Source organism: Emys orbicularis, chromosome 13 (assembly GCF_028017835.1).
Source record: "Emys orbicularis isolate rEmyOrb1 chromosome 13, rEmyOrb1.hap1, whole genome shotgun sequence".
Classification (NCBI taxonomy): domain Eukaryota; kingdom Metazoa; phylum Chordata; order Testudines; family Emydidae; genus Emys; species Emys orbicularis.
Window position 1 is genome coordinate 34,320,998 of NC_088695.1, and position 71,940 is coordinate 34,392,937.

The window sequence follows — 71,940 nt, forward strand, 5'->3', positions numbered from 1 at the left end:
CGCTCCGCTGCGAGCACGGTGCCATTAGTGCTGAGTTGTTTCCATCTGAGCCAAATTGGGGCAGGTGCTGACCGAGAGCTGAAAACCTCAACCACTCACTAAACCCTCCTCTGTGAGAGACAATGGAGTCCAGCAGACACGGCAGTCTGCTGTGAGTTAAGAAACCTGCTGCTGGGTGACCTTGGGCACCCTCTTTGCGGTGTCACTCTTTAGGGCGGAGACTGTCTCTCAGTGTGCGTTTGTACAGCACCTGGCACAAGGATTGCAGCTGGGGCCTCTAGACGCGACTATAATACAAATAGCAATACTACTGAAATCAATAGGCTTTACAGGTGCTTAGCGCTGCATAGACAGGTCCCACTGTACAAAACAGACCCCCGCTGCACGTGTCCGGAGAACTACATAGCGACCCTCACATTTACTTGAGTGGGGCTACTCATGGAATACGTAAGTAAGTGTGGCAGCATCTCAGGCTTAGCTATTAAATGCTCATTGCCAAATTCAGCCCCTTGTAGAGACTGCCCTAAATCATAACCCTCCCTGTGCAGAAGGGACATTTACATATTGCCAGAAAATGTCACAGAGCCGCACTAAAACTGGCAGCACGATCTTGCACCTGCAGGTTTGCACGTCTGCACTGCGCAGGGCTTGCTCCTGTGAGATCCCTGAGAGCCCTCAGCTCTCGTTAATTTCAGGGGGATTTGAGGGTGCACACTCAGCCCTTCTGGACCACACACGGAGAACACAGACGAAGGCTCCTTTGGAAATGCGGTTCTGCCAGTATGTAATTAGCGGCAGTAGAATGTCATTCCCAATGCACACGCAGAGTCAGGCTGTGTAGATTACTCCAAACCGAGACCCAGAATTTATATACACAGCAATGCTAGTCGCAGCTTTCCCAGTCACCATAAACAAGTGCAAACGCGGGTTAATGTCCATACCAAACCATCTGCATGATCAGATACACTGAATCATGGCCTTGGGCATACACATTACGGAAAGGAAACAGCCTTACATTCTTGATCTGCAGACATTTCCCTAAGGTCTGAAAAGGGTTCAGGAATGATGAGAACACAGCCCTGCCCCACCAAGCCCAAAGTTGTGCTAACGAGGCCCATAAAAGAGAGTCAAGGATCCCAGAACGGAATTATAAGAATCAGAGAAGGAAAAAGCGTGTTAGATAACAGAGGCCATGTATCTGCCAGGGCATGTATGGGGCCTGATCCTGATCTCACACCAGTTATACAGGGGTGTGACTCTCGGCGGAGTCACTGGTATAAATGAAATCAGGCCTACCTCTATATCAGATGCCCGAGAGGTAGAGTCCTCCTATATCTGGTACAATAGAGGACATTAATTGGAAACTACCCATAACCTTAGATCAGGTGCTGAGCAGTAGCGATAACCACTGTCCCTTGTGGCTGCAGACCCATACATTTCAAGCATACTAGATAATGCCGGTGCAGCTGGGCTTCTTAGAAAGAGCCAGCTCCCGCGCCCCCTCCCCTCCCCGCCACAGGGCAAAGAGAGATGGGGAAGGACGTACGGTTCGACCCTGTTGAAGAAGTGGCGCCGCAGCAGGATGGCCAGGGTGCTGATGACCAGGAGGGTGGTGCACATGGCTCTTCCTCCATCACCACAGAAAGCAGAAGGCCGGCCACATCCCTGGCACTACCGAGGAGGCAGTGGCAGAGCAGCTCTGCTGCCCTCAGCCTGGTCCCGTCTGCTCCCACGGCTAGCGTGCGAGCCCCAGCCAGCAGGTTGTTTTCCAGTCACTTGGTCACCTGCAGGTTCTCATGACCGGTTTTAGAGGGGATTAGAGCAGGATCAGATGTAATTAATGGGCAACAAATGAGGACACACTCCTCTGATCTTTGCGTAGGAAAGGGCCGGGCAGCCGGTCCATGAACCCTTCTGCTCTTAATTGATTTAGGCTTTTCACCCCGTTCTCATGTAATGGGCCAGCCCCAGATATGACAGGCCAGAGGCAAATGTCCCCTCTGTGTAGTGATTCTGTCCTGCCCGCACCCTTCCCCCATCACACGGGCCTCCCCTCCCCGACTTCCTGTCTCTGGCCATAAGGTTTCCATATGCTGCCTTCTGTCTTCTACCTACTTATCTCCTATCCTTCCTATCTGTCTGAGGGCCCTACAGTGCTCATCACACCCATCTGTAGGTACTCCACCCCTGCTTTCTCCCTCTCTCTGGGTACACGGCTCCAGACTCCTCCTTTTCCATCCTTTCCCACCCCCCCACCTTCTGTGCGTACAAGGCTCTGAATCCTGGTTTCACCCCTCTCTCCAACTCTGCCCTCTCCCACCGCTCCCTCCCTCGCTGCTAATCTGACAAGCTGCAGACTGCATGTAATTCCCCACGGACTTGCTCCTGCTGCCGATCTGTTAGCCCTTGTCCATCTCTATTCCCCTCCTCTTTTCTCTGTCCCTTCACGCAGGCTCGAAAGTGATGCAAGCGCCTTCCCCTCTGCAGCTCCTGTCCTCCGGAGGAGACTTCTCCTCATCAGACCTTAGTCTCTTTTCAAATTTCATCTGAAAACCTACAGCAACATCTTCTCTCTTCCCCACCCCTCTTCGTTTTTTCCTTTTGCTGTTGGTCTTCTGAGAGCATGCTTAGTTTATGCACCATTGCATTTCATTTTCCCATGCAAACCATGTATATCCTAGGCAGGGTGACTTTTATTTCAGGGTCAGGAGAGCAACCAAGAGGGAAGCCTCCATGAGAAAGACAAAGGCAGGGTCAAGGAGACACATATTTAGGCTTTATTCTCACTGCTAAAAGAAAGTGCCTTTAACCACAGGCTGACTCACACGCGAGCTATCCCGCTGTAAAATCCTGGTGCAGACAAGCACTGTCGTTTTCACCATGAGGAAAAGTAGTGAGGTCAGCCATGGGCAGAGGGGTAGCGCTGGCCTCACTTGGCTACCTCACAGGAAACACTCCAGGTACCTTGTCTGCACTAGAATTTTACAGTGAAATAACTACTGCATGTTACTTATCTGGCTGAAACCCACCCACCTTTTTGGCAGTAGCCACAGACCAACCGACAGACAGACAGACCACAGAGACTTGGCCTGCCCCATTCTGCTTCCTGAACTGATGGCAGCTCACAGCAGCCAAGGGGACTCCTCTATGTTTAAAGGTCCAGCTTACACAAAGCAGAATGACCGCTTCTCCTTTCATATCCATAGCTCCATGTACCGCATATACAGTGCCTTTACCCCCCTGCTTTCATGTCCATAGCTACATGCACCGCACATACAGTGCCTTTACCCCACTGCTTTCATGTCCATATCTACATGCACCGCACATACAGTGCCTTTACCCCCCTGCTTTCATGTCCATATCTACATGCACCGCACATACAGTGCCTTTACCCCACTGCTTTCATGTCCATAGCTACATGCACCGCACATACAGTGCCTTTACCCCACTGCTTTCATGTCCATATCTACATGCACCGCACATACAGTGCCTTTACCCCCCTGCTTTCATGTCCATATCTACATGCACCGCACATACAGTGCCTTTACCCCACTGCTTTCATGTCCATATCTACATGCACCGCACATACAGTGCCTTTACCCCCCTGCTTTCATGTCCATATCTACATGCACCGCACATACAGTGCCTTTACCCCACTGCTTTCATGTCCATAGCTACATGCACCGCATATACAGTGCCTTTACCCCCCTGCTTTCATGTCCATAGCTACATGCACCGCACATACAGTGCCTTTACCCCACTGCTTTCATGTCCATATCTACATGCACCACATACAGTGCCTTTATCCCCCTGCCTTCTGTCATTTATACCATACTCTACCCTGTGTTAACCCTGTAAAGCACTACACAGGGAACAGATCCTGCATTCCTTACTCACCCTGACATCCCATTGGCTTGAGTAGAACTATTGAGTGCAGCACAACCGCTGTGTGGTTTGTATTGTTCTGTTCGAAAATGTCACACATCACCTGGCTGTGTCGAGCTTTTTAAGCCAGAAGACAATGAAGCTACATTTACATATCAACAGGGCCTCATGAAATACATCCTAGAGCAGTCCAGGAGCTGACGGAGAGGGTATCTGAGCCATTAGCGATTATCTTTGAAAAGTCATGGAAGACGGGAGAGATTCCAGAGGAATGGAAAAGGGCAAATATAGTGCCCGTTTATACAAAGGGAAATAAGGACAACCTGGGGAATTACAGACCAGTCAGCTTAACTTCAATTCCTGGAAAGCTAATGGAGCAAATAATCAAGCAATCAATTTGCAAACACCTAGAAGATAATAAGGTGATAAGTAACAGTCAGCATGGATTTGTTAAGAACAAATCGTGTCAAACCAACCTAATCGCTTTCTTTGACAGGATAACAAGCCTTTTGGATAGAGGAAGTGGTTGATGTGGTATATCTTGACTTTAGTAAGGCTTTTGATACTGTCTCACATGACCTTCTCATAAACACACTAGGGAAATACAGCCTAGCTGGAACTACTATAAGGTGGGTACATAACTGGTTCAAAAAATGTTCCCAGAGAGTAGTTATCAGTGGTTACAGTCAAGCTGGAAGGGCATACTGAGTGGGGTCCTGTAGGGATTGGTTCTGGGTCCTGTTCTGTTCAATATCTTTATCAGTGATTTAGATAATGGCATAGAGAGTACACTTACAAAAAATTTGCGAATGATACCAAGCTGGGAGGGGTTGCAAGTGCTTTGGAGGACAGGGTTAAAATTCAAAATGATCTGAACAAACTGGAGAAATGGTCTGAAGAAAATAGGATGAAATTCAGTAAGGACAAATGCAAAGTACTCCACTTCAGAAGGAACAATCTCAGTTGCACACATACAAAATGGGAAATGACTGCCTAGGAAGGAGTACTGCAGAAAGGGATCTAGGGGAAATAGTAGATCACAAGGTAAATATGAGTGAACACGGTTGCAAAAAAAGCAAACATAATTCTGGGATGTATTGGCAGGAGTGTTGTAAGCAAGACATGAGAAGTAATTTTTCTGCTCTATTCTGTACTGATTAGGCCTCAACTGGAGTATTGTGTCCAGTTCTGGGTGCCACACTTCAGGAAAAATGTGGACAAATTGGAGAAAGTCCGGAGAAGAGCAACAAAAATGATTAAACACGACCTAAGAGGGAAGATTGAAAAAACTGGGTTTGTTTAGTCTGGGGAAGAGAAGACTAAGAGGGGACATGATAACAGTTTTCAAGTACATAAAAGATTGTTACAAGGAATAGGGGAAAAAATTATTCTCCTTAACCTCTGAGGATAGGACAAGAAGCAATGGGCTTAAATTACAGCCAGGGCAGTTTAGGTTGGACATTAGGAAAAACTTCCTAATTGTCAAGGCGGAATAAATTGCCTAGGGAGGTTGTGGAATCTCCATCATGGGAGATTTTTAAGAGCAGATTAGACAAACCCCTGTCAGGGATGGTCTAGATAATGCTTGGTCCTGCCATGAGTGCAGGGGACTGGACTAGATGACCTCTCGAGGTCCCTTCCAATCCTATGACTATATGAGTCTATGATTCTATAAAGTTAACGAAGCCATCAAGCTATACAAGCAGGGGGACCACTTAGTGATCACACCAGCAGACAGTCTGCACCTCAGGAAACCTTCCTGGCTTTCGAAACAGAGACCAAAGACTTTGAGTAATATAAGGGGGGGCAGAGACATTTTAGTTATCCTTCACTGGGGGGACAATAGGGCACAACACCATTGCCCCTATGAAAACTGGATCCTCTGGGCCTGGGAGGCAAGAGTTGCTGGAAATTTAACACAAGTGAAAAACCTGCTTAGACTCAGACTTTAACTGGCTGAAATTAAGTTTTACTCACCAGAGAGCGGGTTTTGTTGAGTTTATAACTGTATCTGTCTCTTTTATTCTTGCTTAGTATCACTTAAAGCTCTGTTGTTTGTTAATAAACGTATCCTCATTTTATTACACAACCATCTGAGTGCTGTGTATTAAACTGGAGAGTGAGTGCTCAGCTAGCCAAAGAGACTGGTGTGTGTCTGTCTCTTTGGAGGCAGTGAACCCAGTAACTTCTGCAAGTGTCCAGTGAGAGGGACTGGGCACGGCAGAGAGACGTCTCTGGGGAACTCAGGGATTGGGGTGCACTGCTTGTTACTTGCAGGCAAAGGTTGGCCGGGCAGAGTGCTGAAGAGTTTGCTGGCAAGGCTGATGAACAGGTGTGTCAGGGAGCTGACACGTAGCTTAGCGGCAGCAAAGCGCTCACTTGCTGAGGATGAGAGGGGTCACACAGGGGCTCACAGTTCTGAGTGTCACGAGCAAGAAGTCGCACCTCCCAAAGAATCCAGTGCAGGACCTGAACTGTGGCTGGAATAGCTTCTCCACTTACCGGGTCTTGATCTTCGGCTGGTATACATTGTCGTAGTTCATGGATTTGCGCCAGTTTCCACCAGCTGAAGCTCTGTGCTAATTGAACAGAAATTATTTCTGGCCATTCTTTGGAATGAAGAAATGCCACTTTTCCACAGCTGGAGTCAGCCCAGAGAGCTCAATGAACTCACTTTAGGACACGTCTTGCCCTGGGATGTAGCCTATCCGTTCCAAACAAGCTTGACTGACATGGCGAGAGACCCAGTTCAAAAGCAAGGTGATGTGAGCAGCCTAGTTAATGCTTCCTGCCCTAGACCTTGAGAGCAGCGATGGAAGGGAAAGGCAGACTTAATGGGTTCTGAAGGCTTTTCCTTTTAAGATATGAATCAATGAATCTTTCTGGGGAGCCTGGGTAATGTGATCTGAATAAGAAATGGGGCTTGTCTTTGAACCTGAGCTAGGTTCCGTGACAGTGTTTGCTTCATGCGCTGGCGCCAAATGTAAGCTGACACGACTCTCTGAGCAGGCTGGCTTTCCGGCGCTCCCCCTGCCACGAGCAGACCAGCTTCACAAAGTAAAGTTTCAACAAAGAGAATTCTGTTGAAAGCGTTGGCTTGTTTCCCAATAGCCCTGTCGCTGCTGCTGAGCTGCCGGCCCCTGACACGGGCTGCATTTATGACTGCTCTGGACTCGGGGTGGGCTCAGGCAGTAACAATTGGATCAGGCTCTTGAACATTGGTGCTTGGATCAGCTCAGGACCTTCCCTTCATTGTTCCACTAGGACTCCAGGAGGGGGCAGATTACCTGGCCTCACAGAGTAAGGGGTGCCCTGCCAACACGGTGCCTAGACCTGAGCGAAGGCAGCAGGGCGGTAGTAACTGCGGAAGGACATTTGAGGGAAAGGCTTTGCATGGCAGCCTAGAGCCTGAGGTGAGGGAGGGGAAATTGGAGGCTGATCAGGGCCCAAGGAGGGTTAGCAGCAAAGCCTGGGGTCGCAATCCTGTCCCACATGGCCTTATATAACCTATCTATCTAATGAGGGGTGTTTTTAAAGCACCCCCTCTATTACCCCCTACTCTCACCCGCTGGGCTTAACCACAAAGTTTCAGTTCTCCAGATCTCCATGTGGGAAGCCAGTGGTTCCACTTCAGTTCTCCGAACGGGTGAGTTTTGTACCAGTCATAATAACTCACACACCCTGCCCCCCTCTCTCCTCCTCTGCCCTGTCCATGCAAATTCAACCCGCCACAAATCCAGAAGTATCCAGGGCTCTTCCCGCCAAAGGGAGTGCAAGCAACCACTTACCCTGGCTCTCCATCACCCAGGGACCAGCCTACCATGCCTGCTTCAACCCAGACTGCGGCATGGCCTGAGGCCCCCAGCCGTTTCCTTTTCTCCACAAGACTTTCCATAGAGGCTCTAATCCTCTTTTTTTACAAGCTGGCTAAGCTGTTTGTCTCCGTAATATCGGATGGCAGCTCATTCCAGGGGGGATTTTTTTTATTTAAGAGCCACCAGCTCCCCAGATGCTCACACTTAAAGAGGTCAGCAGGATACTGCACTTCCCCGGTCAGTCTCTTCCATCCTTCCCAGCTGTACCTATGCTGCTGGGGTGGTATTGACGCTCAGGTCTGGCGCTGGGTGTGACAGTACATTACCGACTTCCCAGGGCCCTCGGGCTACTCTCCTCACCTCCCCGGCACTACTCCCCCGTCTCTGCACCCTGTTTCTCTGTGATGCAGATGTACGGCCTTTGTCACCTCCCAGCTGTATCCTTGCAAGAACCTGCCTCTGAAGACCAGAAGCTGCAGCTAACTCAGGACGTGACTGCCGCCTCTAGGGGGTATTCTCTGAAGAGGCACTGGCTTCCCGTTCAGGATTTCGCTATGGATTTCTAGAACCCTACGTGGTCGAGATCCCTGCTGTCTGTGAGATCAGCGCTCTCCCCAGAGCTGTGGGAAAGGCTGGTCACTCTTACCAATGGCACTTGACTTAAACATTTGGGCCCGGGAGCTGGGTGTTCTCACCAGAGGGGCGCTGGCTCTGGAATTTCCTGCCCCAGTTGATCTAACAGAGCCACAAGCCTTGTCTACATGGGAAAGTCACATTGGTTTTTAAAGCAGTTTAGTTAAACTGGTGCAAAGCCCTGGGTGGACACTTCTATTTCAGTTTAACAGAGGCTTTTGTTTAAACCTGTTCCCAGTCGACTACAGTCAGACTTCAAAAGGCCTGGTTTAAACCACAGTAAGAGTGTTCACCCAGAGAGTTGTACTCCTCTAATTACATCCGTTTAAATCCATCCCTTAGGTTAAACCAGGGCTGCAATGTCACGTAGACAAGGCCTTCTGGCTTCTCTGTTGTGCCAGGCTCTTTCATGTGCAGGCAGTTGGGAGGGGGTGGGGGGACGAAAGGTGAACCCCCCCCCACGGTTGCTGAATGGATTCAGATACCTGAAGGCTTCGAGCTTCTCTCTGATGTTGGGGTGTGTGATTTCCCCATCCTCCTGCACTAGTCACACCCAGAAGGGAGTTTCTTCTTCTAACTGATAGGCAGACAGCGTGCTTGGCACTGCACCAGATAGGTCCTGTCTGCCTGCTCACATGCTACCCAAGACAGGCACAGAAGAAGGAGGCTGCTTTGGGAAGCCCCCAGGAGGGGGGTGAGTAGGATGTTTGTTTCCAGTTAAAATGATTAACTTTTTGCAGGCCTTGCAGAAGGAGCGAGTCTTCAGGTGGGACCTCAATGAGCTGAGGAGGGTGGTTTGGTGGGCTGGGGAAGTATTTCTGGGCTTCCTTCTGCATGTATACCCACCTAGCACCTACTTCTTAGCCAGACTGAGTAGCCTGTCCAAGCCACAGCATAACCTGTGTATGTTCCACACCCTCCTGTATGCTTCACGCTGCTCCATGGCACAGGGCTGCCTCCTGCAGGACAACCTCTGATGAGGGTTCTGCTCCCTGCTCTGCATGTGTAGCACATACAGGGCTCTGCAGAGCTGGGCCAGAAGCTCGGAAGCTGTGTGGGCATGAGCAGGGGAGGAAGCCAGCACAGAAAGCTATCAGAATGCTGCTGCAGAGCAAGGGTTATCTCGGCAAAGAAAGGGAGAGCGAAGCAGCTAATGTCACAGCATTTGGGAAGCTCTGCAGGGCTTGCATTGGCTTTTGCATGTTGCTTTAACCTTTTCCTTGAAGCTCAAGCTTGTGCTGCGGTGTTAGAGACAACACACATACACACAGGCGCATTCTGCCTTTGGTTATACCCTCGCATCCCCACAGAGCTCAGTGTTAGCGAGGGCACAACTTAAGCTGCAGTTTACACACAAATCTCTTGGGGCTCAGTAATGACGGCGGTAAGAAACTGACAACGAGTCCATAGCATTTAAATGGGCTTTAGGCAAAATCTCTCCCTTGCAGGGTGCCTGGCTGTGGCGAGAGCTCCTTAAAGCCTCTCTCATTTCCTAAAGTCTTGTTAATTTCTTTTCACCCCAGGCCTTCCCAATCAACAGCAGGGGTATATTCAAGAGAGAGCGAAATTGCACTGCAAAGCACCGTGGGTAATGCGTGCAATCCGTTCTAGGAGCCAGAGGGCTTAGTCTCAGCAGCATTAGAGGAGACAAGCTGAAAGATCCCAGAGCAAAAAGAGCAGCGACACTGAGCAGCGTTTTTTCCATCCAGAGAACACAAGCACCATCTAGGGTGGGAAGTAGGACCGAGATGGGCCCTGGGATTGGGAAGCCTACCCCCCTCCACACACAAAAGGCGCCCCCTCCTCCCGAAACACTCTTCGGGCACGCTGATTCCGATAGGGGGTTGCATTCACACAGCATGCCTAACACACCAAGCACACAGTGGAGAGTCCTCAAACACCCCCCACCCCGTTTCCTGAGGATTGCCTTGATTCTGAATTACAGTAATGCAGGCCTAAGACAGGGTTGTACATACAGACACAAGCTCCAAAACTCTTTCCAGAGAGGGCTGGTAGGATTTATCCCTGCGCAACCAATTGTCCCCCACCCCTTGAATTCTCTCTCACCTCAAAGAGACTCTCTATCTTTAATGGCGCTAATGAGACTCCCCTGTTCTGGCTGTCAGGGTGAGTCAGGAGAATAGCCCTACACCTCCATACAGGGACCTGGGACATGACAGCCAGCTGCAAGAAGTTACAAGGGAAGAGCAAGGGATGGCACTGCAGTCAGGACTGCAGCATCCACAAGAGAAGTGTTTCATCCTGAGAACTAGAATTAAAGGTTAAACTAGAAGGTTAAACTGAGAACTAGAGTTAAATCAAACTGGGCAGCAATGCACAGGAATATCTAATGGGCAGACTCAAAGCTGTTGGGAGTTGGAGGAAGTCTTGGTTTGAGCTTACTTCCCCCTCTGAGACCAGGAGCCGAGTAAATTTCACACTGCTCCCAGCATATCCATGGAACAGAAGAGGCAACATAGGAGAGCAAAGGCAGTGGAAGAGGCAATGGAGCTGGTACAGAAAAGGGAAGAGAGAGAGGCTAGAACATTAAAGCTGGGGAATTGGAGAGGGAATATGGGCTGGGGAGGAGCAATGGATGATGCATGGCAGCATCGCTTCAGCACCTCCTGCGGCGGGGAACATGGAGAATGTCCTAGAACGCACTTGATCTTGTACGGCTGTGCTGAAATGAAGCAAAGCAGCTTGAAACTGACAAGACTCTGCTCTCTTTGCTCTCTGACTGCTGGCAGGTCAGCATCCTGTCATCTCCAGGCCACTACAGAGGCAGGCGTGGCGGAATGGTTGGCAGAGCGTGCTCTGGTTCAGAGGGGGGCCGGATGTGATGATGGGAGACAGAGCAGAGAGGCAGAAAAGAGGGACTGCCAAGGAGAGGGGACTAGAGTGACTGAAATGGAGAATGGCGGGGCGGACAGAGAGACAGAGAAAGACGGGGCCTCCCTAAAAAATGCAGAGGAGAGAGTGAATGAGACAAGGGAATAGGAAGATAAATGATGCAGGAGGGAAAGTGACCAAACCTAAATGGAACAAGGAAAAGCAAAGAAGGGAAGTGAAATGGCTGCAAAGAAAACCAGGGGAACCCCTCCCCCACAAGTAGTTTCAAACCCTCACACAAATACAAGCACGCATATTTGGAACAACTCTCCCATCCGACTGGCCCCTCTCTGGCCTCCCCTGTCATCATATCACCTCCACTTTCTTTGCTCTGCCAGTGGTGCCAGCCTGGAGGCCTCACCTGTTTGTTTCATTCCAGGTCATTCTCATGTCTTTCTCCAGGCTGCCCTTTTCCCAACCCAAAGAGCCCCTTCCCTAGCCCAGCCCACCGAGTCACCACTCCCTCTCTCAGTCCCCTCCAAAGGACTCACTTCTCATGCAATGCCCACAAGAAAAGAGTCCACAAATGACTGGCCATTCCCTCCTCTGGGCTTCCTGTCGTGCACTGTCTACTCTGCCTGGTTTAGACCATAAGCCCTTCAGGCCTATCAGGGAGGGCAGTGCTCTTCTCCCCATTTTGCAGATGGGAAACTGAGGCATAGAGTGGCCAAATGACTCTCCCAAGGTCACACAAAGAGTCAGTGGCAGAGACAGGAACTGAAGACAGGTCTCCAGCTAGCATGCTAACCGGTGGACCACCCTTCCCCTCATTTGGTACCTACTTTGCACATATATCTATCTATCTATCTATCTATCTCTATATCTATCTATATGTATAGGTATATATATGACACCACATGAGCTGATCTAACTCCTAATTAAGTGAATGGAAAGACTCCCATTGGCTACACTGGGAGCTGGATTGGGCTCATAAGGGGATGAATCAGGCCCTGAAAGTACTGACCTGTGCTGTACGTATATTTCACACAGAATACTAACTGTACCTACTTTGCAAAACAATATTGCAATGACATGTGACAATTAAATTAAAATGCTGATTGGATAGTAGCATGACCAAGCTCCACGATTTTAAAGAGACAGTGTCATCTTGAACTGTACAACATGTGCTCCAGCAGCCTGCTGTGCTCAGCATGGACCTGGCTTCAGAAAACAAATCAGACCGCACTGTGTGGCTACCCTCCTGTAGCACCGGTGGGCCAGTCTTTCACACTGATTCAGTCTGTCTGTCTGCCTGTCTGCTGCATCTGCCTCGCCAGCTATAGCACTGACCTGTCCGTCAGTCTGTCTGATCGATCTCTCTCCCTGCAAGAGTACACACAGACAGGCAAACTCATAGACTCATAGATGAAGGAGAAGAGAGAGAGACACTGATATATTTACACACTTTTTCAGTCTGTCTATTTCTCTGTCTCCAATACGCATCTGGGTATTGTCTGTTATTACAGGTCCCTGTAGGATTTTCTCTCTATCTATGCAAATGTCTGTGCTGCAGGTACAGTATTCCTGATTTTCAATTAGTTTGAAATGTCATTTGGGTAAAAAAAACAAAACCAAACCCACAACACAAGTGTTTCTCTTTTCCTCTAATTCAGTCTCCTTCCCTGCCTGCCAAAGTGCTACCTGAGAGGTGGGATGGGAATATCTGACCAATGCAATCTCCATTACAAAATTATTAACACTAATTAATAATAATACACCAGTATGCTTTCTCCAGGAGTGCCCTAAGCCCACATTCCTCTACCACTGTGTTTGGAGAAAGGAAGACAAAGCAAATTCTTATCATTAAAAACATCCCCTTGGGACAGAAAATAATTTAGTTCATGTTGAAATTAAGCAATGATTTAATAGGTATTTCTCTCCTTTGCCTTCCACCCGCCGCCTCAAACACACAGACTAGAAATCAGAAGCAAGCAGGGATTTTCCCTTCAAAACACAATCTCCTGCAACATTAGATAACGCAAGAGAGAGAAGAAATAGAAAAGGCTAAGCCAGCTGTTGGGATAAGTTTAACTGCTCACTTTGGATGCTGCATTTCCTCAGAGTTGTTTACAAGGGTTGAAAAAAGACCTGTAGTCATAAAATCCCCTAAGCAGACGCTCCTGATGTTCCACAGAACCTCTTTTTCATCTCTCCCTGTTCAAGGAGAGAGAGAGAGAGAGAGGAGGAGAGAGAGGGAGAGAAAGTGAGCTCACGTTCACACATTGGTAAAGAGGCTGGTCTTGCAATGCCTTTGAATATTTTACTTTTAGTCAGTTTCCCATCAGAGTCAGAGTCATACATGCACACACTGAGCTGAAGCAAACTACAGCAATGGACAGCACTAGAAGATTTGAAATCTAATCACATGCATTGTACCTCTTGGATATATTTTTAATCACACACACACACACACACACACACACACACACACACACACACACACACACACACACACACACACACACACACACATATATAGACACACTTCTACACATATATATATAGATAGATACAGATATAGACAGAGACAATAGCATCCACACCACCTCCAAACAAACACCTTTTTCTTTTCTCAGAGGATACACATACACACACATCTCTCTTTATCTCCTCCTGGCTTCCTGGAGGATTGTGCCGGCTGTTTTTCATGGAGAAAGTCCAGGGAGAAATGGAGATTGAGAGATGGGAAAGGAGCGAAGAGCTGTCAGATGCCGAGAAAAAGGTGATTCAAGAGACCTGGAGCAGAGTGTACACGAACTGCGAGGATGTTGGGGTCTCCATACTGATCAGGTATTTTCAAAAAAAGAGACAAACAAAAAAAAAGAAAGAAAGAAAGAAAGAAAATGAAATATAATGAGTGACAGATAGACAGGAACCATTCTCAGTCCCTATTGGCTCTGATCATGGACAATTTCACAGCACTTCTCTGATTTCAACATGTTGGGGGGGGAGACCCTTATAATGTAGTTTGTGGGAATCGGTATTTCAATGGGAAAGGTCACCTTATACCCTGTGTGCAGTGTTGGCGGGGGTGGGGAGGGTGTAGAAGGAGGGGATTGCTGTACCGTTTTCTGCTCAGTGGTTTCTACTCACATCCCTGCTGATGGAATTATATGTACTAGGTTTGTGGGTGAAATAATGCAACTTACAAGCCAGGATGAAACCAAAACAGATCGGTCTCTGACGGCACCATCTGTTTGTCGGACGACAGCGTCGGTATAAAGGATAATGCTGAAGTTGCCTGCTAAGGCTGGTACGAAGGTCATAAGCAGGAGAGAGGGGGGCACATGGCAATTGGTAATGAGCATGGGAGGAATGAGGCATTATTGCATTGGGATTAGGATATGGAAACTACCTTACAGCACCGTATTGTGTGTTGCACAGACCTGCAGGTAAAGGGAATGACGTGTGTCTGTCCAGGGGTAGGAAAGGGGCAGGTTGCTACTGGGGTTTCTCATTCTAAAATAGAAGGATTTGTTTTTCTTTCAAAGAACCTTTAACTGTTATTGAATGTTTATCTTGTTTTGTGCTTCTGAACCCTCTGGGTACGCCCAGACGGGCAGCACAGACTCCAGGACCGAGTCTCATCTCGCTCACACCAATGTAAATCAGAAATAGTGCTGCTGAAGTCAGTGGAGTTACCCAAGTGCACCTTTGGTGTAGGTGGGAGGGGAATCAGGCCTTAGGTTTAAAGGAGCGTGCAGAAGAACCATAGAAGGAGCTGGGGAGGGGAAGATGGGGCTGTAGAATCATAGGGTTAGATGGGACCTCAAGGTGATCTAAACTAACGCCCTGCAGATAGAAGCAATGACCAGTTGCCACTTGATTTGAGCAAAAATGTTTAAGGATGGACCTGAACCTCAGCCTCCAGCTCCAACCCCCCATGACTGCTGGGAGAAAGCTGAATCCAGATGCATATTTGGCCAATGCTCTCCTTCCCTTATAATGGTCCAGGACAAAACCCCAGACGGAGAAAGCTGGGTGTTTGAAATCTGGCTGCAAACGTTGTTCCTTGAGATTAGCAGGTCGTGGCCTTGGGACTGACCTGTGTTATGAGAAACACTTGGACTGATGCATTTCTCACTAGTAATAATTGCAAAGTTTCCTTTGAGCTTAGGGGAGCTGCAGAGGTAGCAGAAACCGCCTCCAATGTGCAGACGACCCTTCTTGGCTTTCCCCTTGTTTGACTTATAGGAATTACTACAGGATTTGCTCACAGCATTCCTCTGCAGGGAACCGGTTTGGATAAAATACAAAGACGGCCCCATCCCACAGCCCTCCCTGAACCTCTCCCTACTCTTAGAGCTGGACATGGTTTGATACGGAAATATTTAGGTTTAGTCACTGCTCAGAAAGCCCATTCCTGGGAGATCTCCTGCCCGAGTTCATAAACTCAAGAGGTTTAGCGAGTTTAGGTAAACATCAGGGGTGAGATCTTGGCTCCATTGAAGTCAGTTGGAGTTTTGCCATTGACTTCAATGGGGCCAGAATTTTACTCCAGGACTTCCAACTGTCAGTCTAAACCAAACCCTCCCTGTTCCCTCTCCCTGGGGAAGATCACCTCCAGATCTAAACCATGCAGCTGCCTCTCCCTTCCCCTTTCTAAAATGGGCCAAGCCCCAGCCCCCCAAAACGTTGGGTCAGAGTTTGGCTTAGGCCCCACTCGAATCCAAACAGGACCTGAGATCTGGACACTATTAGGTCCATCTTTTATTAGTCTTCTGAGCCACGAGTAGGGGCAAGTGGAATTGCTGAGGATCTGGTCTGTGAAGAGGGGCCTCAAACCTGAAGCTGGGAATTTCCCTGGGGCTTTCTTGGGGCTGATCATTCTTCCTCCCGATGTGAAATGAAGCACTGAAAGAGTGCTCTGCAGGCCTACGCTAGTGCCCGACATGACTGGCTGCAGCGACCTGCTTGCTTACAAGTGCACAGCCCTTCCAGCTGTGCCAGTCACAGGGGGAACCAGACTGGATATTTAGTGCGACTTTTCTGATCGTTAGAGATGGAGCTGGGGTAATCAGAGCCCGGCTGCTTGAGCACATCTCTGCTGAAAGCAGGCTCTTGCCATGTTCCTGACTTAGGGCTGTCTCCTTGGACATCTGCCCCTCCCTCTAGGAAACCTGCTGGGTGGTGTTGTGTGCATGGAGGATGGGGGGGGGGGTGTCAGTTCTTTGGTACAGGGGGAGGGGAGCAGCTATGGACGAGTGGTTGAAGTGGTACCCCACAGCCTATCCTGGGCAGATTAGCATGGTAAACACCCTGGATTCCTGTCTGACATGAACTGCACGAAGACAGAATAGATCCAGTCCATCAGTAATTGCAGGGAGGGTGTAAGTGACGCATGGGATGGGGATGAGCCAGAACACAGCAGAGAATGGCTAGTATCGATGCCGGGAAGCATGTGTGCACAATGCGTGTCATGTACATGTTGAGGGGGCAGGAAGGGGCTGTAGCCTACATAACAGGATGGTGGAAGAGGGTGCAAGGTGAAGCCAATAGCAGACAAATGCACTGGGGAGCCAAGCTCATCTCTCTTGGAGTAGAGGTGCTAAAACAAAGTTATTTCCCAAGTAGATGCAGCAATTCCAGCGGGAAAAGCAGTGGCCAGCTGGCATGTGTGGTCTGGGGTGTTACACAACAGACCGAAAACCAGACAGAACCGGGAACAGGAGAGGGTGTGAAGCACAGCTGGCAAAGGGGCCCTGGCTGCAAAGTTCCGACCTGGAGCTGAACTTCCCCAAAGCTCGGGGTGGTTTCTGTTCCAGGCTGGTTTCTAAAGACCACTGCATTCTGGGATTTCCCTGTCATTGTGCCAAGAGGAAAGCGCCACCTCGCAAAACCGGCGCCAGTGCCGGGCAGGAGTGAGGACTCCTGTGGAGATGGGAGAATTTGTTAGCTAACACTTAGCACCTGGGATTTACCCAAGTACAGGCTGCTGGGCTAAACGGACCATTGATATGTTCTTAAACTCCAGCTGAGATCATTGCATTTCTTGCCAGGAGTCCTGCGGGTGGAGGCGAAGGCAAGAGGCATTTAGAAAAGGATGAGGCAGTAGACAAGTGACCCATCCTTTCCCCTGGGGCAAAAGCAGCAGCTCGTGTTGTCACAGTGACATGACACACTGCAGGTGACTCGCTGCTCCACTGCCACTGAGACCACGGAGGGAGGGGTGCTGAAGCACAGCCGTAAGCCACTTGCCCCGTGAATGCCAAGAAGTGAGCAGGAAGAGAGGCAGCCCCGGTCACAGGGGAACAGCAGAGCACAGGCTTGCCTCTGAATAGTGAGGCCGGATCAAGAAGCTCTGAAACCGCATGTAAACCCTCCTTTGCTGGGAAGGGATTCACTCTGCATCGCTCCCCACCATCCTCCCTGAGTTCACTCCAGAGCTCTCTGGGGAAACGCGGGCAGTGCAGAAACAGGCCAGCCCTGGTTTGAATTGTCAGTACCTGTGAGAACAGCTCTTGCCCAGCTGGCTCCTGCATGCCTTTACATTTCACAGCTGGCATCAGCAATAGCTCCCTCCAGGAGAACTAGGTCATGAGCAGAGGCTGTGGGGAGGCACAGGAAGGGAAAAGGAGATGGAATCACACACTGCTTTTACTTTCTTATAAATGATGCAGCAGCTCAGCAACAACAAAGGTCACTTTCTCGTTCGGTTTGCTGACCGCCTGCAGACACGCTTATCGCTATGTGTGCGTGGGAAAACAATCACGTCTGCCCGACACACGCAGCCACAATCCACCGATATACCATAGGCATCATATGCTTTGCAGTGAGATAGCCCCTTTCACCTACAGGTCTCAAAGGGAGTTGCAAAGGAGGGGTAGTGTCATCATGAAACTGAGGCGCAAAGTGACTTGCACAAGGTCATCCAGCGAGTCAGTGGCAGAAGTAAGGAAAAGAGGCTGACTCAGGTCTTTTAACCACAAGCCACATGCTTGAACCACTAGGCCAGAGCAAACCTGCAAAAATAAGCAACTCTACTTGTTGACTGTCAATGTCAGGTTTGAGAAGTAACTCAGGAATCGTCTTCATGGCCTATTTAAAGTTTATCCGTATGTATTTATGCATTTCTTAGCATGCCTGTGTATATGTTGTACCCTTTCCATTCAATTCTCTGCCTTTAGATTGTGAGCTGGTCAGGGCAGGGCTGGTGCCTTATTTTTCCATTTAGCAAGAGCTTAGCACATTGCACCCTTGGAAATAAATAATACTGATAAATATAGGGCCTGATCCTGTGCCCATTGAAGTCAATGGGAGCTTTGCTGCTGATTTCAACAAGAGCAGGAGCAGGCCTACAGGACAGGAAATCCAAGATCACACAGCAAGGATAAGCACGTATCATACACAAAGAGGCAAGATACACAAACACATGGCAACGGGGATATGTACAGCTGCATTGTGCAGTGAAACTGCATGCTGTATCAGCAAACAGACTCGAACAGCCCACAGGGAAATGCACAGTGCATGCCACCGGGCAAGCATTCTGATCAGTCACAATGCACCACCAGACAGCTGCCCCTTTGCCGTGCGGTAGCAGATTGTGGGTGGGTTAGTTTCCCATTGAAAGAGGACAAGGTTACTCGGAGCCAGGGTATTTTCTGGAGCACTGCATATGCGCAAAAGTCCTGCTTACCTGGAAGAGAGGGGCCAAAATCCCAGCTAAGGCACCACTGAATCCAGTCCTGTTGCAAGGAACAGTTCCCTCCTCTCTCTCCTCCTTGGTCTATGTCCCTTTGATTCCAGCACACGCTGTCTGCTCCTCTCGCCTGCCTGTGACCTGTATTTTATAATGGTCAGACTTAAACAAAAACCTCATGCTTCAGGGCATAAACCCTTCTCGTCTTTAAATGAAAGAAACTTTCCCTGGATCATAACTGCCTGGTGCAGGGGCTGGTACACAGGTCTGTTCAGGTATTGGGAGAGAATGGAACAGAGCACCCTGGTAAGAGACAGTGGGTCAGTGGCAACTCAAGGGATTTGGGTATCTGTTTGTGGCTCTGCGCTGGCCTGCTGTGTGGCCATGAGCAAGTCACCCCCTGTGCCTCAGTTTCCCCTCCCACCCATTGTGTGTCTTGTCTCTTTAGACTGTAAGTTCTTCAGAGCAGGGGCTCTCTCTTACTGTGCACATGTGCAGTGCCTAACCGCACATCTGGTTCTCAGCTAGTCTGAACCCCGGAGTAGCTGAGTGTCTCACAATCTTTAGTGAATTTATCCTCCCAACATCCCTGCAAGGTAGGGCAGGGCAGTTATCCTGCTTGAACCGAGGCACAGAGAGGGTAAGTGACTTGCCCCTGGTCACACAAGAAGTCTGTGGCAGAGCAAGGAATGGGACTCTCATGTCCTAGGCTGGTGGCCTAACCACTGGACCATCCTTCCTCTCTGATCCTTCTTTCAGGACAGGAAGGTTCCAGTCTTGGCTGGGGTCCCCAGGCGCTACTGGAATATAACAATAATAACGCCATTTGGCTAAGTTATCCCTAGACTGTGGGAATAAAAATTGTGTGGTTAAAAGTATTTAAATAATTGACAGTTTCCTTTGCTGGGGAACCTCCCACCTAAGGAAACACAAGATCTTCATCTCACGCATCATCCTCCCCTGAGAAACCAGAGGTCTCTGCATTTAACATTATTATTATCTAACTATATGCTTAACTCTTAACAGAGCACAAGCTGAATCTAATTTAGGACCCAGCTGTGCCTTGGACAACCATAGGTGCTGGAACTAGGGTTGCTGGGGGTGCTGCCACACCTCCTGGCTTGAAGTGGTTTCCCATCATAGACAGGGTTTACAGTTTGGTTCAATGGCTCTCAGCACCCCCCACTATAAAAATTGTTCCAGCGCCCCTGGGGACAACACTGAATAGCACCTTACTGAGGCAAGCAGTTCCACAGATCCCGGTACCTGAACTTCAGTGGGATTACTCACAGCTGTATGGGGAAGTAGGGTGGCCCAGTGGATCGATCACTTCCCTGCTCTCTGCCTCAGTCTTCCCATCTATAAAATAGGTCTGCTGATATCCTTTCTTTATAAAGCACTCTGAGAGCTGTAGATGAAAAGCCCTATGTAATAGCTAGGTGCATGAGAAAGGGTGACAGAACGGTATTCAACAGCTCTCAATGTAACTACAACAAATTTTGCTCTGTGTAGTAGATGTTTCCATTGATGGTGTATTTGTAGGTCACAATTTATTCTTATTTCTGTAAAGCACTGGTCTATATTGTTAAGGGTTATTAACTAACACAAACTGAAACCTTGCAAAGTGAAACACATACACATTACACACATCTTCACAATACACGCACACAGGCAGTACCCACTACAGTGCAGATAGGCTGGGAGTTTTAAAGATACCAAAGAGAATAAGGTGCCAGCTTCCATTGCAAGTCAATGCGGCTGGAGTCCTAACTCCCTTGGGGACCTTGGAAATCCTACACGCAAACGCACTTCTCATAGAAACACACACCATGAATGCAAACACACGCACTCAGTGCATATAACACACACCGTGAATGCAAACACATGTACTCAGTTCACATAGAACACACACACACAAAACTATGCCACATGCAGTGGCACAGTTCATATGTGCCCCACCATCCATGTAGAAGATACACACACAGGCGCTCCATGCTCGTGGGGCTAAGACTCAAAGGTTGGAGCCCGCTGGATGCCCCTTCAAACGCTTTGGTGAAAAACTCAGAGTCTTTCATTAGCTCCGTGCAGCAAAAGAGCAAATCAAAGATCGCATCCAATTTGAAAGTTGCACCGAGCAACAGAGCTGTCAAAACCATTGCAAGATGTACCGTCTCCTACTGAACCAGGTAGTAGTTGTGTGTGTAAGGCCCTGGCATTTCTTCACTAACTTTCCATAGTTCAACGCCCCGTCTCTGACCTTGCAGGGAGACATCTCCCAAATTTTCACAGCTCTGGGTTTAACTTCTCAACCTCAGAACAGCTTCCTCCCCGTGGTTTCTACACCCTTCTCTCTCCTACGCCCGCTCTGTCACACAAACCAGAGCAGCGTAAAGAGGAGTTAGTACACATGGAGAATCAGGCCCCATTGTTTTCAACAGGCATTCTGTCTGAGCCAGTTCATCAGGATTTCCCCCCCCCCCCCAACTTGTAAAGGGCATTGAGCATGAAAAGCACTCACTGAGTGTTAGGCTTGTTAGCATTATTAGGCGTCTGGGGTTTAAATACCAAGCAGCTTTAGTAATGAGCGGACGTGGTCAGGAGGCTTATGAAAACATGAGAAAGGTTAAATGGTTGTTGTTTTCTCCTGGTTTAACAAGTGTGTACGGGAAGTGGATCTTTTGTGTGAGCTTTGGGAAAGGCCCTTAAAAACAGGAAAGGCCAGAAAACAGCAAAACACAATCACGGTACGGTTTTACCTCGAATGCCCCAGTCCACCCAGCAACGATTGCTGTGGATCTTAGTCAGCAGCAGGGAGTCTCACTAGGCCAGCGCTTTGCACAGTGTGGCTTGTGGAACACCTGCTGGCCTCATGCTACCAGTGGCCTCCTTCTCCTCTGCTGACCGGCACTGGAAGATACTTAAGTGTGTTTTTAGCTGTCATGTTTCCTTGTGTACGACTGCCTCAGGGATGTTATATGGTGGCAAACAGGAGTGGGGGTCAACGTGATGGACAATGGGAGGGAAGTGGGTGTCAGTGATGGCCAATGGGAGGGGATTGGGTGTCGGTAATGGCCAGTGGGAGGGCAGGTGATCTGCATGATGGTGGAATGATAAGGGAGGAGGGTCTCAATGATGGCCAATGGGAGAAGAAGTGGTTTGTGAGAAGGTGACTGGGGGGAGGCCTCCATGAGACACTCTTTCCATTAAGTTGTGTGACCCCACTTTTATTATCAATCTGGTTTATTTATCTGTATTACAGCAGTACCTAGACAGGGACTGCAATTGAGATCTGGTCCCCATTGTGTTAGGTGCTGGACACACACAGAATAAGAGACATTTCCTGCCTCATGAGTTTACTAGCTAAGTAGACAAGACATAAGGTTGGGAGAGGAAACAAAGTCATAGAGAGGTGTAGTCATGTGCCCAGTATCACAGAACAGGGCAGTGGCCCAGCAGGGAGCAGAGCACAGGTCACCTGACTCCCAGCCCAGTGTCCTATCCGGTAGACCCCCTATCCTCACAATCACATGTAACATTTCTGTTTTAAGCTGCCACCCCAAGATTACGCATCCAAATAATTCATATTAAATTTAACTGTCAACCAATCAGCTTCATTTCAAAACAAGTGCCCACTGGGGAAGAAGAACACAGGCTATTTTAAAGTTGCATGCTTCTCTTCTTCCTTCCCCATCCCCTTTGAGACCTTTGATATAATGATTTACTTTTAACTCTGATCTACTGTCTATGAAAGTTTCCCCTACTGCAAAGCTCCTTCTTTAAGAGACATTCTGATGAACCAGAACAATTGTGAGAACCCCGCAGGGACTATTTCTCACACTCACACGTTTGCCACAAAGGGACAATTCAGCAGCAGCAGAGTTAAGAAATGAAATGTTAAAGATAACAATTGATCAGCATGTGACTCGTCCTTAGCTGAACTGATCTGTACCAGCCCACGAGAATCCCTCATTTAGAACAGGGTACGTGGGCCACCTTCTCTGCTCCGTTAAACTGCTCCGTTTAATGGGGGTGCTGGGCTGTCGCTGCGAAGAGCAGAATGTGGCTCTCGGTGTCTATAAATTCAAGTAACATCTTTGCAGTGGGCTACAAAGTGCTCCTGTCTGTTGAGCTACAATGCTTGTTAAAATCACTGAAAGGTAAGGACATCCCTTGTGGATTTGGCAGAAGCTAAGAGTTTCATACAATTGGTAGCAACGGGCAATGTTGATTAAACAGCATACATCTCTCAACCTTCAAAGGACGGGCTGCCTGAAAAAGACACTCTTCCTAGGCCAAATCATCCACCTTGGCTGATGTTTTAGGGTTAAACATGCAGCCTTGGAATGTGGGTAACTGTCCAGGGTCCTTGGGCACCAAGGTATCAGACAGGACTTCTGAGCTGTGGAGCTGTCTATGGTATGTTGCCCATCCTTGAGGGTTTGAAAAGTCCTGGAGGATCTCTAGTACTTGTGTGCTCCTGATGATCTGGGACCCGATGCCAAGTGTGAGGGCCCCATTGAGCATTTATTGCAGCAGATGTGGTTTGAGGATGTCAAGAATTCAGAGAAAATTGCAACCGTCAAAGGGCAAACCTCAGTCCCAGGCAGGCAGTTGTGTGCCTCTTGAGAAATGCAAGTCTGAGCAAGGGTGCATGCCACATGCGTTACCATCATCTGGCAACTACAGCGTGTGCACTATTAAGAGGCACTAGCAGGATGTAAGAGCAACCTCATGAGCAATTGCCTCAGGTCTAGAAACGCCTAGCAGCACGCGAGAGAAGAGTTATACAGGGAGCCTCGCACGCATGCCACCAACATTAACACAGAGCGAGTGACAGGCATGATATATGTCTGCTGCACTGCAAAGGGGCTGTATCGGCAACACTCCCCATGCTGCTCAGAGACTTCCAGCATGCTTCAGAGAAAGGCCAGCTGCCTGCCTGCCTGCCCACTGCACCTAGCCGGCTGTGCGATGCGATGCTAGCGAGGGGCTGTCACAGAACTAGTCAAAGGCCCCCCTTTGGGCACTCACCAGACAAGCGTGGGGGAATCAGCTGCTGCATCCCACATGCTTTAAACCTCCAGAGCCTGAAGAGAGTCCAGGCACTGCCCCGGGCCCACACCCACTCCCCACTCTTCCTCCCGTAGCTTAAACATACCGTCTCCCAGAAGTCCACCTGTGCGGGTGTCCTGGGTCCACGGTTAGCTCTGCAAGGGGCACACGAGAGGTGTCGCACGTAACCCGCAGACAGACTCCGTGCAGGATTCTAAGGCACCAGAGCTCTTTCCGCGAAATGCACAGATCTAAACAAAAATCATAAAACCTACACACATGTCCCTGCCTCACTTTTCTCACCGCCCCAGAGCATTCTTTGGGCGGGGGTCAGAGTCTTCCGGGGGTGGCCAGCGCCCTTCTGCTGCAGTGCCTGGCTTCTCAACCATGGAGCCCTCTGCCCTACCCCCTCAGCCTGCTTTGACTTTGCTCAGTCTTGCAGCTAAACTGGGTCCCCACTACAAAAGCCTGCCAGTCTCTTCTCCCCTTTTCTGCCCAAAAGCTTCCTGTGAGTCTTTCCTTCAAGTTTATACGTCCCACCACCAACACCTGGTTCCTTTGGCCTGCTGCTGAGAATTTTGACTTTTCAAACCCCAGCCCCCTACTGACAAACAGGAGGAGTGGTTCCTCCCTGCTCCAGTAAACCTTCTTAGCGTATCTATTCACGGGTCAGAGTACAGTGGTTACGGTTAACTATTGTCCATTGTATCTAGTCTGGGATGTTCATGCTACAGGCCCTGTCAGCCCAGAGCGGATAAACACAGACATAGAGGCAGTCCATGATACAGCAGTTTTCATAAGAACAACTTCCCAGTATCAGCCAGAATTCATAAGTTGTACAGACAAACTCCCTAAATTGTCACAGAGGGCAAGATTCCTTCCTGACCACTGCAATGAACAGCTTACACTGTGAAGCATGGAGACTACTTTCTGTGTAGGATAATTGGGGGAGAGGGATAGCTCAGTAGTTTGAGCATTGGCCTGCTAAACCTAGGGTTGTGAGTTTAATCTTTGAGAGGGCCATTTAGGGAACTGGGGTAAAAATCTGTCAGATTGGCCCCCTTTGAGCATGGGGTTAGACTAGATGACCTCCTAAGGTCCCTTCCAACCCAGATATTCTATGAATTATTTAATATTATACTGCAGTACTGCCCAAGGCTCCATTCAGGATCAGGGTCTGACCCTGTGTTAGGAGGGGCACATGGTAGGAGACTGTCCCTACCTCCAAAATCTTACAATTTAAATAGACCAAGCAGACAAACAGTAATTAAGAGATAGCAAACAAGCAAAATTTCATATTCAGATATTTTCTTGCTGATTAAGTGTGAGCCAGCCTCTCAGACTGAGTTGGCAGTGCTGGCAATTATAATCATTGAATACCAGGGTTGGAAGGAACCTCAGGAGGTCATCTAGTCTAACCCCTTGTCCGAAGCAGGACCAATCCCCAGACAGATTTTTGCCCCAGATCCCTAAACGGCCCTTCAAGAAGTGAACTCACAACCCTGGGTTTAGCAAGCCAATGCTCAAACCACTGAGCTACATGAAGTGATAGCAGATATGCATGCAGGGCTCTATCCTACATGCAGCCCCAATGGATTTCAATTGTAGGATAAGAACCCTAGTTATTTCTTTATTTAATCTTTGCAGCTAATCATTAATAATCATTTTATTTTATAATTAACTCTTATCTACACTATTTCTATTTTTCTTTTGTTCAAGTCAATTCTTTTTTTCATTTTATATTTTAAAACCATTGTCTATTTTTCATTTACCTTTTCTTTAGGGAAACAGGAGAGCCTTGTGGATCAGGCCCTAGACTAAGCCTGAAGAGATCTGCGGTCAAAAACTGGCTCTGCAACAGATTCCCTTACTATTGTGGACAAGTCCCTTAATCCCTCTTACAATAGGAAGAATACTACTTCTACCTTGTCTATTTAGAGTGTAAGCTCTTGGGGCAGGGGCTGTTTTGTACAGCACCTAGCACAACAGAATCCTGAGTTTGGTGGGGGCCTCTGTCATAAAACATAATCTCGATTTTTCTGCTTTGTAACAGTATTAACTACGTTAATGTCATGGCTGCCCTTGCTGGCTTTCTCGTGAAACTTTCATTCATTTTGATTTCCTTCCGGAGCCCTCCCCCCTGATTATTTATCCCATTATTAGCCTTTCTCAAACATCTCCCCCCTTTCTGTCTAAACCCTGGCATCCTTGCCTTGCCCCATCTCAGCTGGGGCCCAGAGCTCACTGCCCCCACTCTCCTGCGTGATCACCCTTCACCCACAATTCCCACCTATGGCTGTCCGAGAGTTGTGGGGAATCAGTGCCAAAGGTCTGACCTTAGGTGGGTCCTCACCCACTGCTCTTCCTCCCAGAAATCTCTCAGGGCCTGATCCAAAGGCCATTAGCATGAATGGGAGTCTTTCCATTACTGCCAGTGGGCTTTGGTTCAGGCCTTCTGCGGGTGACACCTGCTCCTTTGGGTTGGGGAGCTTCTCACTGGAGCTGGGCTGGGGAGACAGGGCTAGAAGCTGCCTGCACAGTCTCGCTTGCCCCCTCCCAGGGCAGGGAGCACCTCTGCAGGCCAGCTGCGTGGCTGGGAGCTGAGAAGAGGAAGAGACAAGCCCAGGAAAGCCAGTAAGAGGCATCCTTTGGCCGGATGATTTGCAGAGCTGTGTTGCTGTAGCTCCGTGTCACTGGCAGCATGGCGGTGCATGTTGATGGCTTGTGAAAACCAGCACAGACAAGCCCTGTTCACAGAGAGAGAGAGGACTGAACAACTGGAAATGTACAAGTAATAATATTAAACTGTGCCAGCTGAAACCATAGCTCCAGTGAGACTTTTGGAAACAGGAATATGGGTTTCTTAGCGTGAGGCCAGATCACTTATGCCCGGAACTGAAGTAATTGCTATAATGGCTTTTGCAAGAAGACACTGCTGGAGCCATGTGCCTCCAAGAAAACCAAAATAGATACTGTCAGAATTAAGAGCTTGCAGAGCACTGAGTGGAAAGTTAGATTTATGCATCAAGGGGATGTTTGGGTCTCTGGCAATACCCACAGCTTTAATGAAGACAGAGTGAAGCTGAGGCCCATTATGCAGTGTAGCAGGATGTGCTGCCTGTGGTGGCGAAATGACTATACATGACCAGGTTTCACATTGTGAGGCTGGTAATTACTTCAGAGCACAGCGGTGGCCTCTGCTCTTTGAGGCGCGCCTCTTAGAAAGCCTCTGATCAATCAAAGCCAGAGCTGCTGAAATCTAGACAACAACATTACTAAGGACAGGCGGCTGTCTGCAGAAAGTCAACAGTGCGGTGTAATGCTGAGGAAGGGATGGAAGCGGCTCGTCAGTTGCTAGGTGTTCCTTATTTTGCTGCCCTTGGGGGGATGGCAGAGACCATGAAATGACAAAGCGGGAGGGAGAGGGACAATCCACCCCACTGGATTTTGCTTTTCACAGCATCGGAGACGTTTGAAACAAGGAAGACTTATGAGGTCATCCCAGCTACTCCCTTCCCCTCTCCAGCCAGGGCAGGATATTTTATCAGGCTTTTCTTGGTCCATTTTTAAATACCCAACCTCTTCCCTTGGGAGACTAGTCCCAGGCTTGCTTCGTGAAGTATTGCTGGGAGCTCCAGCAAGCTCCACTTTGGCATCTGAGACCATCCAGTGGATCTTACTTTGAGTATTATCACTTTGGGTCACTTTCTGTGACAACGTCCTCGCCTTCCCTCTGAGGATTTGTCCTTTCTCATGTTCAGTTATGCGTCCCTCTTCTCATACGGTGCGTTTCTGCAAAGTCTGGAATGGGTGAAGGGTTCTCAGCGCCTCATGGTAGCAGCCAGCAAGATGAGGCCCTCTGCTGAGATCTCTGTGCACGCATGTTTAGTGGGGTGAAGTCAGTCTCCAAAGAAGCATCTTACTCTGAGACTCCCAGCAGCAGCAGCTTCTGACCAGGCCATACTAATTTGCTGCCATGTATAAAGGTGAAGCATTGAGGACGGCGAACTATTGCTTTGAACAGGAACTGTTCCGTAATTTACTCTATGTGCCGTCTCCAAAGTCACATGGTATTGGTTCCGCTCCTTGATCGGATGACCCACAAAGCACTTTCAAGATGGCCATATGAGTGCTTCTGGTGCAGATACACCTTTGCACCTGCATTCAAGGGAGACTCCATGTTTGTGGCTGCTCCTGGACCTTGAGAGTGGCCTTTTCTGGCCCCTGCAATCAGAATGGAGCAGGAGGGGAGAGGAGGTCTTTAAAATTGTCCCCTTGCTGGGCCTGATCCCCAGTGCTGATGAGAGTCCTCTGCAATGGGAGTAGAGGGTTCTCAGCACCCCACAAGATAGGGCCACTTTGATACCAGTGCTGCTCCTGGGTCCTGAGACTGGCAAGGCAGAGGGAGAAGTGTTGGTACCTCACAGTGAGCTGCATACTAACAGTAAGTTAGCTGTTAGCTTCAACTTTTGCAGCCGCTTTGTCCTTGGAGCAACTCTGTGAGCCCCGTAGCATGTCCCTTTCCCACAGCTGTCACCACTCGTGGTGTTACGACTCATCCAGCCTGGGTTTTGTTGGGCGTGACGTCTAGGGAAGAGCAATTAAAAATATTTGCACCGCCAAACAAGCTAGCCTGTGCATATCTTCACAAAGGGCACAGCTGAAGGAAATCTGTTGTATTTTATTATGTATTCCCACTACTAATGAATTATTGTAATGCCTGGGATCCCACCCTCCTTGTGCTAGGCACTGTCCACACATGCAACAAAAAGCAAGTCCCTGCCCCAAACAGATTACAGTCTAAGAATAAGACAACAGGGGAGAGCACCAGATAAAGAGTGAGACAATTAGTTGTTTGCAGTGTTGTTGTAGTTGTGTTGGTCCCAGGATACGAAAGAGACAAGGAAGCTAAGGTAATATCTTTTATTGGAGCAACTTCCCTCAGTGGAAGGTACAAGCTTTCAAACTACAGAGAGTTTTTCAGATGTGGGGAAAGAAATCAGTGTCCGAGCTAAATAGAAGTTGGGACAGATAGTTGAGCATAACGAGGGTGACACGTTGTCGGAAGTCACTTGAAATGAGGTCAGCAATAAGGGTTAGAATGTTATGCAAAAGAGGTCTGAAGTGGACCATTAAGGGTTAGCAGGCAGGGCATGTGTTACGGATCATTGTAATGAGCCATGGAACCAGTGTCCCTGTTCACGCCATGATTTTTAGTGGCTAGCAGCATTATGAATTTAAGCCCCTGGCTCATATTTTGAAGGTGTGGTGCAGGCTTCCTTTGCGGACGAGTATTGCAAGGTCACATGGAATGATCCCCTTGTGAAAAGGGTTTGCCCACGGGAGACAGAGTGTTTTTGGTTTTTATCATTTTTCTGTGTGAATTTTCTGAGTGTAGGGATTGTCTGGTTTCACCCACACAGTTGTTATTGGGACATTTGATGCGCTGGATGAGGTATGTCACGTGTTGCGATAGGCATATGTAGGACCCCTGAATCTTGAAAGGTGTATTGTGGGGGGTGTTGATCATTGTAGCAGTGAGATGTCTGCAGGTTTTGCATCTGTTGTTCTGGCAGGGTCTGGTGCTGCTTTGAGTTGGTGGATCCTGGTCTGATGAGAGCCTGGTGAGGTTGGGGGGTTGTCTGAAGGCCAGAAGAGGGGGTTCAGGAAAGCTTTCTTTCAGGATGTGGACCCCATCAAATAGGGGTTGTAATTGTTTGATTATACCCCTACATAGGTTCCAGTGTGGGATGGTAGGTGACAACTAAGAGTGTGTGGTCAGTGGGCTTTTTTTTTTTTTCTGTATTATAGCAGGTTCTCCTGGGATATCTGGGTGGTCCTTTCCATGATGCAATCTACTTCTCTGGTGGAGCGTCCTTGTTTAGTGAAGGCAGTTTTAAGTGTGTTTAGGTGGGTATCCCACATTTTCTCTTTGGAGCACATTCTGTGGTATGAACGCCTGGCTGTAGATAACAGATTTTTTGGTGTGCCTGATGTGGTTGCTTGGGGCAGCAAGGAAGAAAACACCCAGGGGCCCATAGGAAACTTTAACAAATGGCTTCTAATGCTCAGTGCTTATGGGGCTCTTTTCATCTGTAAATCTCAACACACTTTACAGAGGAGGGGATCACTATTATCCCCATTTTATAAATAGGGAAATTGAAGCAGGGGCCCGGGAATGGGGAAGGTGGGGCAGGGGCCATGATCCTCCTGCTTTTTACTGGCGATAAGGGCCAGCAATGGGGGAGGAGTGGAGAGGAACGAGCAGGGGGCGGGGTCTTGGGGGGAAGGGGTGGCGTGGGAGCAGGGCCTCAGGGGAAAAGGCGGCGCAGGGACAGGGCCTTGAGGGGGATGGGCAGGTGCGAGGGTGGGGGGCAGGATCCTAAGTTCCCTCTAAGCTGTGCGGCCACGCGGCAGCCTATCAAGGGCCATGCAGGCGCTCAGGGCTGTGGCGGGGAGAGGCGCCTCTCCCCCAGCCCCAAACCTGCCACAGCCGGGAGAGGCGAGGAGAGATGCTCTCCCCCAGCCTGGGAGCTGCTGCGGCCAGGGAGAGGAGCCTCTTCCCAGCCCCAGCCCCGGACAGACCTGTCATGGTGGGGGGAGGTGCCCTGCCCCAGCCTGCTGCGGGGCGAGAGGGCTGGGGGAGTCCTCTCTCCCCGCCGCGGCCCCAGGGCAGCCTGCTCACCAAACCACTCATCCCAGGCCCCACCCCAGAGTCCACATCCCCAGCCAGAGCCCTCACCCCCCTGCAGTCCAACCCTCTTCCCCAGCCCTGAGCCCTCTCCCACACGTATGTGCCTTGCTGCATTGGGACCTCAGAGCAGTAAAATGACATGTGCTGCGTCTTCGGTGCTGTTGAAACGAATGTGGATAAATCAGATACTCATTCAAATTCACAGTCAGGCATTTGTAGGTCATTTTTTAAGGTCAATGATAGATATGAACTAAAGACCACAACATTGTCCAACCTCAACTAGGTAGTCCTAAAGGGACAAGCTCTGATAACTGCTCCTGTTGAGTAGCAGGGGAGGCAGGCGCCCATCACCGTAGTGTTTGACCACCTCACAGTCTTTCATGTATTCATCCTTGCAGCACCCCTGGGAGGGACAGCAACATTGTGCCTAGTAAACAGTTGGGAACCTGAGGCACAGAGAGCCAGATTTACAAAGCATTTAGGCACCTCGCTAAGGAAGCCAAGTGGGGATTTACAACTAACTCCTGTTGACTTACATAGGCATTTTTATAAGCCCCACTAAGTTCCTAAATACCTTAGTAAATCCAGCCCCTGCCCAAGGGCTGTGACAAAGCAAGGGACTTGAACCGGGCTCGCCAAAGTCCCAGGCTATCGCCCCAATTACTGGACCATCCTTTCTCCACTACCTTCCACTGCAAGTTGCCCCACTGATTACAGCAGGGCTACTTGTTGAGTACATTCTACTCGGTGTGAGTAGGGATATCAGAACGTAGCTCAGAGCTGTAACAAATTCATGGATTCATGAAAATACGCTTTTCCCTAGAAGAACTGAAACTTCAGAAAACAACTCTCCCACTGGTAAACTAGTGAGTATTGTAATTACTGGAAGGGGAAACGCCTTCTAAATACTTTACTCAATCAAATATTATATCGAAAATTCACTCCTCCTCCAACATATTTCAGATTCCAAACAAATGAGAACAAAGAGCAGATTCCCAATGCCTGTAGCCATCTTGCGCTTTAATTATTTCCTTTGGTTCTGCTGCTGATAAAGGTCGTGTACCTAAAATGGTTAAAGGAGAAGAAGGAAAAAAATGACACTTAGGACATCCTGTCCATTTTGTCCAGATGTAGCTCATGCAATACAAATTAGGGGGCGCGGAATCGAATCACTTACAAGGAATTTAATGAAATCGGTATTCAGGCATCTGTTTTGTATCAATCATCATTTTGCATATGCAACAGTAAATATTAGATTTGTAATGATCTTGGATGAATCAGAAAACAATATTCCAGATACTAAGAGGTTTGAACTACAGACAAAGTTGCAACAGATAGAAAAAAATTCCCTATTCATCAGAATGTTATTTTTTTCTCTTCCTCCACTCTCTGCTTTTGTTTGTCCTTTATCAAAATGATAAATTAAACTTCTAAGTTAATTAACAACTACAGATGAACTGCTTTTTAAAAAAGTTTCTTGAGAGTCAAGTGAACTTTTATTTAATATGCCTTTCTTGAATTTAACACTAGTGTTTTTCTTCTGGATATAGGCCAAAAGTTTCAATTTTGAATGCCCAGCTTTATTCACCCAGAAACAAGGATGGTCCAGTGCTTAGGGTACTAGCTTGCAATTCAGGAGACCTGACTTCAGTTCCTTGTCTTGTCACAGACTTCCTGTGTGAGTCACGTAGGCCATGTCTATGCTACATTAGCACAACTGTGGCACTGTAGTGTAGATGTGTCCTACATTGACGGAAGGGGTTTTCCCATTGATGTAGTTAATCCACCTTTCTGAGAGGCAGTAGCTAGGTCAACGGAAAAATTCTTCCATCCACTTAGCTGCATCTACAGTGGGGGTTAGGTTGATCTTTTTCTATCCTTCACTTTGCCGGAGGGGAAGTTCTGATTTCCTAGTCATGATACACATAGTGGCGGTTCCTTTCTACTCCCTTACCTCTTTCCCAGACACCATTTTTGCATTCAGAGCAAGTAATGCTTCCCAAGTACCTAAGAGCAGAAGCCAAATGCAGGACATCTGGCATGTGCTCTGCGGCAGCACCCCCGGTTGGAGCTGCCTGCCTCATCTCAAACATAAATGCCTCCAGCCTCTTATCACAGGCTTTTTCCCACCCCACCCAGAACATATGGCATTCTCTAGAGCTGTAAACCAGCCCTTAGCTAAGTCCCACCAGCTTCCCCACAGTAGGCAAAAGCTCTACAAGGCAAATTGATCCCTGGATTCAATGGTTTTATACCAGACAGGAATCCAGCCCTACTAATCTACTAGATTCCCTACAAGCTCTCTATTGGACTTCAAGCGCCTGGTTCTCCTCTCACTTAATCAGTGTTACACTGGTGTGACTTCACCAATTTCCGGGGGGGTCATCTTGATTTATATTGGCGCGAGTGAGAGGAGAATCAGACCTTATGTGCTTTGAGTGGGACACACATTTTAGGATAGATGGTTTTCATCCAACATGCCAGGTCACCTATTCTTCTGCTTGCTGCTCCCCTCTACCCCTTCTCCAAGTCTGAATTCCCCTCATTCAGCCCTGAACAGAGGTGGTCACCGCTGAGGGGACCAGATCTCCTTGTTAGCTGGGCAGCATGACAGCAGTGTTGAGAAGGGCAGATCCTCCGATATTACAGCTTGCCACAATGGGTGAGACTCTAACCCTCGGGATCCTAGAGAGGATGGTGCCATTAGCACTCACACAGGCCACGAGGAGGAGAGATCTGCTTATATGGGCACAGAGAAGATCAGCGCTGTCAATGGGAAGGACCTCTAGATATTGATATTGGGAATGATCCTTTCCTGTTGGCTCCGTTTTTTATGCCGAATGTTGTAGCCTTTCTTATTGCCTGTGACAGCGCGGTCAGGGGAAGGAAGAGCGATTGGGGGGAGAGAAAGAACTTCAGAATAATACAGCCAGCAGGTATCCAGGCTTAGAGACCAGGGCTCGGGGTGAAGTTAGTCTCTAAGGTGCCACAAGGATGCCTCGTTTTTGCTGATCCGGACTAACCCGGCTACCCCTCTGAAACCTGTCAAGGATAACAAAAGAAATCCTATTGCTATGGAGGGGGAATGTCTGTCCTTCTGCTGGGAGACATTCTAGGCTGAATCCTGGGAACTCGGGGAAAAGGGGAACATTAATAGTGATGCTTCCATGTATATATACCAATATAACAATAACCTAGCCTGCTGCTTCTCCCCAGCCAGAGCCGCCCTGGCCTAATGAGACTCAGAGATCTCACTAATGCTCGGTCAGAAGGAGGCAGGGGACCACAAGGCGTAGTTCCCAGGCCCTGGCACCTGCGTATTCCACTCCAAAGCCCTTTCTCAGGCCCAGTCTCTCCTGGACAGCTGTGAACGGAGGGAGATTGGCTAAGAGAGGTGGGATGGTGAGACCTGGGGTTCGGAAAACTGATTTCCTCTGGCAGGGAGCAGACGCGCCAGGAGGAGCCGCTTCAAGCTTCTGCCGGCAGAGGTTAAAAAAGAATCCGAGGAGCTTGTTCGCGGCTCCCTCTCTGATTTTCAAACCGACGCCTCCCCCCCACACCTTCCCTCCTCCCCCCTGCTGCTCACTCTTCACACATCGAAACCTATTTTGGGCCCGCTGATGAATCCCAGATGCCTGAGGGAAGCAACAGAAGCGATGTACGTTCCATTCGCTGCTGACTTGGCAGCCCCCCGGATCCTCCGGGAGCCAGTGGAGGGGGGTGGGGAGAGGACAATGAGGTGGCAAATGAGAGCCTGCTCCTCGTATTGCAATTGCCCATGGGCTGGCGCGCACAGAAGATGACCCCACCTGGCCCTGGAGGTGGTGTGTGCATTGGCCTGGGGCGGTGCAGAGCATGTGAGGGGGGAGAGGGGTTGCACCAGCTTGGAAGAAGGGAGGAGGCAGATGGCAGGAGGGAGGTGTTTTTCTGGAACTGTGGACAAAGAAGACATCAGGGGACAGCCCTGGGAGCTGAGTCTACCAGCTCCGGAGCAGCCTACGCTGGCTCCCAGCCAGTCTAATGTACACACATAAGGACGCAGAGAGAGCCCAGCTGCTCAAACCTTCGGATGTTCGGAGTGGAGAGGATGGACTGAATCCTGATCTCGCTCCCCCTGGTGTAAATCTGGAGCAATTTCACTGAAATCAATGGAGTTACAGCCTGATGGAGGTGCCCCCCTGCACGTGACAGCAGAATCTCACCTCTCATGCAGGGATTAAGTAACTCAGCAGAGATTTTTAGGATGTAGGCTCCTACACACACTCTCTCTCTCTCTCTCTCTCTCTCTCTCTCCTCCCGCCCTGTGCTTCTGCCTCTGTTACCAAGCGGTGTATCGGTTCACTAGCCTATCATAACAGAGCCTTCACCCCTCCTCAGCTTGGAGCGGGACCCCCTGTGCACACGGCAAGTGGACTCAGAGCTCAGCAAAAGCTTCCCTTTCACTCGCAGCATTTCAGATCTGCGCCCTGGGGGTCCTGCCCCAGGCAAACCGGCACCTGTTAGCAGCACAGAGCAGAGCTGCCCTTTCTATGAGGGGCTGGGGCAGCCCCAGCAAACTGGGGGAGTGTGTGAGACTCTTAAATAACCACAGCAAAGACACACCGACTCCCCCTCCCCAGCTCTTTTCCTATTGGGGAATGGAGAGGGAGTTGAGGTTTTAGCTCCACGTGGCCAATTCAACCACAACTCCTTTCATTTCAGTTGTGATTAATTTGTCCCGTGGCTTTAATCCCATCAGATTTGAGGGTCTCCTGTACCCCTTTCCTGAGGTTGGGGAAAGAGGGTTGGCCCCGGGACCACTCCACTCTCCAACACGGGATGAAGACATCCCTGTAGGGTGCAGTAACCTAGGATCGGCACATTGGAGACCCAACAGCCCTTGGAAGCCCCAGAGCTCAGCACCGCCCCCAGCAGGAACGTTCTGAGCACTGATTTGACTTCCCATTATGAACCCCGGCTGGATTCTCTGGGCCAAGTGCTGCCCTTGGTTCCCTCTGTGAAAACTCAGGGGAATCACGGGGGTGGCCAAGGGCAGAATTATTCAATGTGTGTGGACGTGCAGGGGCAAGTACTCCTCGTTCTTTTTGCTGATACAGACTAACCCGGCTACCGCTCTGAAACCTGTCTGCCGGGGGTTCTGCACAGACGGGAGAAGGGCTTTCCAAATATCAGATTGCAAGCTGTGTGGGGCAGGAAAAATCTTTCCCGCTGTGTGCAGCCGGTGCCCAGCACAAGGGGGCCATTAGCCACAGCAATAATAATGACAATCACAAATTCAGCCCTCCCACCCCCGACACTCTGCTAGGCAGGTGAGTATTTACTGACAGGCCCCTGTTATAGTTGGGAAAGCTCCCAGAACATGGTTTGCAGATGGGCCACGCACCACTGCCCCCACTGAATTACCGGGAGATGCAGATGCTCAGGACTAACGAAACCCCACACCACTGCAAGCCATGAGGTCACACAGTGAGTATGTGGCACAACTGGGAATAGATCCAAGTTCTCTTGCCTCACTGGCTTTGCTCTAGCCCCCTGGCCAGGGGCTCTCAATCTTTCCAGACTACTGTACCCCTTTCAGGAGTCTGATTTGTCTTGCGCACACTCAAGTTTCACCTCACTTAAAAACTACTTGCTTACAAAATCAGACATAAAAATACAAAAGTCTCACAGCCCACTATTACTGGAAAATTGCTCACTTTCTCATTTTTACCATGTAATTATCAAATAAATCAATTGGAATATAAATAGTGTACTTACATTTCAGTGTATGGTCTATAGAGCAGTATAAACAAGTCATGGTCTGTATGGAATTTTAGTTTGTACTGACTTCGCTAGTGCTTTTTATGTACCTGTTGTAAAACTAGGCAAATATCTAGATGAGCTGATGTACCCCCGGAAGACCTCTGCGTACCCCAGGGGTATGTGCACCCCCAATTGAGAACCATTGCCCTAAGCCACTTCACCTCTCACTGAAATTCACGTGGCTTCTCTCTCTTTCCCTCTCCTTCTCTCCCAACTGCACTGTGCAGGTTTTTTGTCAAATTCCCGTCTGCCAAGCAGTACTTCAGTCAATTCAAGCACATGGAGGACCCCCTGGAGATGGAGAGGACCCCACAGCTGCGCAAGCATGCCCGGCGGGTCATGGGCGCTGTTAACACCGTAGTGGAGAACATCAACGACTCCGAAAAGGTCTCATCAGTTCTGGCCCTGGTGGGCAAGGCCCATGCCCTCAAGCACAAAGTGGAGCCTGTCTACTTCAAGGTAAAGGACCAGAACGAAAGTCTCTGTGACGTTAGAGGGAAAGGGAGGGAGGGGATAAGGCCCACACTGATAAATGGGTGCTGGCAAGAGACGGTGGGAATACACTGGTTTATTCTAGCCCCCAGGATGCTGGCCAGTCCTATGGATTTTTACATCAGGAGTAGTCAGTTTCCTGGGTATCCTGAAGGGGGTGCTGTACCAGATAGGGTCTGCTGGCACTGCTGGAGTCGGTGCTACAAGTCAGCAAGTTCCCTCCCCGCTCACCTCCTCTCCTTACTCGCTCAGCTGGGAGTTTTCTCTCGCTCCCCTTAGCAGCCAAGGGGCAGGTGGCACCGACAGGCAGCAAGAGAGCGAGGGGAGGGATGAGGACTTCACAGGCTGCACCCCAGAAGCTGTATAGTAAGGCAGGGGCTTGCCAACAGTAGGGGCCTATTTTGGTGCTTCTGGGGGGGGGAGTGCAGGGGAGGGCTGTTACAGTGCAAGGAAGTGTGTCAAATGAGTGGAAGGGGCAATGGGGCTGCAAGCCAATGAGACGAAGAAGAGGGGAAAAGAGCTGGGATCCTGCTTTGAGGGTTCTCTCCTTTGCTGGGCGTTGACCTGCCTTGGGATGGAAATGGCCAATGGGTTAGCAAACGGGGCAATCAGCTGGTTAATGTCAGTGCAGCCTCTGCGTCCTCCCTGAAATGCAGCTTGCAGGCAACGGCCACGCTCCTGCCATGATGGGGGGGGGGAGGAAGGGAATTCCTTTCCAGCTTCCTCCAGGGGCCACCACCACCTCTGTGCCACACGGCGCCAAGACAGAGTACTGCTCTCACATGATGGTGATGGTTTTAAAGATGAACCTCAGGGGGGAAAACCCCACCTCTGAGTCCATGAGGTCGAATTGAAATGGGCTGTGGCCTACAGCCCTGGGAGACTCGCCGCCATGGGCCACCTCCCCCGGCCACGGGCATCAGAACCCATCAGTGGATCAGATATTGGGTTTTCATCGTGAAACTAGGAGGGGTAGATTGTGGGAGAGAGAAAGCAGACGAGGGCCTAGCTCTGGACCGGGTCACCTACAGCTGTTTTATTGGCCATGACAGTGGGGTACCAAGCTGTCCCAGCCCACGGAAACCTGCCTTTCCCCCCCCACAAGGAAGATGCAGGGAACTCCTTCTCCCACAGCTTCTGGTGGAGGTAAAGGGTTTCCTCCCCCTACCAATAGCTAGCGCTCCACTGGGGGAACGGGATAAAGACCCTGGAAAGTAGGGGAAAGCCCCTCTGCCCCCGCACGGCCAAGCATGTCAGAAAGCAGCACTGCAGAGCAAAGAGGATGAGGTGACTCAGGGCAGGCAACTCCTACCTCTAGGACACTATGTCCATGGGCAGCCGGCCAGCATTCTCCTCTGCCACACCTGGAGAAGCAGAAAGGAGAGGAAGTTGCCGAGCACCTAGAGAGGGCACCTGTCCAGAGCTCAGCAGCTGTGCCGTTAGAGCAGAGGCGTGGGCGGCAGGACGCCAGGGTTCTGTCCCTCGATGACTTGTGGCCTCAGGCAAGACACTTAGGCCAAACTTTTCAAATGCGGCCCCTCCTTCTGGGCACCTGTGGGCAGGCAGCGTGAGATACCTGGGACCTCAGTACTGATTTTCAGTAGCACTGACTCAGGAAGGCAGTGGGAGCTGTGGGCGGTTAACACCTCTGAAAAGCAGACACTACAGGACAGATTTCAAAGTGCCTAGTACCCAGCAACTCCCACTGTGACGCTTGTGACCTGATTTTCCAACCAGCTCAATACCTGCCGTGCAGAACTCTTTGGAAAAAATCGGCCCTTGAATGTCTCTAGTTGGGAACCCAAAAAGTGGGGCCCCTAAAATGAGCTGGCTCAAGACAACGTAGCTCTCAACCTGCCTGGGGTTCAGTTTCTCCCTTGGCACAGCAGGGCTAATAACACGGCTTTACATCTCCTGGAGCCCAATGAGCATCTGTCAGTCTCTCAGAACAATGGCTGGGGGTAGTGCAAAGCAGGGTAAAGTATCCCTATGGACCGGCTCAGCAAGATGGCAGAAGCCCCCCGAACTCAGCAGCAGGGTTGCTTTGGAAAAGGGGCTGCCCCAGTGGCCCCTGACCACCTCCCCTCTCCCCTTGTTTCCTGGAGAATCTAGCAACCCTTTCCTGTCTCCCTCTCCCCCAGTTCTTCACCGGCGTCATGCTGGAGGTCATTGCCGAAGAATATGCCAACGACTTCACCCCAGAGGTGCAGAGAGCCTGGACCAAGGTGAAGAGCCTCATCTACACCCACGTGACTGCCGCGTACAAGGAGGTGGGCTGGGTGCAGTATCCAAACTCCACCATGTGAGCGGACACAGGGGCAAGGGAGGGGCGGGGAGGGACGGGCAACAAGACTTCACTATGGTCTTCCCTCCAGAGCCTCACTGAGCTCAGCAGCCTGGTAGGGTTAGCTCTGTAACAGCAGAGTACAAATTTTATCTCCTCATGGCAAAAAAAGAGGGTGGGGAGTTGCAGGGGGTGGGAATGGGGAATCATTTCGCTTGGTGGCCCCGGCTTGTTCCAGAGGCCAGTAAATTATCGACCTCCCCAAACCCAGAGCCTGGCTTTGATTTGATCCCTGAGAACTGCATTGGCTCAAATTCTGCGGTGAGCCAGAGACATACAGCCCGAATTTACTGAAGAATTAAAAGCCCATCCTAACCCCGTACAGTCTGCAGTGCCCCCAGCCATCATGGGCTCCATACGCATGGGGTTTGTGATTTATCAGGGTCATGTCCTGCTCTCCTGTCTGGTTTGCAAAGGAAACACGTAACTGTTGCATTTTTAAAAGAAAAAGAACCCAGCTGGTAAGAATCCAGCCCGGAATTAGTGTGGGATGCAGAGAACCTCCCACTAAACTATACATCCCTGGTACAGGAGCAGCCCAACCAGTCGCCCATCCTCACCCCATCCTGAGGCAGCAGTATTTCACTGGCACAGAAACCCTTCTCCATGGCCATCTGTTGCCCGTAGTACTGGAGGCTCGGCCCACCTGCAAGGCGGGCTGCTGCATTTTCAGAAGCAGTTCCGGCACCACAGAGCATGTCATGGGATGCCATTTACAGGGCTTGTAGCACGGCCTTTGGGTAGAGAGTACAACTCCTGCGGCAAGGGGGAGGGGAGGAGATTAGCACAGGATCTGGGCCCTGCACTCGGAGAAGTGGCAGCTGCAAGACAATGGGCAGTCGGCCGCGGATTGCTGCTGGCCAGGGAAATGCAGGCTCCAGAGAAAAGGAGAGGCACCGAGGAACCAGGCTGTCTCCCTTTAACTCCTTCAGTCATGTCATAGGACGCATGGGAAGCCGGGACAGGCATCTGAATTGACTCAGTCAGCAGGTGCTACTCACAGTGGCCATGACCCAGGGAGCTCGCAATTAGCGTGTGTGTGTCTGCTGGAAGAATGGGAGGTTTAGTGCACCCAAGCCCCGGCTACTCTTAGCGCCCTCTGGCTGGAGGAAGAGGAATTATGCAATGAGCAGGAAAGGGGTGGAAAGATGAACTGAACATATTAAGGGTCAATTCCTGAGTGTGATGAAAAGTCTCTACTCACTGGAAAAAAAGCGTTGCTCCTTAGAGCATACATCTGCCCTCAGAGTGAAACTGGGTTCCTCCGTATAAAGTGCCTGATAAAAATCACTGCATGTAAGACACTGATTCCGTCCCCGTCAGTATCATGAGCACTTGATAAATCCCCATGTTAATTTATAACAAATGACTCTCTCCAGCATCCCCCTCTGGGAGAGATGCACAGTTTAGCACAGTGGTTCTCAAACTTTAGCAACCTGAGGACCCCCATTTTGATTTTAAAATTTTCATGGACCCCCAAGCTCCCCGCTCAGCCCAAGGCCCTGCCCCCACTCCACCCCTTCCCCCAAGACCTCCCCACCCCACCTCTTCCCGCCCCAACCCTGCCCCTCCTCTTCCCATCCCCTCCCCACTCCTCCCCCTCCCTCCCAGAGCCTCCTGCACACCGCTGAACAGCTGTTCCACAGCGTGCAGGAGGCACTGGGAGGGAGGGGGAGGAGTTGATCTGGACATGATTCACGGAACCCCTGGAGTACCCTCGCGGACCCCCAGGAGTCCAGTGACCCCAGCTTGAGAAACCCTGGTCTAGCAGCAGGAGCTCCTTCTGCAGCCTTGGGCAAATCCCTTACCTTCTCTGCCTCAGTTTCCCCACTTGTCAAAAGGGATAGTAATACCCCCACCCCACCCCAAAGCACAGGGGGTGTTGCAGGGATTAATCAGTGCATGTCTGTAAAGCACTCTGGAGATGAAAAGCCAAGCTGCTCAAATAACTCTCACAGAAGCTTGGCATGTTTTTCATCCAATAATTATTTACAAGTAGACTTCTCCATGATACATCGAGTGGTAAGTGCTACTGCTCAAAGCAAGGGGCAGGGCTCTTTTCCTCGGAGGCTCCCATCTGCGGCAGACTACCCACAAACCTCAGATGTAGTCTGCACCCGGGAAGAGACCTGCTCGGCATGTGTATCTCCAGTTATATTCCTCCCAGACATTCTCCGAGGAGCCGTCAATGGTCAGTTCCTTGGGGGTGGGGGTGGGAGTCTCCCCTGATCATGTACACAAGAGGACCAAAAGCGTGGGGTTGAGCTAAGTGTGCTCCTTGTACCATGAGTGTCCCTCCTGCCACCCCCGCAGTAGCTCCCTCTTTCCAGCCGGTCCTAAGAAAGTGGCTGTTCTCACTAGGGCAACTCTGTCATATGGTCTGTGCTGGCAACGAGCCCAGGAGCTTTCACCATGGGCTAAATCGATAGTTACAGCAGGGATGGATTTGGCCCCATGCGTCTCTATACCAGGGGGCTGCACTGAGCCAGTCTGGAGCCAAATGACAGTTTTAAATAGTAACTAAAGAGATGTCACTTCCCCAAAACTGCACCCAGTTTGTGGATTAACTTTCCTCTCTCCTCCTTCCACCTCCCCTCATTTTGTCACTCCTCCAGCTCCTCCATTTGCCCCCTCCCTCTTTCTCCCTCTCCTCTCCTTGTATGACTTACAGGATAAGTAACGTAGTTGGGCCAATAAGAGATATTACCTCACCCACCTTGTCTCTCTAATATCCTGGGCCTGACATGGCTACAACAACAATACCGCATACAAAGTACCACAGAGTCTGCTACCACATGGGACTTTCCTTGAAAATGCCCTACCAGTTACGCGGTGCTCACCTAGCACAGTACGTTGTACTGCCTTTGTAAATAGCCTGCTGCTACATAGTACTTCTATTGTAACTACCCTGCCCTTGGATGATACTTACTCCATAAATATTCTGCCTTGTTTGTCCCGTGCAGACCAGCTAGTAGACAAGCGAGTCAGATAGCAAGAGTCCTATTTAGACTGGAAGCTCTCTGGGGCAGGGACTGTGTCTTCTCCTGTGTCCTGTACAGGACTGAGCACTGTTGAGGCTTAATTCACAATACGGAGTAATAAAGAGCTGCTGGTGCATGTTATAGGCCATGAAACTAAATGAAGAAGTTTGACCAAACAGGCATTTATCTTTCTCTCACCATTTTCTACCGACAAAGAACAGAATAATTCTGCTGTGAGTTAAATCCTTCCCCGTGCGCTTTGGCGGTGGCCGGGTCCCTTTCTGCGAGAGTGGGTGGTCAAGCACAGGTCTCTTCGCCTCTCACAGGGAGGAGCGCGGTGGAAAGGAGCAGGATGTTTTGTACGTGGGTCGTTGTTTATTGTGTTTCTCTGTAACCTTCCCCACAGGTTTGGAACTCCTTGGGAGACAGAGGGCTGGGGGGTGGGGGTGTCACACATGAAGGAAGCAGGTGGCCACACTTCCCTGTCGCGCACAGTTCTCTGAACTGCTCGGCTGGACTTGGGTCCTTCAAAGTTCTGAGCCCTCCAGCCCCAATCCAGCAAATCACTTGAGCACCTGATTCACTTTAAGCACGAGTGGGCCTGATCCAGATGTCAGCGGGCCTGGAGTGCTCAGCATCTTGCAGGATCGAGCCCTTGGTGCCTCTCTTCTTTCTCAGCATCCCGCAGCTATGAAAGGGCAAATGTTCCAATAAGATTCACAGCTGAGCTGATCAGACACTAAATCCTTCTTAGGCTCTGGGGCAGGGCCCAGCCCTCCGTTCCTGTCTTCTTGTACCAATGGCTCTAACACCTCCGGTTTATAAACACCAACATGTCGTTTATTTGTGTTACCCCCAACCACCACCACCTCTTTACAGTCTTGTGCAGCAGCTCTGCTAGAAGTGACATTCAAACCCCATCCCCTTCTGCCAGAAGGAAGCGATCTCTACGCGCAGAGCACTCCCTTTACCCTGGGCCTACCAGCCTTTCCCAGTCTCTCTCATCCCCCCTTTGCCCTTTCTCCCCATGTGTCTTTCTACTCTTCCGGCTAATGGGTGAACTAGCTCTTTAGCACCCTGTGGCTCAGACTGATCTGGTAATTAGCCCCAGCTTCCCTGAACTAGGCCCTTCTCCGCGGAAACTAATTGGGCATACAGAGACCAGAGTGCTGGTTCAGCTGCTGGCTCTCAGCAGTGTCAGACCTGAGTGATCCCGGTGCCGTAAAGTTCTAGGTACTATGGCTTGGATTTAGTCACAGGTTATGCTGAGAGTTGGTAGCAGCCTATAGAGATGTCCTGGGACTGACACATCAAATCCATGGCTCCACTTGCTAAATGTTTCCCCCTGGCATTTCGAGCCAGTGTTTTCATCACGTTCGGTTTCTGAAGAGTCCAAGTGAAAATTGTGGGGATCAGAAAGAGGGTCTCTGCAGATTTTTAGAGTTACCCCCAAACCCAAGTTCATCTCCTTTCCTTGTCTAAGGGAGAGGGGGAATTTCTTATGCATGGGGAGAATGGTAGCAAAAAATTCCAATTCCAGATTTTGAGGAGAATTGCCAATAAAAAAAAACATTCTCTTATCACCCACAGACAGGCCTCTTTCAGCCTTCTCTCTCACTCACGAAGAACCTGCACTGTCTCCTTGTGCCAACCTGAGACTAACCCAGAGTCCTTTAAAATGTATATAAATGTAATGCTGGTGGAAGGTACTGGACAGACAGTCCTGGAGACTGAAGTCCTCTGCTGTATTTTTCTATTGCAAAAGGACAGCATAGGCAGCAGCAGTGCAAACTTCCCTGCACTGTGCTACCAGTGCACCGCCTCAACCTTGACTTGGAGGGACCTTACTGAGCGGAGAGGCAAGTTCAGTCTCCATCCGCTTTCAGGACCTAGTCTCTCTGCTGAGAACATCAGTTTAAGAGTTTAAGGCCAAAAGAGAGCATTAGATCATCTAGTCTGACCTCCTGTATATCACAGGCCACTACATTTCCCCCAGTTACACCTGGACTGAACCCAATAACTTGTGTTTGGCTAAAGCATCTCTTCCAGAAAGGCAGCCAGTGTTAATCTGAAAACATCAAGAGCTGGCAAATCCCCCACTCCTCTTGGGAGCCAAGATGGCTCAGGGTATTCTAGGGCATGGAGCCCTTTACCTCGAAATCAATGGTTGAAATCCCCACCAGCTTGGTGGAGACAGAGAGAATTTTTTAAAGGCACAAAGGGCATGTCAGTGCCCAATCCTCATTAAAAGTCAGTGGGAACCAGGCACCTATTTCCTATTGTCAACTTTGAAAATCTCCCCCAGAATTATTATCCTCTGATTGTTAGACAGTGGCCTCTGTGGAATAGCTCAGTCTCAGCCCAGACTCTAGCAGACAGGTGTCCACGATGTCACAATAACCACCACTGGTCTATCTTACCCCCAACTGGCAGAAGAGACACTCAGGAGCAGGGGTCTGAGCCTGCTTAGGATCTGCGCTGCTCGCTTGCCGTGCACAGGGGAGAGAGAACAGCTTTCTAGCTTCAGACATGACATGACTTAAGGGCAGCGAGAGGCCAATATTTTATATATATAAAAAAATCCAAGCGGTTTGAAGAGAATTAAGCAGAATGAGGGAGTTTGTTCCAAGACTGAATGAGAGGCAAGCCTGTGATAAATACATTAACTCTCCCCGGGAATGATTTCTCCCCCGGTGGCCAGCAGCCAGACATTCCTGACTTCACTCACTAGCAGCCAGATTGATTTATTCTTTGAAATAGCTCGAAGGATTTTTTTTCCATGCATGAAATGCTCTGGCCTCTCTTTAGTGGCTGCCCTGGGGCCAGGTTAGGTCATGTCTGTAGATACAGCGCTGCAGCTGGACCGATACAGCTGCGCTGCTGCAGCAGGTCTGGTGAAGACGCTCTGTGCTGATGGGAGAGTGCTTTCTCGTCGGCATTAAAAAGCCCCACCTCCGCGAGTGGCATAAGCTACGTCAGCAGGAGAAGCTCTCCCACCAACATAGCACTGCACACACGCACGCTTGTGTTGGTGCCATGTATGTCGCTCAGGGGGGTGGAATATTCACACCACTGAGCGACACAAGTTTTGCCGACATAGGTGCAGTGTAGACACAGCCACGCACACATTGCAGTCTTCCCAACCAAGCACAGTATCAGCAGCTCTGCGTTTGCACACTCAGGAGACCTTGAGAGTAAGAGGGGCAGGGCTGCGAATGAGTCTCTCCACAGGGTTTTCATTAGGCACCTTCATGGGCACCCCTCTCTCTCTTGGCAATAATGGGGGTAAAGATTTTAAATAGGATCCTCTACCTTGTTCACTATCCGGGTGCGAGGCCCATTCAAGGTCACCCCACTCTGAGCCTACCAGATAGGAAATGGATCCTGCCCGGGCTGAGTGCCTTGCCCACTGAATTCTATTAAACAGAGCTGGTTGCTTTCTCCGTCCACCTACAATCACCTTTCTCCCTCCCTGCTGCCTCAGACACTGAGAACCCCACAAGACTCCTAGGATCGCCCAGGAAAGGAACGTGAGCTGACACAGCGTCCAGACGCAGAGAGAGCAGCCCCAGGGCTGGGGCCCAGTTAAAACAAGATAAAAATGGAAACGTTATGAAAAAATGTCTTCCCCCCCCTCTTTTTGACCGCTAGATTTTAGCCAGGGTTTGGGCTTATATAGCCCATAGATCATTGCATCAGCCCCCGACTGGACTCTGCAGACTGGTGTGAACTAGCATTTGTGACACATTATAAATCACCTGGACTCTTTACCCAGCCATTACTGTAGCACCCAATCATTCCCCCTCTCCTGGATTAGCCTCATTTTGCCACATATGGCTCTGCTCACTGGCTGCAGCACCAATAGGGAACACCCAGCACAGGGCTCTTCAGACCTTTCAGGAAAGGTAGCGATTTAACAACCAGGAACACCGAATACAAATTCGTCCTGGAAAGGAACAAAGGATACTTTTACAATCAAATAGCTAGAAGTAGGTCCACACCAGGCCACCCAATCTGATCCATCCCAGAGTGTTGGGGAAGTTAGAGCCAGATCTCAAACTCTATACTGGACCATGTCAGGTCATTGGGTCGGAAGCCCCAGGTGTGGAATGCTCTGGATTCATATCCCCTTCTGGAGCTGAACTTTGTGACTCAAACCCATGCCTAGAATGAACACAGCCCCGTGAGTCGTTTGGTGCTTGGTGCCTCTGTCATAGGCCGTGCAGAGCTACAACCACTCTGCTTTGCAGCTCTTTCCTCCACAGCACACAGGCAGAACGGATATGTTAAGAGAGACCCTTCCAGACAGTATGTGTCTAACCATTAATGACCCAAGCAGAGGGTATTTCCTGGGGATAAACGACCAGTTGGATAGAAGTGACCGTCTGACCTGCCTACCTGTCTTTCCAGGTACTTGTCTGATCTCTGTCACTGGAGTATCTGAACCCCAGATGGTCATAAATCCCCAGTGCTGAGACTGTTATAAGATTAAAGGGGTTTAAAAAAAAAAAAAAAGCCCACAGGAACATGGATTTATAATTACAGACAATGCAGGGTCACTTGGAACGTAATGGGCTTGTTTTAGAGAATCAGTACCCTGTATGTGCAGCCAATCAGATTGTGCAAACAAACATCTCAACAGCCAACATCCGAATGTCTATTCAGCTGCTAGCCATTTGTATGAACTTCAGGGACATGTCCCACCTGTCAACTAAGTTTGTAGCTGGGTCATTTCATAGCTAGGACCATATTAATTACAAATGGGAAAAGAGCTGTTAATTCATTGAGTTTATTCCCCGGCAAGGGCAAGGATAGGCATCTAACAGAGGGGATTGCAGATGTCTTCTACCTAGCCCCCAGGAGTGTAGTGTGGGTTAATTCATTAATTTTTGCAAACCCCTTTGCAATCCTTGCCTGGAAGGTGTTCGAGAAGCAGAAACCGCTGTCAGTTAGTTCATGTTACCCACGTGTTGTGTAGACAGTGGACCAGATCCTCAGGTGATGTAAATCAGCATAGCTTCACATACTTCTATGGAGCAAAGCGGATTTACAGCTGGCCCATTATGTGCTAGGCGTTGTTACAGTCTGATTGAAAATGCATATTTACTCACATTATCTCCATGAGGGAATTACTTTCCCCCATCAGACCTTTTCTCTCCATAAGACATAATGGACCAAATTCCCCCTTGGTGTAATTGAGTGCAACTCCATTGACTTTAATGCAGTCAGGGTCACTTACTCCAAGGCTAGATTTGGAGCTAGCACTTTGGTCCTGCCACAGCTGCCATTGAAATCAACAGAAAGCCCGGTCAGTGGGAGTGAGATTAGCTACGAAAGGCCTGGAGGATTGTGAGTGTGGGGGTTTGGAATTCATTGCAAAAGTCTGGCATGGGAGACGGACAAAGGCCACAAGGTTCAAGCGCCCACTCGGGTTGGGGGCCTCGGTTTCTTGGTGCCCAACGGGAGACAGTCAGGGCTGATTTTCAAAGGTGCTGAGCACCCGCAACTCCAGCTGAAGTCAAGTTAAGCCTTAGGGTGTTTCGAGCTGCCCCCCACCAGGAAACTGTGGCACCCAGAATTAGTGAACACTCGAAAATGTTAGTATTTTGTGTCCCAAGCGGATTGGCTGTAGAGTTTGGAACTCAGAGCAGCAATCACATTAGAAAGACACAGCACAACTTAGCGTATTTTTAAGATATATTTTTTTAAATACCATCCAGCTGTGCACAGCTGCTGTCCAGGAGGATCCACCCAATAAGCCAAATCGCAGGCCACTCAAATACATGCAAACAAAAACATGTTTATTTTTACCAGCTCTGTAGGAAGTAGAATGAATGGGGCCGTGCCAGAGAATAGACACAGATAAAGTCAACACCCCCTCTCCACCCCCGAAACAGAACAGGGCTTGCTTAGATCAGGAAAATCTCAGCAGAGAAGAGATAAAACCAAGTTGAACCTTGGAAGGGAAATAATTCCTGAACAAGACAGGAATGAGAAATGCTGGGAGGGAGAGCAGAAGGGAAGAACTGGTCTTGGCTCTGAGCATGGTTTTCTCTTGCATGCACAAACATACACACACACACAGCTGCTGCATGTTCCAGACAGCTCTGTTTCATATCCCAAATGGTCTCTTCTCACAACCATCCAAAATTTTGAAATGGAGATTCTCAGAAACTGGACTTCATTTATCTCCGGCTCCATCTTCCCCTGCCCAGTGGCTGAGAGGTACATTGCCTCTTGGCTTGTCTACAAGCCGCCTGTTACAGAGGCACGTTCCAAAGCAAATGCCTGCTGAATATACTTTGGTTTGAATTAATGATGAAGTTGCCTAAGCCCACCTAGGCCTGGATTCTGCTACCCCTACTTATGACAAAGAGTATCTCACTCAGATTAGTCCATAGAAATCCAGGAGGCTACTTGCCCGGTAAGGTACTATTCATTGTAAGGGTAGCCAATTCGGGATCTTACAGCCTGCTCCAAACCCCACAGAAGTCAACAGAAAAGATCCCATTGAACTTGGAGTCAGGTCTACTTTGCATTCCTCTGCTGTCCCATCTGAGTCTTCCTGTCCCTTCACAGCAGGGCCATATCTACCAGACCCAGGACACTACCTGTTCTTCTGGTATACCAGGTCTCTGGAGACCTTCCCCTCCCATCAAAGCCTCACCGCTACCCTCTCTGCTCAACTAATATCGCTTCACGAAATGCTCTTTAGTTCAACTTTAAAACCACTGATTGGAACGACAAGCTGTACCAGCATTGCTGTGACAAGGGGAGCAGCTGCCTGGAAAGGATTAAAGGATCCCTGCCTTGGCTGGGCATATAGGGAAGAAGCAACTGAGGGGAAGGGTGTGTGTGCTTTTCCCTTGGCTGGGGGAGGTAGGGAACTTTTAACCCTTTCCAGGTGGCTGCCTCACTTTCTCACAGTGGCCAAGGGTAAAAGCAAGAAAAACACAGGGTATCAAGCACATGTCCAGCACATCGTTCACACTATGTTTTGGGTTATACCCCCGTGTGTCCATTTGTCATATCTATCCATTTCTGGTTCAATGGCGGGCTGTTCCATAGTGCAATGCCGTCTCAGCTGTCCCTTACATCTCAGCGATACAGTTTACTGCCCCACTTTTCAGTGGAAAGGCTTTAATAATTCTTTGAACAGTTTTCCTCATCTCCCTTCCTACACAGACAGACTAGGAAGGGCCTATATAGTCTCATCTCTCCTCTCACGTTGGTTGCACAGCTGTTACTCCCTGTGCTTGCACTTCTGCCTTGGACCTTCCAGTTCCCACCTCTAGCACAGCCCGGGTTCTGTATTTGGTAAGAGTCTACCACAGTTTGGCATGTTTTGCTGCAGGGGGATAGAGTTTGTCAGGATGAAGGCTCTGTAGAGGGGGTGCAGCAGTGTCGGTTGTTACTCTTTTTAACCCGTTCTCCCCAGTGGCTCCTGTGGAGTGTTTTGAGATTTGGGGCTGGTGGTTTGGACACTGTTCTAGGATGAATCATAGAATATCAGGGTTGGAAGGGACCTCAGGAGGTCATCTAGTCCAACCCCCTGCTCAAAGCAGGACCAATCCCCAGACAGATTTTTACCCCAGTTCCCTAAGTGGCCCCTTCAAGGATTGAACTCACAACCCTGGGTTTAGCAGGCCAATGCTCAAACCACTGAGCTATCCCTCCCCCCTGGATGAGGTTCAGGCTCCTCTGAACTGACTTTGGCACATTGAAAGATTTTCCTTAGGACTCTGCCGTGCGTGTAACCTTGACTCCATAGAGTGAGCATGCTCGGACTAACAAAACCCAGCACGTGAGTAGAGAGGGTGGCTGAGCAGTCTAACCCTCAGGTTTGAAACAGCTACCCTGCCTTGAAGAGAACTCCCCACCATGTGCACTGCTCAAGGTACACACACCACCCACCTGTTCCAAGGCAGGGCTGTGTCTGTGATGCCCCTGTATATCCTCACTCAATATAGGCAGTTCATGCCCCTTTTATCATCTCAAAACTGCCTCCGCCCCTCCTGCTGCACTGTACAAGCCCTGGCAATGGCCTTCAGTTCTTCTCCTTCATGAATCAGTGTTGTTGCCAGAAAACTAGTTACCAGCCTCATCCCTTATTATGTGGCTATTGAGGAAAGAAGCTAGAGGAGCAGAGAATCCTTAACAGGGATGGGTTCTGCCGCGTGAGAGCAATGATCAAACACAGATAGCCCGCCTATGGATGCCATATGTATATATATTTTTATAGCTACAGAGGAGTTTCTGTATGAAAGCTAAATAGAATACCTGCATGCTAACTTCAGCATTTACACATGCTTGTGGGAGAGAACAGAGATATAGGAATATGTAGTACCCGTGTAGCAGAAATAGAAACACACACATTGTGGCTGACATTTTTAAACCTGCCGAAACAATTTGGGTGCATACAAGGGAGCAACCAGTGCCCGCTGTAAAGGTGGCATCTCGCACAGGAAGTCCTGTCCACTCTGAATGGAGCCAATACCACCCATTCCTTTTGCACAGGCTGCCAAAGAACCCTCAGAGTGAGTCTAGCTCACGTCAGTACAAACTGGGGACCTGGACATGAAAGGTTTTGCAGCCTATGGCCTATCCCAGGATGAATGAAATTAGGTGCCGGGGGAACAAAAAAAACGCAGCATAGGAAGTGGACAAGGCAAAGGTCCCATCTACCCTGTCTCCCCACCCTATGAGATTTGCTTTTGAAAACACATATTTCAGAGCCAGCTAAGACCAGAACACCAAATCCCTTAGAGAACTTAGAAAAATCTCAGCCCTACACTCAAGGTCCAAAGCCTGCAGCTTACAATAGCAATATGGCCGCACTCAAACTGTTACAGTAGAATCCTGCTGTAGTTTGGTTTTGTTATTTTTGATAAAGGAGATCTTAGTTTCATTTAAATCTATGGCGGAATTCCCATTGACTCAAATGGGACCTGAATTTGCCCTCCAGAGCATGTCCTCCCTACTCATTGCTATAGTGAAGTTGTGCTGTTGTGTTGGTATCAGTGCAGGGATTGTCATGGTCAACACAGGCGATGTAAGAAAAAGGTTGGATGCTCAGAAGAGAGAGTGCAAAAAAAAAAAAAAAAGCTTAAACCAACTTTAAAAAGAAAGCGTGGGATAAATAAGCGTGGGTCTGAAATATTTAACGAACTGTAACAATACTGTTTTCCATAGCTAAAGTTGTCTGTTAGTATGTCCTTATCCGGTCCCACAGTGACCCGCACTTGTGAACCAATTTGGTCAGACGTAATTCTGTGTCTTCAGTGTTAAGAATACTATAATGTATGTACGTGTTATCGAAGCTCATGTGCTTTTTTTCTACATGCCGTTTAGTGTACTATGGATGTAATTTTTCTTTTTGTAGGTTTTTAGTATGTTTGTAACAGGACAAAATTGTGTAATTCAACTGAACTTGTACCTTCCATCGATAAACCAGTCAAACCCATTATCCTCAGTCTCTTCCTGGTTTCTTTCATACCGGTGATAAATAGAAGGTGGCTGCTAGATTTAAGGAGTCTTGGTTTAAATTTACCTAGCACAGCTGCCCTATTGTGCTCCTCTCCAATCCTCAACCCTGCTAGTTCAGAATATAATACTGCAAGGCTCTGCCACTCCTTCAGGTATCTTCATCCCTTGGCACCTTGTCCAACTCCCATTGAAATAAATGGAAGTCTTTAGTTCACTTCAATGGGAATTGAACTGGTCCCTTACAGCAGTGGCTCTCAACCTTTTGGACTACTGTACCCCTTTTCAGGAGTCCGATTTCACTTGCATACATGAAGCGTCTCCTCCCTTAAAAACTACTTGCTTACAAAAATCAGATATAAAAAATACAAAAGAGTGTCCACATTACTGATTTTCTCATTTTTACCATTATAAAATAAATCAATGGGAATATAAATATTGTACTTACATTTCAGTGTATAGTCTATAGAGCAGTATAAACAAGTCAGTGTCTGTATGAAATTTTAGTTTGTACTGACTTCACTAGTGCTTTTTATGTAGCCTGTTGTAAAACTAGGCAAATAGCTAGATGAGTTGAGGTACCCCCTGGAAGACCTCTGTGTACCCTCATTGCTATCAGGAGAAAGACTAGGCCCAGGCCACACAGCAAATCAGTGGCAGAGAAAGAATGAGAACCCAAGAGCTCCAGTATCTTAGGGCTTGTCTATGCTTGAAACACTACAGCAGGTAGACGCACATTACAGCGATGGGAGGGGTTCGCCCACCACTGTCTTTAATCCACCTCCCCAAGAGGTGGTAGCTAGGTTGATGCAAGAATTCTTCTGTCGACCTAGTCCTGTCTACACCAGAGCTTAGGTCAGTTTAACTACATCACTCAAGCAGGGTTGGACTTTTCCACTCCCCTGAGCAATGCAGCTGGGTCAGCTTAACTTCTGAGTTTAGGCCTGGCCTTAGTCTGCTAGGTCACACTGCCTTTCCAATGTCTGAAGCACACAAGCCCTGTCCCGAACAATAGTCTAGCAGACTGACCAAAAATGAGCCTTGGCTGAGTGTGGAGACTGGGCTAACCTATTCATTCCTATAGGGGCTTCCTCCCAGACAGGGTTAGAGGCACCATGGTGGGGTGGCAGCATGGTGGAAGCTTGCACTGTGGTTGCATCTGCTCCATAGACAAAGATCGATTCAGTCTGGGGGACTGATGGACTGGCGCCAGCAGGACATTCACTAAAAGAAACTGTTGGGAAATTTGAAACAAAATGAAAGGCACCAGGATCAATAGCAGCCTGGAAAGCTGAGGAGTTAACATAGAATACTAGGGTTGGAAGGGACCTCAAGAGGTCATCTAGTCCAACCCCCTGCTCAAAGCAGGACATGCAAAGAACCCTCCACTGCCCTACACCAGGTTTACACTAAGGTAACTTAATGGAGTTACACCCATTTGCTATTGTAAGAGTGGAGAACCAGGCCCAGTTCCCAAAGTCACTAACCTACTACACCACAAGAAGAGGGATAACAGGAAATGTGGGGTGGGGAGGGACATTTGGGTGTTAGGGACATTAGGGACTGCTGAGTGGGAAGTTATTTTTTCCTTAAGGACCCCTTATAGTATCATGCTACAGCCATCCTTTTGTTCATTTCTAGAGGTAACATACAGGGCTTTCCCAAACACTCTCCTGCAAATAACACCTGCCACCACTCAGCCTCCCTCCCACAAGTTACACACAGGCCCCAAATCTCCAGCCAGAGATAGAGGGCCCAAGCCAGGCACTCTACAATCATACCCTGAAACTAGATTGGTTCCCCTTCCTTTGCGAGCCGCACTGAGCTCTCCTTAATGAGATCTCCCCAGTGGCTAGGATAGGATCAACCTGCAGCCACATTGTCCTCTCCCAGCTCAACCCTGCAGATGTGGAGTGCTCATGCTTAATAGCGCAAACAGTTCAGTGAGCCCCAAAATCCAATTCCAATGAATTCTGAACACTTCAGAGTTTAGTGCAGAAATGGAGGCAGGCTACCTTGCAGACTCTCAGTGAACTTCAGCTCCCTGCCTGGGTCCTAGTGCCTCCCCCCTCACGGATTCAAGAAAGACTATTGTGAAAAAGGGAATGGGAGGAAACTATACAGAGAGGAGAACAACAATGGGAATACAAGAGGGAAACATTTGCAAATGGAATGAGATTTAAAAAAAAAAAAAAAAAAAGACTGAGAAATAAGACAGAAAAAGATTTGGACCAGAGAGACCTTTCCCCGACTAAAATGGGGAGAATGATATCATTCGTTATTGTTTTATTACAGTAGCATCTGGAGGCCCTAGTGTGCCAGGCCCTGTGCAAACGTGCAGGAAGAAATGGCTCTAAAGAGAGTCTGTGTAGCCCCTCATTTGGAAAGCACTTGGGATGAAAAGCACGACAGAGGCATTATTATTATTACTGGAACAGGCAAGCAACAATCTTCTTGAAAGTACTTGTGAGAGCTTGGAGTGGAGCTCTCCACTTCCAGCAGAGAAGTGCTCACTGCTGAGTCTTCAGACTAGGGCCCAATGGCTGGCAGCGCTGCCTCACCACAGCTCATCAGCAGGGGGTTTGCACATCCCCTAGTCCTGTGCAGCAACGCCTGTTTAGTTTGGGTGAATTTTCATGAACAGGTGGGCCATTCTCCAGGCCTACCCCTGACTTCCACAGTTAATGGTTACAATCAACCACCTATTTCTTGCAAAATAACATCATATAGAGGAGATTTCTTGGGGTTCTGTGTGTGAAGGTGGCTCCTGATTTAATGGCCTATTCCAAAGAGGGGGGGGGAAGGATGGCCTACCGGGCAGAGTGCTAGCCTGGTACTTTAGACCTGGGGTCAGTTCCCTGCTCCACTACACGCTTCCTTGGGCAAGTCATGGAGTCTCTCTGTGGCTCGGATAGAGAACTATTCCGGATCTGTTGTCACTGGAAAATGGGCCCCCTGCATCATTGCTCAGAGAGTTCACCTAGCTGGAAGAATGGGCATGGGTTTGTAGTGAGCTATGACCAATATTGTGGACAGCTTGCACCTTTCTCATTCCCACCATACTTTGTGGTTAGCCCACTGAGGCTATGTCTATACTGCAAAGAAAAATGCACAGTACTGAGGTTCAGAGCCAGGGTCAGCTGGCTTGGGCTGGGGCTGGAGGGCTAAGGAGAACAGTGTGGGCATTCTCATATGGGCTGGATTGCGGGCACGGAGACTCTCCTCTCTCGTCGGGCATCAGAACCTGGGCTCCAGCCCAAGCAGGAACATCTACACTGCTATTTTTAGCCCCGCAGCCTGAGCCAACTGACCCAGGTGCTGAAATGCAGTGCCAGGGGGTTTTCTTTGCAGTCTAGACTTACCTGGAGACCCTTCAATTAGAACCCAGTGTCTTCTCTGCTCTAATGGGGAAGGACAATGCCAAGAGGAAGGATTCTGCTGCCATAAGTGAATGGAAATAAGGCATTTTTTTAAACAGTGCGTAATTAACCATTAGAACAATTTACTAAGGGTCATGGTGGATTCTCCATCCCAGACCATTTAAAAAGCAAGATTGGATGTTTTTTTCCTAAAACGCCTGTTCTAGGAATTATTTGGGGGAAGTTCTATGGCCTGTGTTATACAGGAGATCAGACTTGATAATCATGATGGTCCTTTCCGGCCTTAGAATCCATAAATTTCAGTGACTTCTACCTGGCTTCTGTTTCATTCTTCTCTGACCTTTTATTTCTGTATTTTTCCATCGCTCTCTCTCTCTCTCTTCTCCACTATCATTTCCCTCTAAGGTCTTTATACTGCCACCCATCACGGTAGTACCTGAGCTCCTGCCATGGCCCCCCTCCTATTGTCTTTTCACCATCTCCCTTCTACCATTGCTTCTATCCTTTTCCTTCCAGCAGTACACAAGGACAGACAGATGGACCAGTAACATCTGGTCCTTCCATTGGGACCCCTGGCAATGCACTCAACTACTACTAATTTAGTGCTGAGCCCCGCACAAGACAAAGACAGATGCTGCCCAAAGGAGGTTACAATCTAAAGCCCCAACTCAGGAAAGCCGGCGGTTCAGGGAGCATGGAACTGAGCTGTGGTTTAAGAAGTGCTATCAGACTGATTCCAAGGCGTGGCTATTGCATTCAGCCTTCTAGGCCTGATTCTGAGCCCTCCTACACTGGGGCAAGTTAGGAGTCGCTCTGAAAACACTGGAATTACACCAGTGTCAAACCAGCACCTGGGAGATCACAGCCAGGCCATCCGGTGCCTTAAAATACTATGGCCAAGATTTTAAAAACCAAGTGTCTAAAGTCAGGCTCCACAGTCCACATTGAATTGCTTAAATAAGATGTCCAATTTTCAACAATGCTATTGACTGCCGGGGGAGGAGGGGTCAGGGGCGGGGAGATGCTAGGAGTTCTTCTAAAAGTCAAGCCACATGTTAGCTTCCAACATATGAACTTGGAGCCTAAATCTTAGCCTTGGGCTATGCACGCTGGCAACAACCATCCGATAGTGTAGCAGGGACAGACACTAATTGGACCATTCTTTTAGACTAATATTTAAGCATGGAAAAGAGTGCTTGGCACATTGCAGAATGGAAGGAACTGACCAAAGCTCCTGATGTGAAGTTCTCATCATGTGCCTGCAACAGGGGTCTTGGGGCAAATCTTCCAATCAATGAGTGCCAGGAGTTTCAAGCCCCCCATTATATTACAGTAGCACCTGGAGGTCTCAACAGAAGTTGTCAGCCCATTATGTTAGATGCTGCACAGATACAGTGAGAGACTGTCTCTGCCCCAAAGAGCTTGCAATTCAAAAAGAGAAACAGAGGCTCAGAGAGGTGTAGAGATTTGGCCAAGGTCATCCAGCAAGTCAGTGGCAGAGCTAGGAATAGAATCCAAATGGCTTAACTCCCAAGCTAGGTCTACACTACAGCGGGGGTCCGACCTAAGATACGCAACTTCAGCTACGTGAATACCGTAGCTGAAGTTGCGTATTTTAGGTCGGCTTACCTGGCGGTGAGGACGCGGGAAAGTCGACCGCTGCCGCGCTGCCGCCGACTCCGCTGCCGCCTCTTGCCGAGGTGGATTTCCGGAGTCGACGGCAGAGCGATCAGGGATCGATTTTACCGCGTCTTCACTAGACGCGGTAAGTCGATCCCCGATAGACCGATTGCTACCCGCCGGATCGGCGGGTAGTGAAGACAAAGCCCCAGTCTACCCGTTAGCCATTGGATCACATATTTGCAAGAGGTGGGATTTTTAAATGCTCTTAAGTCATTTAGGAACACGAGTCCTACTGACTTGAAAGACTTTTGAAAATCTCACCTGTTAGAGTTCACAACTTCTTCTCCTCCTCCCATTTACACCCAGGCTTTCTCCCAGGCTGATTCAAGTCACCCCCTATAACCACAATGGGGCAGAGCCTCACTGACATAAATTATCATAGATCCAGCAATAGAGCTGTGACAGTTTACAGCCTGCTGAGAATCTGTGCCTGCACCCCATGGGAGGGACTCGCTCTGTATTAAGGGTACAGGGACACCCCTTCCCCCCAACTCCCTTGCCGTCCGCCCAGTATAAGTGAGTGCCAACATGGGATGGACACATTATGCTAAGTTGAAATAGTGTCTGATCGTGATACTTATTGATTTCCCCCCCACACACACACACACAATTCTTTTCTCCAGTGTCTTTCACCCTCCCTATCAACTGGTCCATTTTTTAAACCATATCCCCCTATAGAAGGGTGGGATCACCATGGCATATCTCGTGGCTGGGCATGGTGTAGCAGCTCTTTCCTTTCTAGCAACCTCTGGCCCTGCAGCAGTATGCCCGGCTCTCCAGCCAGGTCACATGCCAGTCCCATTCTTTCCAAAGTAACAAAGTCCAACGTCCTTATGTCAGGTCTTCAGCACTCAACTCTGGGCCCCTGGGTCCCTACACCCCTTTGTCCAGGGCTTTCATGCCTCCACCTCCCCATCTCAGGGGCCTTATGCCACCTTCCCCAGTGGCTGGTGGGGAACCCAGGTCCTCTCACCATACTGGGCTCACCAGACTCCTTGCAGTTTCCTCCCTGGACTTCTTCCACCATTCACTTTTTTCAGGCCTTCTTTGTAGCCCCTTTCCAGGCTCTTCTAGTGAGCTATGCCTCCCAGGGCTTCTCCCCAGTTCCTGCCCTGGGCCATGTTCCCAATCCATCACAACCCTCATGTCAAGGCAAACAGGCCTACTGCCTGGGCCCCTGCAAGTCCCATCCCTCTCACACTCCAAGGTCACACTCCTGCTCTTGGCTGCCTGGGTGAGCCGCTTCTCCCCCTTTATCTCACAGCCCCACACAAGCCATCTGCCCTGCAGGGTACGCCAGCCCTGGCTAGCTCTACCACAGCCTTCCCTATGCTATCTCTTATATCACCTTCCTGTTCCTCTGCCCTTGACTTCCAACTGAGGGATCAAGTTCTTCTCTCACTGCCTGCTCCTTCCTTTATGAAGGCCTACCCCCTTCCCAGCTGGGTTTGATCACCAATTATGCCTAACACCGGACCAGGTGCCATCCGGCTTAATTGGGCTCTGGCTCCTGCTAACCCCTGGCTGACCAGGGTGGGGTTTATACACCCCATCACTTTCCCCTTCACTCCCACAAGCTCAATAAAGCCAGAGTCAATTCTTTAAACCTAGGATGCTCCACAGGGTTTGACACCAGCGGGGTTCCCCCAGCCCGAAGCCTGGTATCTGCTAACCCTGAGCTCACAAACAGGTACAGCTGGGTGGCTAGAATGAGGTGGATCCAAACTTCTGCCTAAACCGTTCACCCAGCTCTCACAGATTTGCCTGGCCTCCCTGTCCTATTAAAGTTACCATTAAGGTGACTTTATTTTTTTTAGCTCTTAGGGCTCTCGGCCACACTGCCCTGAAAGGAGGCTGTAATATGACCCAAAGCAGGCTCTGGAGACAGGATAAATATATCACGCCATGCTCAAACACTCAGCATTTCATCTCCCACCCGGATCAGCTTTCACTTCCAGAACTCCAAGGAGAACTTTTGACTCCCTCCTGCCCCAAAGGAGAACATGAATGGAAAAGCTGTCCCAGTGCAAATTCCTCACACCAGTCTGCCATTGCGCCAGAATAGTTATCCAGCAAGCAACATGCCACTGCCCATCTTAGGGTGACCAGATGTCCCGATTTTATAGGGATAGTCCTGATTTGTAGGTCTTTTTCTTATATAGGCTCCTATTACCCCCCCCGCCCCCATCCCCTGTCCTGATTTTTCACACTTGCTGTCTGGTCACCCGACATCCAGTCCTGCACCCTGGTGCATCATTGCGAATCAGAGCTGGTCCAGGCAAATCTAGCCCTCTCTGCAGTGTCCTTTATTTGGGATCCCAGCAAAGAGCAAGAATCACTGTGCAAATTTCTTCTCCCTCCACACCCTCCAGGTGAATAGAAGATCATTTGAAACAGCTAACATGCCAGCCAATACAAATGTGGAGAGAATCAATATTTCATTATTAATGCAACATGGATAGATAAATCCTGCAACCTCAAAGGAACTCTATCCCCTTTTTTTCATCTCCTCCTTTATTTGTATTGGGCCAGGCCCCCCATCGTGCTAGGCGCTGTACAAACACAGAACAAAAAGACAGCCCCAGCCCCAAAGAGTGTACTTGCCTGATCTCTAGCTCCCATCTTTAGCGACATTGTGCAGTGTTTTGGATGCTGATTAAGTTCTACTACACTTTACTGCAGGGCCCTGATCCTCAAAGGTATTTAGGTGCCTAACTCCCATTGATTTCAGATGCCGAGCTGGCGTAAACTGAGACAAGTCAATCGATTTCATTGGAGCTGCACTGACTCACCCCAGCTGAGGATCTGGTCCTGTTTTCCCCCTCAGAGCTTTGCTAAAAAGAAAAGGAAAGAAAAGGAAAGAAAGAGAAACCCTCCTAGCAATGATACTAACCAGGAGTCCATCTCTTCCTTCCCCATTCCCTGTCTCCTCTTCATCGGCGCTGGGTGATATGGTTTATCTGAGCAGCACTTAATGTAAACTCTGTCAGCCCAGACCAAGATTAATTCTCTGGAGTTTGGCAGCAAAGAGATTAAACAACAAGGGGGAAAAAATACACATCTGAAATTGAAAAATTCTTCAGGGCTAATTTACAACCAGGTTCCTCTTCTCCTCCCACACTTTCAAATGCTAACACAGGAGAGGGGAGGAAAGACAGGGAAGGGGAAAGACTCTTTTGGTTGTACCCCCCAGTGAAATGGGAAACCAGGGTAATGACCAGAACTTACACAGCACCAGGCTGCTGGTTTCACAGGCGAGATGAAGTGTGGAAAATTCCACTTCTCCCCTATGCACAAACCCTGTCAATGGTCCCACAGGGGCCATTCACCAGCTTGGAGCTCTCAGCGTGGTTTGAAGGATTGGAGTCCCCACCCCCAATTTAAAGAAATATTCAGATTGCACCGTCTGGTTAGTAATAAATCCATCAGGCCCACTTGCCCCCAGTAAAGGAATTTATAAAGCACGAAGGAACATATGGTCCATCTAATGCCTCGATTGGCCGGCTCCCCTGGCCTTGTCGTTTTGACTAGACAATGCTCTGTGCAGCCTGGGAGTTCAGTGTTTCAATCACTGGCACTGGTGTAAATCTGGACTAGCTCTGCTGCCGTCAGTGGAGTTACTTCAGATATGTATTGATAAAACGCCAAGCAGAATCCAGCCCCCTGTCCATAACCGGGAACGGTTCCATTGGGCCTTCGCAGAGGCCGGTTTGAGGGGAGATTACTGGCTTTATTTAGGGTACAAATTGGGCCAAAACGCAAACGCCATATCTGAGCACCCTCCAACTCTGAGCGATTGGGAATCCAGATAGAGTTGCCACCTCTGAGAGACTAAAAAAACAGCCACTGTCTCCCCCACCCCACTACCACCAGCCTGACCCTCCTCTTCCCCTCCCAGGCACAACCCCGCAACCAGCCTGACCCTCCTCTTCCCCTCCCAGGCACCCCCCAACCAGCCTGACCCTCCTCTTCCCCTCCCAGGCACAACCCCGCAACCAGCCTGACCCTCCTCTTCCCCTCCCAGGCACCCCCCAACCAGCCTGACCCTCCTCTTCCCCTCCCAGGCACACACACCCCCAACCAGCCTGACCCTCCTCTTCCCCTCCCAGGCACCCCCCAACCAGCCTGACCCTCCTCTTCCCCTCCCAGGCACAGCCCCCAACCAGCCTGACCCTCCTCTTCCCCTCCCAGGCACCGCCCCCAACCAGCCTGACCCTCCTCTTCCCCTCCCAGGCACCCCCCAACCAGCCTGACCCTCCTCTTCCCCTCCCAGGCACAACCCCGCAACCAGCCTGACCCTCCTCTTCCCCTCCCAGGCACCCCCCAACCAGCCTGACCCTTCTCTTCCCCTCCCAGGCACACACACCCCCAACCAGCCTGACCCTCCTCTTCCCCTCCCAGGCACCCCCCAACCAGCCTGACCCTCCTCTTCCCCTCCCAGGCACAGCCCCCAACCAGCCTGACCCTCCTCTTCCCCTCCCAGGCACAGCCCCCAACCAGCCTGACCCTCCTCTTCCCCTCCCAGGCACACACACCCCCCAACCAGCCTGACCCTCTTCTTCCCCTCCCAGGCACATCCCCCCCCAACCAGTCTGACCCTCCTCTTCCCCTCCCAGGCGCCCCCCCCCACCAGCCTGACCCTCCTCTTCCCCTCCCAGGCGCCCCCCCCCCACCAGCCTGAACCTCCTCTTCCCCTCCCAGGCACCCCCCCCCAACCAGCCTGACCCTCCTCTTCCGCTCCCAGGCGCCCTCCACCATGAGCTGGGGAGTCAGGCTGCTGAACCCCTACACCATCCCCGCCCCAACCCCAGTCCCCACTCCATACCCCTCCCCTCTGGTGAGCTTCGGGTCCATCTTACTTTCCAGTGCCATGAGGAGCAGGAGCCTCAGCCCCCATACTGGCATGCTGAGGGTCCAGCACATGGAGCAGCACCCGGGTGCCATGCCAGCAGCTCTCCCAGGTGCCTGGGGACCTGTGCACTGTAGTGGAAGCAGCCACTGGCACCCCCGTACATGCACGCAGCAGTTGTTGCTAGTTGCAGCTTGCCAGGGTATTTTCACTAGTGCCAAGTGAAGAAAACCCCAGCACACTGCAACCGGCAACAGGAGAAAAACCAGCCAAGTTGGTTTAAAACCACCCAGTTGGCAATCCTAGGCCCAATCCTGGTTGGTGGCCCCTGAAATTGGGGGCCCTGTGCAAGCACACAAAGTGCACACGGGCTCATCCAGGCTGGACCCAGAGTCAGGATTCCTGACTCTGCCACTGACTAACTGCAGGACCGCGGGCAAGTCCTTTGTGGCCACATTTTCCAGAGCAGCCACTGCCTTTGGGTGCTTCCATGTATGGCTGCCGAAGTTGGACTTCAGAAAATGTTGGTCCCAGGGGGCTGTATTGTGCTCTGTCTAGCAGGAGGCTACCAAAGGCCCCGGATCTGAACATGCCCAGGCTTTGGGAAGTCCAGAACCAGGTCCAAATTTTGCAGCTAGTATAATGGGCCAAACCAAAACTGAGGAAAATCTAGATCTAAACTGTGCAGCTCAGGACCATCTCTACCTAAGAGCCCACCCAGAGAGTGGGAGCTGGGATAAGCCACCTTGAACCAACTCTTGCCAAGCACAGGGTTAGCTACGGGATGGACACTGACCATATGTTGGAGCAGTGCACTCTAGCAGTCCCCCAGTAGCAGGATCGTCCTTGCAAGCAGAAGAGAAGTTGAGCTGGTTGGTGCTTTTCTGCTCCCCCATGGAGACAGATCTTCAGGACAGAAGATTTAGCCCTTACACTGGGAGGGAGGGGAATTACTAACAATATTTAAGGGGGAAATGAACTAGCAAGAGGCATCCTCTGGTTTTTCAGGAGCCCCCTGGTGGCAGCGGCAGCAGCAAAGTGACAGAGCCTCCACTGCCAACCTGAAACGCTGCTGTCCATGAAGAGCATCTTGCATTGAACCACAACAGTGCCCAAGAGAACTGCATCTGTCTCATTTAAAGTGATTATTCAGTATATGTATATTAGAACGTGGGAGAACTTCAGGGGATTCCTGTAACCAGATCGACAATGTTGTACACATGCATCAGCATTTCCCTGACTACAGACAGTCAATTTCAAATCACTTGTGCTGTGACTGGGAAAAAATAGCTTCCATTTCCTGATATGACCATTAGCAGAATGAGATCATCTGAGAGTCATGAGACCTTCTATAGTTCCTGAGAATGCCCTGCAGCGTGCATTACGTTGAATAAACACTGAGTTCTTTTAAAAAGAAATTCCAGCCTTGAAGAATGGGAAAGACCTTCAGATTACAGAGTTCCTATCCTACAAATATTTACACAGATAAGTAACTTTACACCCCTACATACTCACATACAAAAAGTTATTTATGACCATCAGAGTTTTCAGGATCAAGACTGTATATGCATGATCCATTCTAGCAACATCCACGTGATATAGCTGATCACAGCCAATCTGGCCTAGATCTCAACTCTTAATGGTGGACCTAATTCTGACCTTACTTAATCAATTTCCAAGTCAATTTCTTTTATTTACACTGAATTAGCATGAAGCAGAGTCAGACCCAGATTTTACATCATTTTCATGTTTTAATTCTTTTCCTTATTATTAGGATTGGAAGGATTTGACTTTTATCTCTGGTGAAACTCAAAAAGAAATATTGATGTTTATTTCTAAAGCTTTTTCAAATGATTGACTAAAATGTTTTTTTCTTTATTTCCCACTAATGCAAACATGTACTAGTTATTCAAAAAATTAATGACTTAGAAGCTGAGATTCAAAACAGATTCAGAAATAAAATCATGATCATATTCCATGATATTAATGTACTTATATTTTATTTTTAAGGGGAGTAGAATAGTGATTTTTTTAATTAACACAAACACTTATTAGCCTTTAAGCACTATTTAAAAATAATTAACTTTCCTTTTTTTGTAAATTTTAGTTACTAACTATACATATTCTCTCTCTCTTCTTCTATTTATTTATTTATTGCTAGAAGGAAAGATTGACTCTACACAAATAACAGCCATAAACTTTCAGGCTAAATTGCTTTTATTTTAGATTAAAGGAAACAAAAGAAGAAACAAAAGTAAAGTTTCCCTGAGAGAGCACAGTGAGTACTTCTCTATAACAATCTGTACTAAAGTCTGAGAACGAAATGGCTGTTGTCTCTGCCTGCAGGCTGAGTTCTTTGATATTGTAAGATGCAGGACACAAAATAATGAAACATAGGCTACTTCTACACTAGGGGTGTAATTCCCAGCTCACATACACACATTTGCACTAGCTCTCAGCAGTGTAGCTGCACTAGCCCTGGCTGCGGCAGTGGCAGCATGGGCTAGTCGCCCTGAATACAAACCCACACACATGGGTAAGTACTGGGGGCAGCTAACCCACGCCGCTGCTTGCACTCCTGTGGCTTCGCTACAATTTTAAGCATGCTAGCTCGATAAGAACTAGTGCAAGTGTCGGCTTGTGCTGGGACTCACACCCCCAGCTCTAAGTGTAGACATCACCATCGTTCCATAGCTACCAGCACCACACCATCTACTCAGCCAAACCTAATCCTTCCAGCCCTGTTCTAACCTGCCAAATCCACAACTTGTCTGTCATTTGATTTGTCTGTCAAGTGTCATGCACAACTATGGGATTGTATAAATAATAAATCCATAAATATTATTGTTATAAAGTATACTGTTACATTACAAAGGTGATTTTGGAATGTGTGTGATGCTTCGTTTTGGGTATCATTCTCCTAATGAAAACACCCTCGTCTTCACTGTCCTACATACTGGTGACCCCAACTGTACTTTTCCTCCCTTTATGATCAGTGTTTGCACCCAGTACGCTCTCTTGTGGTTTTATTTCATCTTTATACATTTGTTCATTGTTATAAAGTGTCGCGGCCTTGTGTTTGTTGGCGCTCAATACAGCATAGACAATGCCAAGCATTTAAAAATCAGGAGTCTGACCCCCCAAAAAATCACGAGAGTGGCAAAAAGTCATGAGATTTTAAAAATAATAAATGCTGGTTCTTTTTATTTGCATTCTGGCATATGGGATTTCATTTTGGTTTTGGTTTTTGGGTTTGTTTGAAGTTTTTTAAACCTTTAGGGGTCCCCCTTTCAAGATTTCTTTGCAACCGTGAGGGCTAGAAAGTTACTTTTTAAAAAATAAAAACCCGTAACAACATGACTCCAGCAGCTGGGATTTTACAAAAAACCACCAAATCTCACAAGATTCACAATGAATCACAAGAGCTGACACCACTTGGAATGTCCAGGAACCACTATCACCCAGAGGGGGGAAGGGGAGGAACGTGCAAGCAAGGCTTAACTCAGGCCAGATCCTTCGACTACGGGCCTGACAGTCAGAGGGGACCCAGTGCACTGCTGGGTTGGTAAGAAACCAAAGGCCAGATTGTGGCCTTCACACACAAAAACCACTGAAGTCCAGGAGTCCATTGAGGGGCTGGGGTGAGGGGGAGCAATGCATTTTGGAAGCATATGAGGAGGGAGATCAAGGAATCCAGGAGGGGGAGAAGCTAAAATTTGGCAGATCTAGGTCCCATTTTGTATTAAACACCTTTTAACAGGGTGCTCTGCCTCTTAAAGTGCTGGGGGGAGGGGGGGAGTTGGGCTCTGACTGCCCTGTGCAATTATCAGACCCAGCTGGGAAGGGGTCAGTCAGGTGTTATCTAGAAAAGAAGCTGAGAGAGCCCAGTTGGATGGGAGCTGCAAAAGGGAAGGTTATGTGGAGTAGAAGGATGGGTGCAGGGGAAAGGCCCCTGTACCCTGGGTTGGTCTGGGGAATAGCTTTGTTTTGTGTTACTTTGTGTGGTTTTGATTTAACTAGTAACCTGGGCCCTGAGAAAAGGGAATGAAAGAGCCTGGGCCTGGTGTCTGGCCTAGGGAGAGGGCCAGCAGCCTATCCCCCACCCCCCAATTGGTAGGCAAAAATATCCTCCCACTATTGATCCTGGTTTGGGGCTACAAACTGCCCTGTTCTGTTGTCCTCACTGAGATTAAGAGTCCAGCCTGGTCTCTGTCATTTGAGCATGGGCCCCTTCAAAACCAAAGGGATTCTCATTAGCTCCTAGCAGTACAGCATCTATGACACACAGCTATGATACCATCACATAGAGGGCAGTGTCACATGGACACATTAGGCAGTCCGTGGGGGAGCAGAACACTCTGGATGGAATGTCTTTTGTGATGTGCCAGCTGCTCTGAGACCGCTGTGCCTATCAGTGAGAAAATGACTGGAAAGTCACCTTTAAGAGGGTGAGAGCTGATGGTGATAAATGTCACCTGTTACAACAGGCTGGCACCTAAGCCATAGCCTAGACCAGGTAAAAGAGCATTGCAAAGGGTAGAAGCTGGTAATTCTGTGCTGTTTCTAATCAGCCCATACTAATTGCTATTCCTGACGTGCTGGGCGAAGGGGGAAATGCCTTGATTTTTCTGTGCTGAGGTGACACCACTGCAAAGTGCCAGAAACGTAATTAATCCTCTGTTGACCCAGCTTCTTGTTTTGCTGCTGCCCCTCTCCCATCACCTTCATGCTGGTCCCAGAGAGACAGCCAGGGATAATCGGCTGTCAGAAGGGCACAGCACTGATTAGAGAGAGGGGAATCAAAGCCAAACAACAGAAAGATGTGGCTGAATGAAATCATTGCTGTCTCTAGCCGCCTACCCACATCAGGCATGCCTGGCTCAAGGGCATTGGCTTCTAAAGCCAAGGGGAAGCTAGAAAGTGGTGAAGGAAAGGAACAGATCTAGATCTTAATTCCAGCTCCAGCTGAGTTCTGCTGTGCTCATTTAACAAGACCCCTGCCCACCTTCAGCCATGTTTAGTCCACACAACAGCAAAAGCAATGGTGAGAATTCAGAGCCCCCAGTGTCAGAACGTTCTCATGCCTGTTATTCCTGGAGCGAGGTCACAATTTTTCTGGTATTGAAATATTGATGAAAAAAACTTCAAATTTTGACCCCCAAAAAGGAAGGAAAATGCCAATCCCATTTTTGTTAACTGTTTCCTCTGTTTTTGACCAGCCATAGAACAAAGGGAAACATTCTGAATTTAGACATTTCAAATTTCAACAAAAACCAGGCATTTATTTTTAGACAAAATGTTCACTATTCCTTCCCCCTGCCCTGTGGTTTTTGATTAGCCCTAATTATTTAAATTAACCTTAACTCTGCCCCTTCAGAGCTTCCAGCCAACCTTTATTTATGAAGTCTCTTGATATGGGCCAGAGACTCTGCCCTCACCTCAAAAGGGGCTCCAGATCCCAGTACTTTCCCCCATTATTCATGTCTAGAAACTTTCCCCACACATACTCTCCTCCAGTTGTCACCATAGGCGCTGGAACATAGGGCTGCTGCACCCCCGACTTGAAGTGGTTTCCATCATACACAGGGTTTACAGTTTGGTTCAATGTCTCTCAGCACACACACACACACACACACCCCATACAAATTGTTCCAGCACCCCTGATTGCCACCCCAAGCTTCACCTTGCTCCTTCACTCATGAATTACAATGGTATTTTTTTTTCATTATTTGGTACTATACAACCTTAACCCACCTTCTGGCCAATACTGGGATGCTACAGGGCAGGTCTTTAATCCATGTCAGGAGGGGGATGGTGAGATGAACTATAAGTCTCCGACTACATTGTAGTCAGGACCTTGGTCTTGAACCCCAATCTCAAACCTAGATTCCCTGGGTTGAGGAAGCAGCCTTGGCCATCACATCACACCACACGAACTGATCAGAGAAGTCATACACTTGGGTAGGCCATCTTCCTGCATTCTGCAACTTCTTCCTGATTGGCCACATGGTCTTGACCCTGATTGGCTGGTGACCATATATAAAATTCCTGCTTTCTTTCTGGCCTTGTCTGAACAACAAGCCATTGCCAGCTGGCTGCTACTTGGACCTGGCTTGACCTGGTCTTGCTGCCCCACCCAACCCCACCAGCTGCTTTGCTGTACCTTCCCCTTGGATTGGATCTCCTGGCTATCAGAACTTCTTGCATGAACTCCGACCACTGATATAGACTGCCCTTTGATCCGCCTGACCCCTGAGCATTACACTTTGACTGGTTGGGGTCCAGAGCATGACAGGTAGACAAGGGCACAGGGTGCAATCTTCTATCCAAAGCAAAACTGTTATAAAGCTCAATATAAATCTGACCCCGTCCAAGGTTATGCTCACAATGTGTCATGTTTGAAGATGTTAACTAACATGATGTTAACTACACCTAGCACCTAGTGCTAACCTTGGAGTTGGGTTTGCTAAGGGGTGGTCAAAACTACAGTGACCCTAACCATCTAACACATTTTAATAACTTCTGTCCCAGACTACATCCAGGACAAAATCATGCTTAACATCATGTTAGTTAAAATGTGTAAGCTAACACGTTTTCCAACATGGCACATTTCCCAGTGTAGACATGGCTACTGTGACATTCACTCTGAATCAAATGTAGATTTTCAGGTTCATCCCAAACCCAGTCTAGCCATCCGCCCTGGAGCAATTACATAGAATGCTCTCGGCAAACTAGTCCAGGGGATGACTCCTCAAAACCCAATGCACACAGCCTAAATACAGACCTAGCGTAATCCTGTGGATGGAAGCTAGGATAATAAGCCTACGTTTAGCCACCAGTCTACATTCAGAACATGGCCAAGATCCAGCTCTCGGCTTCCATGGAATCTGATAGAATTATACCAGTGTGAATGAGAGCAAAACCTATGGTTCTTATCGGACCTCCATTACTGTAGTACTGAGCACCGCACAACCTTTGCTGTATGTATGCCCACAACTGCCCTGTGAGGTAGAGTAGTGCTGTTACCCCCATTGTACAGATGGGGAACTGAGGGACTAAGGCCAGATCCTCTAAGGTTCTAGGTGCCTAACCCCCACTGAAATTAATGGGAGTTGGGTGCCTCATCCTTTGAGGATCCGAGCCTGAGTGACTTGCAAAAGCAGCAAGAGCAGGGACACGAGCCCATGTCTCCTGGGTTCTAGCCTGCCACCTCACCACTGGACCATCCTTCCTTTCTGACCCGGTTAGCCTGAATCCACCTCTTTCAACACTCAGTCCAGATATTCACGGCAACCCTCTGAATAGTCATTCTAAAGCCTGTGCAGATGGGTGGAGCCCCAGATCCGTGCAGAGTGGGAGGGGAAGGAAAGGCAAGAAAACTGAAGGCACTAGAGCCCCCAGCCCAGACATGAGGGGGGTGGAGAGAGGCCCTTTGGAATGTGTCCGACTGTAGCAGCGAGGTGGAAGGCACATAACAAGGGGCGCCAGCCTTCATTACATGCTTCCACCCCAGATACACGGCAATCTCAGTTTGACTGGGGATTTCGGCACATTGTCATGTCACTGGCGTCATGCTGATCATTGTCTCGGCAGATCGGCTGCACGCTTATATATTCCAGAAAGGCCGCTGACACTTTCTCTGCACGCTTGTCTGCCTCTGAGGTCTAAAGAGCTGTGAGAGCCCCGAAGCATTCTCATTAGCACCTTGATCACAATGTTTACCTGCAGCCATCTGTCAGGCAAAAATCAGATTTTTCATTTGAGGAAAGACAGCAGGAAAAGGAACCGCTGAAGTGCCCGGGAGCAGTGCACGTTATTGACACAGGGCACCTCTCCAAGTCCAGAGGGCTTTCCATCACCCTCTCTCTCCCGCTTTCTCAGCCTTGCCTTGTTCGCTAGTGCAGGCCAGATCCAGAGTGGGTGGAGGAGAACAGAGCTCCACCAATTTCATCATCACACTCTGCACGCTGCCTGTTCTACGCTCTTTGCAGACACTAACTGATGGATACCCCAGTGGATATTAATCCCTCAGAGCTAGCCCCAGACATCCTGTCATATTAGCCTCATTTTGCAGAGGCGGAAATGGAGGCTTGGAGAGCTGAAATGGCACGAGGACACAACATGAGTCAATGGCAAAGTCCTTGGTATTGATGTGGAGGGCTGGTGCCAGAACTAATCCCTTGCAGTGTCTACATAGATTGGGTAGGGCTTTTCCAAATTCCCCTATGATGGGGTGGGACTCACCACTGTGGCACCTCCTACTGGCTGTCTTGGGAATTAGCTCTGCACCTTCTTCTGGTGGTGTCTCGCCCACCATCACCTCTGCTCCTGGACCTGTGTTGCCCCAAGGACCGCAGCGTCCTCTTCAGGACACAGCCCTCCAGCTGTGTCACACTCAGTTCTCACCCCTTCTGGGGGAACTGCAGTCCACAGTCCAGCCACTTCCTTCAGTGGCAACCACAGCCAATTGTCTGCTACTTTCTAAGTGGTGAGGAAGGGGGAGGTCCAGGACCCGCCCATTACTCCAGGTCCTGGCCCAGGGACCCTGTAGATGGCAGCTATGTGCTGTGTCCCCTCCAACCTCTCCATACCTTTCCCTGGGCCACTTCCCTGCAGCCCCCAGCACCTTCTTTGCCCTTACCTTAGGGCTTCAGCCTGCCAGTCAGCAGCTATCCAGGAGCTCTCTCTCGCTTCCCTGGTCCCTGCTGGCAGTACTGCTCTGTCCAGGGTGCTGGCACTCCTTCCTCCTATTAGGAGCCTGATCTTCCCTCCTCAGGCTCCAGGCAGCTACTGAACTCTGCTCTGCCCTGCAGCCCTTCTTATATGAGCCTACTGGGCCATGATTGGCTACTCCTCTCAGCCCCTTTCTAATTGACTGCCTCCGGCGCAGCCTCTCTTGGGCTGCTTTTAACCCCTTTCCTGCCAGTGACGTGCATCCACCCCATCACACCTCCACAAAGGACAGCAGAGAGCACCGGGCAGGTGGAAAAACAGCTTTTAAGGCTTGGGTGGATGGGACAGCAGGAAGGGTCCTTTATTAGCAGAGACAACAAGACAGTCCAATCTGAATGGCCTCAAAGTTCGAGAGAGTTTGGCTCCAGGGCTCTGGTTTGCGCCCATTTCTGTTTTTTACACATAACTCATGGAAGGCTCCTATCCAGCAGTGAAGACTGGCCCCTCGCCCTCCTGGGCAAGGAAGTGCAGAGTCAGATGTTACTGGCCAAGAATGGCTCAAGATCTATGGACCCCAAAGGCAGATGGAGCGCAAGTCAGTTCCAAGCACTGCTCTGGATTGCTGTGCAGGATCTCAGGGGACAGGGTGACTGATGCCAGCTGTGAGGCAATCCCCGTACTCTGTAACTCCTGTGATAGGTTGCCCTCTCTGCAGGAGCTGGCTGAGCAGCTGGTTCTCCGGCTGGAAGCAGCAAGGTTTGGTCTCTTGGTCAGCTACTGTGCTAACAATAAATGTTAGCTTAATCTCCACAGACTGGAGCACTCTTAACCCATAAATCAGCTGAGAGACTGGCCCTGCAGGACTGGCCCTGCAGGACAGGACAGAGGTAACATCTCCAATGTCCATAAGGTTGCTTGACCCAGGAAACATCTCCGGGGCTGAAGCCGAAGAGATGTTATTCGCTGGGATCTCTCTTGGCTGTAACAATGTCATAAAGTCAGCGACAGTTCTATGGTGTGAACTGCCCTCGCTTGTATTATTCCCGCAGCAGCTGGAACTGCCGGCCCCTGGCCTCAGCGCACGCATGTGTGTTCTCCCCGGTCCAGGTATCCCAGGGAACCAGGAAGAGAAGCCAGATGGCTGCATTGTCTTGTGCACATAAGCTCAGGTACTGCATAATTAGTCACTGGGAACAGCAAGTCAATAACAAAGAGGGAGGAGGAAGGCCTCTCAAACGTCTTTGCCTCCTCCATGCCTCCTCCATGCCACCGTGAATTTGTTGGGCAGGGTGACCTGGATCTCCGTGGAGCTCGCTTGTCACATAGCTATAATGCTCTGGCTTATTGTGATGCTTTGACACAACGTAGCCTTCTGCTGGCCCATTATTTATTATTATTTATTTGTCTTACTGTAGTGCCTGAGAGCCCTCATCAGAGACCAGGAACCCATGTGCTAGGTGCTGTGCAACCACTGAACAAAAAGACAGTCCTCATGATGCAACGCAGCATCATCTCATCCCATCAAAATGTTGCCCTGGCACAGTATAACTTAGCAATACAATGACACTTCTTGACTAGGGCCCTAAAGGGAAGTCCTGTGAGCACATGGGATCACCCTATTACATATGGGCTACCCCAGAACC

At 49.3% G+C, this 71,940-nt stretch overlaps 1 protein-coding gene across 1 annotated transcript; it reads left to right on the forward strand.

Moving 5' to 3' along the window:
• The first annotated feature begins 13,872 nt into the window (after positions 1 to 13,872).
• CYGB (cytoglobin) lies at positions 13,873 to 39,210 on the forward strand. Its single transcript, XM_065416170.1, has 3 exons — positions 13,873 to 14,015; positions 36,640 to 36,871; positions 39,046 to 39,210. Exons 1-3 carry the CDS (start codon positions 13,873 to 13,875, stop codon positions 39,208 to 39,210), a joined length of 540 nt encoding a protein of 179 aa, XP_065272242.1.
• Positions 39,211 to 71,940: the final 32,730 nt, after the last annotated feature.

What these genes read in the sequence shown, in the direction of transcription:
- CYGB (XM_065416170.1), top strand. Translation starts at nt 13,873, where the DNA reads ATGGAGAAAGTCCAGGGAGAAATGGAGATTGAGAGATGGGAAAGGAGC. An exon ending in GGGGTCTCCATACTGATCAG is followed by an intron (nt 14,016 to 36,639) that starts GTATTTTCAAAA and finishes TGCACTGTGCAG; the next exon opens with GTTTTTTGTCAAATTCCCGT. An exon ending in TGGAGCCTGTCTACTTCAAG is followed by an intron (nt 36,872 to 39,045) that starts GTAAAGGACCAG and finishes CCTCTCCCCCAG; the next exon opens with TTCTTCACCGGCGTCATGCT.